Here is a 72,089-nt window from a genome sequence, read left to right as displayed (position 1 = left end):
TACTTTTAAACTCCCACCTGACCGAAGCAAGTGTTTTTGTTGAGGATTTTAACCCCTTTGTGTTTTATTTGTTATTTAAACAGACAGCAACAGATTTTCATGTAGGGTTAAAACAGAAGATTAAGTATTTATTCGCAATATTCCTTTCCGAAATGTTCACAACCACACCCACAGAGCCATTCACTCACACACACACACACACAAGACGAGATCGATAGAAAGCAAAAGTGTAAAGTGATTTGAAGTGAGGTAGGTTTTCAGGGTTCAGGGTAAACCTGTTGAATCATCGCTGAGAACAATTTCATTTTAAAGTTGCAGACCTGGATTTTTTAGATATCTTGGGTAGCTGAGACGTCAATATAGATATAGGAAAGCACCTTCAGCTTTCTTATGCACAAGTTGAAGTGTAGAATTCACAGCATGCCATCTATGGCTGATGCTGGATTTCTCCCAGCTGCACATGATATCGTGATGTTTGTTTTAGTTCTCTCTCTCACTCTCTCTCTCCATACAGCTACTTTACAAAGGCCAAAAGCACTCCCATATTGCCTCTGGGAGACATGGAGGCCTCAACCCCCCATTCAATTCTTTCCGGATGGGTGAAATTGACATCTCTTAGCTTGGAATGTATTATTTTGTCCTTACCAGATTGAAAGACAGTTTGAATATATAGTTTGACCTTCGTTGGTCATGTTGTAGCACATTATCCACTTTTAAAAAAAAGAAATGTTAATTTTTCATAACACTTCAGTTTGGGTTCTGTATTTTCAATCGCTGCGCTTCACATCAGTGTGACACTATTCACTGTGTGGGTTCTCTCGGCCCTGTGTTTAAACATGTGACTATTCACTGTGTGGGTTCCCCCGGCTCTGTGTTTAAACATGTGACTATACACTGTGTGGGTTCTCTTGGCACTGTGTTTAAACATGTGACTATTCACTGTGTGGGTTCCCTCGGCCCTGTGTTTAAACATGTGACTATTCACTGTGTGGGTTCTCTCGGCCCTGTGTTTAAACATGTGACTATTCACTGTGTGGGTTCCCTCGGCCCTGTGTTTAAACATGTGACTATTCACTGTGTGGAGTTCCCTCAGCCCTGTGTTTAAACATGTGACTATTCACTGTGTGGGTTCCCCCGGCTCTGTGTTTCAACATGTGACTATTCACTGTGTCGGTTTCCCCGGCTCTGTGTTTAAAATTGTGACTATTCACTGTGTGGGTTCCCCCAGCTCTGTGTTTAAACATGTGACTATTCACTGTGTCGGTTCCCCCGGCTCTGTGTTTAAACATGTGACTATTCACTGTGTCGGTTTCCCCGGCTCTGTGTTTAAAATTGTGACTATTCACTGTGTGGGTTCCCCCAGCTCTGTGTTTAAACATGTGACTATTCACTGTGTGGGTTCCCCCGGCTCTGTGTTTAAACATGTGACTATTCACTGTGTAGGTTTCCCCGGCTCTGTGTTTAAAATTGTAACTATTCACTATGTGGGTTCCCCCGGCCCTGTGTTTAAACATGTGACAATTCACTGTGTCGGTTTCCGCGGCCCTGTGTTTAAACATCTGACTATTCATTGTGCGGGTTCCCCTGGCCCTGTGTTTAAACTGGTTACTATTCACTGTGTGGGTTCCCCCGGCCCCGTGTTTAAACATGTGACTATTCATTGTGCTCCTCTTTCTTAAAACAAAGACACCAATCACGCAGATGAGAATGATTAAATGAAAAGGTGGGTTCTTTTATTGAAGGTACTAATGTATATACAGCAATACTAGGAAGTTGGGGAACACATCTTTTCTCTGTTGCTGCTTCCAACAACTGACTAGAGATCACATGGGTCTGTACATCATATCCTGTCTGTGACGGGCAGCCATTTTAGATACGCCCCTTAAAGTAATACCACAACATCCCCCTTTGTTCTAAATGGAAGATGTGTCTTAGAATAATAGGAAATATTTACAATACAGTGAGTGAAAAAATATTAAATGTTTAAAATATACAGCATCAACATTACAGTTCTCTAAAGAATTATGGAGGTCTAATGGTATGCCCCAACCTGGTCATTGGAAGATTAGTTTGTGCTCGCTGTACAGTCTCACAGTTTTGACTGTCAGTTGGAATGTTTCGTTTGGGTTGTATCTTCAAACGTATCGTGTTGGTAATGGGATTGCTCGGTGCTGCTTGGTCTGGAACATCTCTAATTTAACAGTGGTTCCTACACAATGTCAGAACAAGCCCTTGCTTGTTTTTATGATGACACCCCAATATATTCCAATTTCATCTCTGAATGGGCAAAATGATTGAATAGCCTCTGAGATGTCTTGGAAAGTCTCTGGCCATCCATAAATCAGCGTCATCCCAAGCTGTTGCAAAGTAGGGTCGTCAGCCGTTTCCTGTTGAAGTTGTTTACATTTGTACGTGCCAAAACTCATAAGGGCAAGAAACAGGAGGATATTGAGAGGGGTATAAAAAGTGAGAAATCTTGGAGTACAGGTCCCTGAAGGTTGCAGGACAGGTAGATAGAGTGGTCAAGAAGGCATATGGAATGCTTTCCTTTACTGGCCGATGTACAGAATTCAAAAGCAGGGATGTAATTGTGGAACTGTATAAAACACTGGTTAAGCAACAGCCGAAGTATTGCTTACAGTTCTGATCACCACATTACAGGAAAAACATAATTTCTCTGGAGAGAGTACAGGGGAGATTTACAAGAATGTTGCCAGAACTTGAAAGAAACAACTATGATGAAAGATTGGATAAGTGAGGGTTGTTTTCCTTTGAACAGAGGAGGCTGAGGGGTGACGTAAGTGATGTGAACAAAATTATGATGGGCCTATATTGAGTAGACAGGTAGGACCTGTTTCCTCTAGCAGTGACGCCCATTACCGGGGGCACAGATTTAAGGTGATTGGTAGAAGGATTAGAGGAGACATGAGGACATTTTTTTTCACCCAGTGGGTGGTGGGTGTCTAGAATTCACAGCCAGGAATGGTGGTGGAGGCAGAAACTCTCAACTCATTTAAAAAGTACCTGGACATGCACCTGAAGTGCTGTAACCGACAAGGCTATGGACCAGGTGTTGGAAGGTGGGATTAGATTGGGGGCTAGCTTTTTTCGTCCGCGCAGACACGATGGGCTGAATGGCCTCCTTCCATACCGTAATTTTTTTATGGTTCTTTGGCAGTACATCTTCGATTTCGAACTCAATGAAGTCGACCTGAAGTTTCAATGAAATGTAAAACGTTTTGGTTGGGTTGGGTAACTGACTCAATGTATGTGGCATGACCATGGTACTACCTGGTTTGCAGTGAATGTCACAGTCATAACTGCAAATTTTAGCAAACAGACATTGTAGTCGAGGTGGTGTACTTGTCACTAGCTTCTGCCAGATCATTTCAAGGTGTTTGAGATCCAGTTCGATGATGAATCTTTTCCCATAGATATATGTATAGAAATGCTGAATCCTGAAGCCTAGGGCTAAAGTTTCGCACTCTGTGTTGGAGTAATATTTTTGGACATTCTCGCTTAGCAGAAATTCTACGAGGAGCTATAGGCCAAATTAATTGCCTAAGGAAATAAAAAAGCCTTTAATTAAAGAGAACATCTGTATTACTGAAGATAGCAAAGCTCATTTTCTTTAATTCAAAGCCAGGAAATATTTGCTTCAAGATTGAATCGAATCTTTCCTGAACTGATTGTGTTTGCTGGAATTTGAAGTAAAGTTTCGACTGAGAGACTGTTGGGTTTAAAATTCAAGTTGATCTAGTGCTGCGTTCATCGTTGAAGGAACGGTTTGATGCCGGCTCCAGCTGAACTGTTTTGAATACCTATCAATTGAATGACTATTTCATCAAATCCATGCAAAGACTTTGACAGGCACTTGATTATTTTCAAATAAGAATACCTCACCCATTTGGAATGTAACCCACAAAGACTTGCTCGTTTATTTATTCTAATTTTAATAAATCATTTTTAAAAAGAAACCAGTTAATCGTGATTTTTGAGTGTATGCATGTGAATGGCAGAGTTCGATTAAAATAAGAAGTAATAAGGTCTTTGGACACAGGTTTATCTTAATAGTGTTTAGGATTTAGTTTTTTCATAAAACATTTGTTGTTGTCTAAAGATACCTGGTCTGGTCTGTTTTATTCTGGGTGGGTTACCAGAGTGTTTAATTTAGCTGTTTTCTGGTTGGGTGGGAAAACGTTCATAATATTTTGCGACCTGTGGAGTGAGGGGACTGAATTGACAGTGCGTTGCTCCCACCTTGGTCGTAACACTATACTTCAGCTGATGAATTCACCTGTGCTCTCCTTTGGCTGCTGTTGGAACAATATAAACTCGAGACATTGTATTCTGAAGTTGAGTTTACTTTCAACTGGTCTTCCAATGCGGACCATATTTTACTCAGGTCTTTTAAGTCATCCTCCAAACCATCAGATGTATTTAACCTATGGAGGCCTTCATTCCCAATGGTAATCTTCATTTAATTGCTCATCTATATGGCTCAGCAGTGGGCAGGTTAAGCAAACACGGCTTCATTCTGTGTGAATAATTTAAATTCAGTGAACAGGTTTGGTGCCTACCATTTTAGGGCTGGAAAATTTGTTGTTTCTTTTGGTAGTATTAGTGGCAAGTATAAAAAATAACTTGCACAACTTCTCAGTCTTTGAAATGTGTGGTCACTATCTTGCCCTTTACCTGTCAGTATAAGCTTTCGTTACAGCCAAACAAAAACTGTCTTGCTGTTTTGGAAGTAAAAACAAAATCACCACCGTAACAAAAAAAAACTTTCTTGCCATTGTGAAAATAAAATCACTGCCTACTGTTCCACAGGCTACCACAGCCCAGGGGAAGCGGCATGGAGAGGCTTTGCGAGTGTGACGCTGATTCTCTGTTCACGTGCTTCCTTGAGGCCCCGCACATGATGGGCGGTTTTGGTGTGAAAATCTCCCCCAGTCAGTGAAGGCACCAGAAAAAAAAATTCTTCTTTTATCTGGCCTGAGCGACAATGACAGTAATGGATATGCATGTTTTCTTTTATATAGCTTGTCTGATTGATAATGTAATGGAATTTTTTTTCAGAGATGTTGTTGGCCTCAGACCTTCAAGAGAAACAAGGAAAATCTGCTGTAATTTCAAATATGGAGGGGCTCTTTTTGACAATGGGCATTTGACACAAGTTGCATTTAATGTCCTTCATTATTCACCTCCAGTGTACAGAAAGTTCAGACAATGACTGAAAATGTCTCCCTGTAGGTACCTTGAAATTCTGGCAAAGAGTTTTTGCTGCTGCAAGAAAGTGTCATTTGTTTCCCTTTGCCTCCTGATTGTTTCTTTCCTCTGCTTTCCTGGGGTATTCAGAGAGATTTTTGTTCATCGCTTGTCCAAATTCAGGAGCTACCAGCCACTCTGCAGCTGCTGTCCTGGAGAAATAAATTGAAATGAAAATCTTTCCCTCAGTCTGGAGAAATGAGGAAAGACTGTTTCTAATAGCAGAGGGGGAATCAGGAAGCAGAAAGCACAGATTGAAGGTGATTGGCAATCTCTGAACTGCAGGCAACATGAGGAGAGAAACAAATAGGCAGGGAGTTATTATGGTCTGGAAATCACTGTCTGGCAGGTTGGTGAAAACAGATTCAATATTAACTTTTAAAAGACAATTGGATCTAAACTTCAATTCCTCTTACTTTCGTAGAGAAGATATCATCACAGAAAGAGAAATGAGAGAGTAAGAGATGTCATAATTTGTGTGATGAAGAACTCAACACAACTTATTTTCAGAGATTTTATTGTAAATGACTATTTGAACTCTATTTGATGCTGTTGTTTTGTTTATGCACTACCTTTATCACTCAAAATAATTCTCCAAACCGGAACCAGTTTAATGTAACAAGTGTTTACAGAGTTGGAAATTAGTCAGTTAACACAAATTGTACTGAAATTCTTTTATTAAGATTCTCAAGTTTAAATAAATTCCTGAAACTTTTGGAAATATTCAAACTCTCTAACAGAATTTCCCCATCAGCAATGGCTCAGCATCTCCATCTGCTGGTGTGGATCTCACTGCAGTTACTATCCCCCGCTCAATATCGCCATCTGCTGATGTCCCTGTCTCACTGCAGGTACAGCTCCCCTCAGCATCTCCATCTGCTGGTGTCCTTGCCTCACTGCAGTTACTGTCCCATCTCACCATCTCCATCTGCTGGTGCCCCTGTCTTACCACAGTTACAGCCGCTCTAACCATCTCCACTTGCTGGTGTCCCTCTCTCACTGCAGTTACTTTCCCCTTTTCACCATCTCCATCTGCTGGTCTCCCTGTCCACTGCAGTTACTGCCCCCCTTCTCACCATCTCCATTTGCTGGTATCCCTGTCTCACTGCATTTATCCCCCTCCCACGATCTCCATCTACTGATGTGCCTGTCTCACTGCAGTTACTGTCGGCCCTCACCATCTCCATCTGCTGCTGGTCACTGTTTCACTGCAGTTACTGTCCCCTTCTCACCATCTCCATCTGCTGGTGTCCCTGTCTTACTGCCTTTACTGTCCCCCTCACCATCTCCATCTGCAGGTGCCCCGTCTCACTAGTTATTATCCCCCTCTCACCAGCTCCATCTGCAGTGAGACGGGGACACCAGCAGATGGAGATGGTGAGAGGGGGTAACTGGGTGCAGTGAGACAGGGACACCCAGGTGCTTGTTTATCACAGCGAACAACAATGCTCCTTTTCAGTTATATCAATAAAACTACATCAGATTACAACTCAGCTATATCAAAGAATTTTGTTTGAAGCAATTTTTTTCCATTTACCTCTGAAAGCAATGCTCCATTTTCCTGCTTCATGGCAGATTTTACTGCCAACGATATGCGAATTAGTAAGTGGAAACGGGAGGGGAGAAATGCTTCTTAAAACTGGTGCAATTTGGGTCACTGACTGCACCCAAAGCAGAAACACTACCCCTTTGTATTTAAATCTTTATGTCCTATATATTCTTCGCAAATGTGAAATGAGATTTCTCCAATGTGGCTGTTTAGTGCCAGATTCATTGTGAATCAATGAGCACTCTCGACTTTGAATCCAGTGATCCGAGTTTAAACTGTGGCACTGTGCAATTTGAGTCACTCCCTCAACATCCCAGTGTGGACTGCCTTGAACCGACGCCGCACAATCGGTCTCACATCTGTGCCTTTCCCTATCTTTTTAGGAACGGCAGGGATGGACTCAGATGACAGCAATAGTTCCAACCACTTTATTGCCGCATCCTCTATTAACAGCAAAGAAGACCCGGAGCAACCCCCGCCCCCATCCACCACCACCCAGGTCCTCTGTTTAAAATTATGAATATCCAAGATTCTCCCCAGACTTTGTGCTTAAAGTTGCGACTGTCCAGGATTCCAACCAGGCCCTTTGTATAAACTTGTGACTATTCAGGTCTCCTCCAGGCACTGTGTCTGAAGTTGTGTCTGTCCAGTATTTCGCCCCAGTCCCTGTGTTTTATGCTGTGACTTTTCAGGATTCTCCTCAGGCTAGGTATTTAAAGTTGAGACTATCCAGTATTCTCCTCAGCCCCAGTGTTTAAATTGTGACTGTCCACTGTTTCCTGGTCTAAGAGGAAGGAGTGGGTTTCAGCCGTGGTCCAGAGTCTCCCAATTGAGGATGGTGGTGAAGCGCTGGTCTGCCTCATTACCAAGGCTGCAACTCTCTGCCTTTGGAACCTGCAGAGATACCTGTACATCGAGCATCCTCCTAGATGCTGTGCACTGGTGATATAATTTTCTTCTGCTAGGGGTCCTACCTTCAAGACGACCCACACCTCCCAGCAGCAAACGTCAGCTGCACCTGTCTGAGGGAGTTGCTTGTTTTTTACCGGGGTTTATTCAGAGTCAGGAACATTGCCACCTCCAGTCAGGGCACTCGCCCGCCAGCGGAGGAAAGGGCTTTGGCTGCTCGGACAGCCAACTCTGGGGTGGGACTGACAGGTGGAGGAGTAACCCAAACCTCTGGGATGCTCCCCACTGTGAATGTTGAGGGGGCACAGGAGTATGGTGCGCTCCGATCTGAGCTGACACCCACTCGGCTGGACTGCCCATCAGACCCAGGCCCTGAAATCCTCCTCAGAAGCTATTCCCACACAACCTGAAGCGCCTCTCGGAAATGCCCTCCATGCCATTCCACACTACATGGAGGGGTTTCCTGTATGGGCTACTCCTGCACACTTTCCACTTCTTCGGCTTTGTCTGCTGTCCGCTCACACTGCAGCAATCTATGTTGCCATTTGGCATAAAGGGGTTCCCCAGTGGAACTGTATCTATATGGCAGACCTCCCACTTTATATCGGAGTCTTGGAGGGTGCGAGGAAGAGTGTTGCACAGGGCAGTCCCGTGTAGCAGGCTTTAAAGTAATTTCTGCAGCCTGGACACGTTCGTGTATCATATTTATATGATGTTTGCAAGGTTTCTGTTCCTCCTTGAATATTTTGGTTGCACTTCATCCCACGCTCCTGATCTTTGGGCAGCCAGTGGGCGGGCCAGGAATGGGCTCTCCTCATCGGTCTGCTCCTGGACATGCCCAAAGTGTTCATTCACCGGTCCAGGCTGCAGGAAATGGTGGGTCTGTCCACCCTGATTACGAGATTACGAGGTGGTCCTGGAGAGGGAGCTTGTGGTGTCTTCCGGTTCACTTGAGGCCTTCCGCGACAGGTGGGCACTGCAGGGGCTGGAGGGCATCACAGAGATGGATTATCTTAATTTATTTGGAGTTTTGTTTTATTTATCTGTTTTTAATGAAGTTATTTGTTTCTAAAACCACAGAAATGGGCCTGGAAATTGAAGGCCCCCAAGACAAAACAAAAAAGGCCTGAGATAAAAAGGCCAAGAAAATGGGTGAGATGCTGACTAAATACTAAAAAAAAAGGTTAAGATGCACAGTAAAGCTCCCTCTACACTGTCCCATCAAACACTCCCGGGGCAGGTTCAGCTCGGGTGATTGTGTCTCTCTCTGTCTCTCTCTATATTCTGTTCCAGGGGAAATCATAATGAAACAAGGTATGGGGGATCAAATAATTTGTGCACTGGAACTTTGGCCATTAATGTAAGGACGGTATCCTCATCATGGTCACTGAGGACTGTGAGACCGTGTGCATGGAAAGACGTTTCACGTGTTGTTCAATGGACGTGCAGTGAATGGGTATTTCCGCACCTGAGAAATCTCCACTTTGATTCCCCCACCTCTGCTGATCTAACTGGATCCTTCAGGTGTGTCACTGGGAAGCGAGAGCTGCCCTAGTCACGGCCCAGGGTCTGTCACTCTGAACCAACAGCCCTCACTCACTCTGAACAATACATGCCGGCACAGAATCATAAAGCACTGGAGACCATTCGGCCCAGTGCGCCTGTGCTGGCTCTTTGAAAGAGCTATCCAGTTAGGCCCACACTCCCTACGCTCTTTCCCCTTGAGACAGTAAAGTTTTCCTCTTCATGTGTTTATCCAATTCTCCTTCTGAATGTTACTATTGAATCTGCTTCCACCATCCTTTCAGGCTGCAGATTCCGGATCACAACAACTCACTCCATGAAAACATTTCTCCTCCTTTCCCTCTTTGCTCCTTTTCCGATTATATTAAATGTGTCTCCCTCTCGTTACTGACCATCCAGCTGTGGAAACAGTTCCTCCTTATTCACTCTGTCAAAATCCTTCGTGAGCACCTCGGTTAAATCTCTCCTTAACCTTCTCTGCTCTAAGGAGAACAATCCCAGCTTCTCCAGTCTCTCCACATTCACTGAAGTCCCTCAGCGCTGCTATCATTCTGGTCAATCTTCTCTTGCACCCTCTTCAAGGGCTTGACATCCTTCCTAAAGTGTGGTGTCCAGAATTGGACGCAATTCTCCATCTTGGACGTAATAATGGCTTTATAAACATTTTGGGTAATTTCAATCTTTTTGTACACTGTGCCTCTACTTATTAATCCCAGGATCCACTATGCATTTCAATGAGTCCTCTAAACCTGTCCTGCCACATTTAAAGTCTTGTGTGCAAAGGTCCCGGTTTCAGATTTACTGAAAGTACTAGCACTGTGGGAGTTCTGCACTGACAGAAGGGCAGTCCTGAGGGAGTGTGCACTGTCGGAGGGTCAGTACTAAGGGAGTGTGCACTGTTGGAGGGTCAGTACTGAGGGAGTGCTACACTGCCGGAGGTGCCAGTGTTTGAATGAGACATAATACCAAAGTCCTGTTTGCCCTCTCAGGTGGTGGTAAAAGATTCCATGACACCTCCTCCCTGTCAGGAATCGTTCTGTTGTGTTAAAACTCTCAACTATTTCCCACTTTTCTCTTCCCTCCACGCAACTTTCATCAAAAGATGGAACCGGCTCCAGGGGGCTGAATAAACTCCTCCTGTCCCTGTGCAACAATCTTGGAGGGGCTTAATGTACTCCTGCTGTTCCTGTGTAACAGTCGGGGGCAGCATGCACTCTTCATGTACCTGTGTAACAGGGTCACGGGGGCTGAATGGACTCCTCCTGTACCTGTGTAACAGTCTTGGAGGGGCTTAATGGACTTCTTCTGTTCCTGTGTAACAGGCTTGAGGAGGCAGAATGGACTCCTCCTGCTCGTGTGTAGCAGTCTCGAGGGAGCTTAATGAACTTCTCCTGTTCATGTGTTACAAGCTTGAGGGGCTTAATGAACTCCTCCTGTACCTGTGCAACAGGCTCGAGGGTGACTGAATGGACTCCTCCTGATTCTGTGTAAGAGTCTTGAGGGGGAAGAATGGCCTCCTCCTGTTCCTGTATTTGCTTTGACTTGTCAGACATGGTGTGCTGGGCAGTGAATCTCTCTCTCTGGGTTATCCTGTCCTTATATAGTGTCTCCTCCTTCCTTTCCCCTGCCCAGGAACAGCCGAAGACTCTAGCCAATGAGATGGTAAAGGACTCTCAGGAGTTTCACTGCCTGCAGTTCCCGTTCTCTGCTTTACAATGACATCCTGCAGCTCAAGGTCCAGATGGACTTTGGCCCCAATCTGCTCCTCATCACCCGAATTACAATTGAGTGAAGGTATTTTGTCTGATGCAACAGAAATAAGATGCGTGGAGTAGTTATGTTGAAGATCTCAAACAGGTTTATTACAGATTACTATTTTATACAGTACAGAGCAAACTATTTACAGAACCTTACTCTGGGTGTTACAGTTGCAGAGTCACTCTGGCTTCGAGTCACATGTTTATGTCCTGGTACTTAGCTGATTAGCATATTAAGTTCTTAAAGGTACATCACTCTATGTGAAATATGAAAGGCAGAATTCAGTATAGCGGTGCCTCATCAGACCCGTTTCCTATCCTGAGTAGCATGAAACAGGGCTGTTTTCTCGCACCTACACTGTTTGGGATCTTCTTATTACTGCTGCTCTCACATGCATTCTCGTCTTCAGAAGAAGGAATTTTTCACCATGCAAGATCAGATGACAGGTTGTTCAACTTTGCTCATCTTAGAGTGAAGCCCAAAGTATGTAAGGTGCTCATCTTTGCTGACGATGCTGCATTACCTTCCCACACAGAAGAGTGTCAGCAGAGAATCATCGACAGGATTGCGGCTGCCTGCAACGAATTTGGCCTAACATCGTGCTCAAGAAAACGAATATCATGGGACAGGACGCTAGAAATGCACCATCCATCAATATCGGCGACCACGATCTGGAAGTGGTTCAAGAGTTCACGGACCTAGGCACAACTATTACCAGTAACCTGGCTCTTGATGCAGAAATCAACAAGCGTAAAAAGAAAGGCGTCCGCTGTTATGTCCAGACTGGCCAAGAGGGTGTGGGAAAATGGCGCACTGACACGGAACACAAATGTCTGAGTGTTTCAAGCCTGTGTCCTCAGTACCTTGCTCTACAGCAGAGAGGCCTGGACAACATATGTCAGCCAAGTGCAACGTCCCAACTCATTCCATCTTCGCTTCCTCCTGAGAATCCTTGGCATTAAGTGGCAGGACCATATCTCCAACGCAGAATTCCTCGAGGTGGCCAACATTGCCAACATATACACACTACTGAGCCAGTGGCGCTTGAGATGGCTTGACCATGTGAGCTACATGGACGATGGCAGGATCCCCAAGGATGCATTGTACAGTGAGCTCGTCACTGGTAGCAAACCCACCGGCCATCCATGTCTCCGCTTTGAAGACATCTGCAAACGCGACATGAAGTCCTGTGACATTGACCAGAAGTCATGGGATTCAGTTGCCAGTGATCACCAGAGCTGGTGGACAGCCATAAAGGCGAGGCTAAAGAGTGGTGAGTCTGGAGACTTAGCAGTTGGTAGAAAAAAGACAGAAGCGCAAGGAGAGAGCCAACTGTGTAAGAACCCCGACAAATAATTTTATCTGCAGCACCTGTGGAAGAGACAGTCACTCTAGAATTGGCCTTTGTAGCTACTCCAGGCGCTGCTGCACAAACCACTGTACACCTCTCGGTGTTTACCCATTATCTCTCGAGACAAGCGGGCCAAAGAAAAAGAAAAATTGAAAAAAAGCTTTTAGTGGCAATCAGACAACAAAGGACATCACTGAAACAACATGAGATCTAGAGATGGGACTGTTGGAGTTTCAAAGAAAAATCTGATTGCAGGGGGTATACAGCTTCTAATTTTCATTATTTAATTGTTAATTAATCTGATCAATTGTCCAGTTTTTGGAGTTTTCCAATTCAATCTCAGAAATAAATATATTCAATTCCAACACAGACTGAACTCGATGCCATAATCTGTTCGTGCAAAAATATTGAACGATGTGGCAACCTCAACATCCTCAGGGAGATCCCACAAGGTATAAATTTCAGGCTATGGGAATGTACTGCCTCAGAGTTTAATGCAGAGAGACTGCTTGCAGCACAAAGGGAACAATCACACGTCACACAGAAAATGCATTTTCCAATTGACGGTTTCTTGAAAATATATTTCCCATTCCTCGCTGTCATTGGTGTTATTGGTAAGTGACAATGAACATTGAAGATATGTAAATCTGTGCTTGAGCTGGTCTCTGTTTTTATTCTGTGACTGATAACGTTACATTACTGATTTGGTGGTGACTGTTACACAGACACACAATCAGTAATGTCATTTCCTTAAGTTAAATATACTGATTTATCTCCGCAGTTTTATTTCATTGTCTCAGTTGGTATTAAACTTCTGATTGTAAGTGACAGGCTGCCTGAATTATGAAGATGTTGAATTTTGTGGAATTTCATGTAATGTTCAATCACAACTTCAGTGAAAGCAACTCTCTGAGCGAAGGTATTAGTGGGAGCATCAGTCAGTGTAAAATCAAACTGAGTGTGGATCACCAACCGGAGTGGAACACCTGATCCCAGTGATCATGTATGACTGGGAGTATCTGTCACTGTAGAACTATTCTCTGTGTGGGTCACTAACTGGAGTGGAACACCTGATCCCAGCGACCACGTATTACTGACAGTATCTGTCACTGTAATTTTGTACTGAGAACAATTGTCCAATCTGTTTCTAGTGTTAAATAATTGTTAACCTGACAGCTAAACATCAGGCAGCATGATTATAGCATTCAAATCCTCTCTATAATGACTTATTCTTACTCCGAGTATTGTTACTGTAAATTTTTTAGTTGTTTTAGTGTTGATTCATCCCCTTCCCCAAAACAATTCTGAGAATCTTTGGGTCACGATTGCTGAATTTTATTATGTTGCTGTTAACTGGTATGAATATTAGGCTGTGTTTATTGAATTGGCCACTTCTGTAACTTATTAGGGTTTGATGGACCAGTTCTTACCATTGATGCAGAGCCTTTACACATAAAAACTCTATGAACCCTTGCCTTTAGCTCAGTGAGGTATGTCTCCGTGAGGAAAGACATGAGTAACTGAGGAACATACATATCAGGATTTCATAATGCTGAGATCTGACTGAGGGCTGTAAATAATATTAGTAAACTGTAAATGATGAAATAAATGGTAGAATACTCTCAGTTCTGGTGTCATCCTGGTTAAAGTAATTGCAGCTTCTCCAGTGTATCAATATCGTTCTTGTAATATGGACAATAAAACTGTACGCTGTGTGCAAAGTGCTGTATAACTATGATTCTATATTAGTTTAATATCAGCTCTTTGATTGTTCAATTTCATTCCGCTAGAAGTGCACCCTAGTGCTTTGTTTGCATTTTTAATGGCCCTGTTAAGCTGTGTTGCTACATTAAATGATTTGTGAATCTGTCCCCCACTTTTCCCCTCGACCCCATTAAGATATGTATTTTCCAAGAAGTATTTGGGAAGCTTATTCTTCCGACCAAAATTCAGCACCAAACACTTAGCTACATTGAAATTAATTTACATTTAAATTTCTCTTGTGCTATTTTATTAATTATCATCCATAATTCTCTTTGGCCTCCTTATCTCGAGAGACAATGGGGAAGCGCCTGGAGGTGGTCAGTGGTGTGTGGAGCAGCGCCTGGAGTGGCTATAAAGGCCAATTCTAGAGTGACAGGCTCTTCCACAGGTGCTGCAGAAAAATTTGTTTGTCGGGGCTGTTACACAGTTGGCTCTCCCCTTGCACCTCTGTCTTTTTTCCTGCCAACTACTAAGTCTCTTCGACTCGCCACACTTTAGCCCCGCCTTTATGGCGGCCCGCCAGCTCTGGCGAACGCTGGCAACTGACTCCCACGACTTGTGATCAATGTCACAGGATTTCATGTCGCGTTTGCAGACGTCTTTAAAGCAGAGACATGGATGGCTGGTGGGTCTGATACCAGTGGCGAGCTCGCTGTACAATATGGCTTTGGGTTCCTGCCATCTTCCATGCGGCTCACATGGCCAAGCCATCTCAAGCGCCGCTGACTCAGTAGTGTGTATAAGCTGGGGATGTTGGCCGCCTCGAGGACTTCTGTGTTGGAGATGCGGTCCTGCCACCTGGTGCCAAGTATTCTCCGGAGGCAGCGAAGATGGAATGAATTGAGATGCCGCTCTTGGCTGACATACGTTGTCCAGGCCTCGCTGCCATAGAGCAAGGTACTGAGGACACAGGCTTGATACACTCGGACTTTAAATTTAAAATGATACACACCATCCATAATATCATCAGGTATTTTGACGCATTCTTCCTTTGTATTAAGTATATTTTCAATTTAGATTTGCCTGCAAATTTTGAAATTGAGGTTTTGTTTCCCAAGTCCATATTGTTTATGTAATATGTTGGGCGACAAGTTTCCCAGCGCTGATCCTTGTGGAAACCCGCTTCCCACGTTGCAACAATCTGAGTAAACACCTTTAATCCCTACCTCCTGTTTTCTGGTTGTGTGGACAGTTTGCTGTCCATTCTACTGCTTGCCCCCTAACTCCATTTGCTCATGAATTATTCATGAGTCTGCTGCGTGGTATCTTATTGAAGGCCTAGTCTGATGATTGTTAATGAACAGTGATATGAGGTTTTTTAAAAAAAAATCTAACAGGTCTATTTGTATTTGAGACTGAGGAAAAAAGGACTTTCTGGGAAAACTTAATGTTGACATGTTGTTTGAAGTGCCGTTTGTAAAACCTGTATCAAGGCAACCAGAAAGATTTATGATTGACTAGTGACTTGGTTGTTGTTGAAAGCTTTTAGTTTTCAGGTTTGCAGTACGAAACGGACCAGGGAGCAGCTTGCAGAAAGCTGTGGCTGTGATTTTCTGATATACCAGAAAAAAATGACCTACTTTCTCTGCAACAGAAGATGTTCATCTCTTATAAAGAAATACGACATTTGAGGTGTGGTTTTGACCTGCTTGAAGACAGAGGAAAGACCAAGGAAAGGAAGAATTGCTTTAATCTGTAGACAACTACTGTTTTGGAGAAAGGAAGCCTTGTGTTTTAGGTGTGGGAGATTGCTGTTGCCTCCAGATGCAAGAATCCCTGCCTCAAGAGTGAGTCCTTTTGACTTTTGTGTTTTGGGAAGATTCTGAAATCTCAAGAAATTTCTACTTTTAGACTGCTTTTAAAAAATTTAATTGGACCTGATACTACACCCTTTTGCTAAAATAAAAATCTGTATGACGCCTGCTGCAGATGAATTGCCTTGAACGCTGACAGATCACAGACTGTTTATCAAATTCACTTGGAGAGACTTCGAGTGGCATCAGATTATTCAACTCTGAGGCACCTCAACGATCCGGAAATATCCTCCCAGAAGTTTCCCAGATATTTTATTATTCCAAAGAAACAGTTATACTTTTAAACATTATTTTACAACCAGTTAAATGTTGGTTTTTGAATGTATGTGTGTGCATAAGGGTGAGGAAGAATAAGAAGTTATAACATCTTTTCATACATGCAGATTTATCTCATTATCATTTAAAACTTGGTTTATTAATAGCGTCACTCGGGAGGGTTTAAACAAGTGTGGCAGTGGGGTGGGAACCAGAGCAGTAAGACAGCAAGTGAAATAAATGAGGGGGAACTAGTAAATAAGGCCAGTAAGACTAAGAGGAAGAGCAGGCAGGGAGATGTTGCGGAGCACAGCGGGACTGGTGGTCTGAAGTGCATTTGTTTCAATGCGAGAAGTATAACAGGTAAGGTAGATGAACTTAGACCTTGGAATAGTACTTGGAACTATGATGTTGTTGCTATTACTGAGTCTTGGTTGAGGGAAGGACAGGATTGGCAGCTAAATGTTCCAGGATTTAGAAGCTTCAGGCGGGATAGAGGGGGATGTAAAAGGGGTGGGGGAGTTGCATTACTTGTTAAGGAGAATATCACAGCTGTACTGCGGGAGGACACCTCGGAGGGGTCGTGCAGTGAGGCAATATGGGTGGAGCTCAGGAATAGGAAGGATGCAGTCACGATGTTGGGGGTTTTCTACAGGCCTCCCAACAGCCAGCGGGAGGTAGAGGAGCAGATATGTAGACAGATTTTGGAAAGATGTAAAGGTAACAGGGTTGTAGTGGTGGGTGATTTTAACTTCCCTTATATTGACTGGGACTCACTTCGTGCTAGGGGCTTAGATGGGGCAGAACTTGCAAGGAGCATCCAGGAGGGCTTCTTGAAACAATATGAAGATAGTCCAACGAGGGATGGGGCCGTACGGGACCTGGTATTGGGGAATGAGCCTGGCCAGGTGGTCGAAGTTTCAGTAGGGGAGCATTTCGGGAACAGTGACCATAATTCCATAAGTTTTAAGGTACTTTTGGATAAGAATAAGAGTAGTCCTCGGGTGAAGGTGCTAAATTGGGGGAAGGCTAATTATAACAATATTAGGCAGGAACTGAAGAATTTAGATTGGGGGCGGCTGTTTGAGGGTAAATCAACATCTGACATGGGGGAGTCTTTCAAATGTCAGTTGATTAGAATCCAGGACCAGCATGTTCCTGTGAGGAAGAAGGATAAGTTTGGCAAGTTTCGGGGACCTTGGATAACGCGGGATATTGTGAGCCGAGTCAAAAAGAAAAAGGAAGCATTCGTAAGGGCTGGAAGGATAGGAACAGATGAATCCCTTGAGGAATATAAAGACAGTAGAAAGGAACGTAAGCAAGGAGTCAGGAAGGCTGAAAGGGGTCATGAAAGGTCATTGGCAAACAGGATTAAGGATAATCCCAAGGCTTTTTATCCATATATAAAGAGCAAGAGGGTAACTAGTGAAACGGTTGGCCCACTCAAGGACAGAGAAGGGAATCTATGTATGGAGCCAGAGGAAATGGGCGAGGTACTAAATGAGTACTTTGCATCAGGATTCACCAAAGAGAAGGACTTGGTGGATGATGTACCTCGGGAAGGGAGCGTCGATAGTCTCAGTCATCTCATTATAAAAAAGGAGGAGGTGTTGCATGTCTTGCAAAGCATTAAGGTAGATATGTCCCCAGGGCCTGTGGGATCCACCCCAGAATACTAAGAAGGCAAGGGAAGAAATTGCTGGGGCCTTGACAGAAATCTTTGCATCCTCATTGCCTACAGGTGAGATCCCAGAGGACAGGAGAATAGCCAATGTTGTTCCTTTGTTTAAGAAGGGTAGCAAGGATAATCCAGGAAATTATAGGCCCGTGAACCTTACATCAGTGGTAGGGAAATTATTAGAGAGGATTCTTCGGGACAGGATTTACTCCCATTTTAAATAACAAACCCATTAGCGAGAGGCAGCATGGTTTTGTGAAGGGGAGGTCGTGTCTCACTAATTTGATTGAGTCTTTTGAGGAAGTGACAAAGATGATTGATGAAGGAAGGGCAGTGGATGTTGTCTATATCGACTTCAGTAAAGCCTCTGACAAGGTCCCCCATGGTAGACTGGTACAAAAGGTGAAGTCACACGGGATCAGAGGTGAGCTGGCAATATGGATACAGAACTGGCTTTGTCATAGAAGACAGAGGGTAGCAGTGGAAGGGCGCTTTTCTGAATGGAGGGATGTGACTAGTGGTGTTCTGCAGGGATCAGTGCTGGGACCTTTGCTCTTTGTAGTATATATAAATGATTTGGAGGAAAATGTAGCTGGTCTGATTAGTATGTTTGCGGGTGACACAAAGGTTGGTGGAGTTGCGGATAGTGATGAGGATTGTCAGAGGATACTGCAGGATATAGATCGGTTGGAGACTTGGGCGGAGAAGTAGCAAATGGAGTTTAATCCGGACAAATGTGAGGTAATGCATTGTGGAAGATCTAATGCAGGTGGGAAGTATACAGTAACTGCAGAACCCTTATCAGTATTGACAGGCAGAGAGATTTGGCGTACAGGTCCACAGGTCACTGAAAGTGGCAACGCAGGTGGATAAGGTAGTCAAGAAGGCGCACGGCATGCTTGCCTTCATAGGTCGAGGCATAGAGTATAAAAATTGGCAAGTCATGCTGCAGCTGTACAGAACTTTAGTTCGGCACACTTAGAATATTGCTTGCAATTCTGATGGCCACATTACCAGAAGGACGTGGAGGCTTTGGAGAAAGTACAGAAGATGTTTACCAGGATGTTGCCTGGTCTGGATGGCATTACTATGAGGAGAGGTTGGAAAAACTCGGATTGTTTTCACTGGAACGATGGAGGTGGAGGGGTGACATGATAAAGGTTTACAAAGGTATGAGCGACATGGACAGAGTGGATAGTCAGAAGCTTTTTCCCAGGGTGAAAGAGTCAGTTACTAGGGTACATAGGTTCAAGGCTAGAGGGGCAAAGTTTAGAGGGGATGTGCGAGGCAACTTCTTTACACAGATGGTGGTGAGTGCCTGGAATTTGCTGCTGGGGCAGCTGGTGGAAGCAGGTACGATAATGACGTTTAAAAGGCATTTTGACAAATACATGAATAGGATGGGAATAGAGGGATACGGTCCCCGGAAGTGCAGAAGGTTTTAGTTTAGGCAGGCAACAAGATCGGTGCAGGCTTGGAGGGCCGAATGGCCTGTTCCTGTGCTGTACTGTTCTTTGTTCTTCATAAATAGTTAATTTTGTTGTTATTTAAAGAAACCCGGCTTGGAGTGCTTTATTCTGGGGATAAATAAAATGCTTAATATGGCTAATTTTTGGTGGGTGGGAAACTTTGCTAATATGCTATGTCCTGTGGAGTAGTGGGACTGTATTAACAGTGCATTACACCCGCCTTTGTTGTCTCCAATGACATGAAGCAAGGATGTGCGCTGGCCCCAACCCTATTCACCATCTTTTTCAGCATGATGCTGCAGCAGGCAATGGAAGACCTTAAGGAGGGAGTTTTATGTACGCTCCTGGACTGAGGGTGGCCTTTTCAACCTCAGCTGTCTTCAGAATCACACAAAGACACAAGATAAACTCATCCGTGATGACTTTTCGCCAATGACTGTTCTCTCCTGGACCACAGTCATTCAGACCTGCAAAGTATAACAACTTATTTTTCCGAGGTGGCACAACTCTTTGGACTAATAATCATTTTAAAGAAAACTGAGTCCTGCCTCAGACTGCACCGCATGGTACTTTCACATGCAATTGCAGTAAGTGTAATACCTGTAATTATTTATTTATTTATTTCGAGATACAGCACTGAAACAGGCCCTTCGGTCCACCAAGTCTGTGCTGACCAACAACCACCCATTTATACTAATCCTACATTAATCTCATATTCTCTATCATATCCCCACCATTCTCCTACCACCTACCTACACTAGGGGCAATTTACAATGGCCAATTTACCTATCAACCTGCATGTCGATGGCTGTGGGAGGAAACTGGAGTGCCCAGTGGAAACCCATGCAGTCATAGGGAGAACTTGCAAACTCTGCAGTGGCAGTACCCAAAACTGAACCCAGGTTGCTGGAGCTGTGAGGCTGCGGTGCTAACCTCTGCGCCACTGTGCCGCCCTTTTATTGTCTCTCTTCTCACTAACCAAGCCGCCAAACACTCCTTCCAGATGAAGCAGCGATTTACTTGTGCTTCTTTCAATTTTGTATACTGCATTCGCTGCTCACAATTTGCTTCCTGTATATTGGAGAGTGCAAACGCATGTTGCGTGATCGTTTTGCGGAACACCTCCGCTCAGTCAGAAAGCATGACACTGAGCTTCCAGTCGCTTGCCTTTTCAACAGCACCCCCCAATCAGCCCCCCCACCCCCGCTCTCATGGCCACATTTCTGTCATTGCCTTGCTGCAAAGTTCCAGTAAACCTCAACGCAAGCTTGAGGAACAGCACCTCATTTTCCGATTAGGCACGCTACAGCCTTCCAGACTAAACATTGAGTTCAAGAATTTCAGAGCATGACTGATTTTTTAATTGTTATTTTATTTTATTTTGTTTTGCCTTTTTTATACCATGTGCCTTCCTTAAACTTTTTTAAAATTTTTGTTCTTTTGGACAGAGCTGTTCATTTTTCTGTCATTAACACTTTCTCAGGACTAATGCTTTGTCTTTCACCACACAATTAACACTCCATTTGCCTTAGTCCCATGGCCTCCTTGTCGGTTAATTTCTCTTGCCCTCTGCCCTATCGCACATATTCACTTTTGTCATCTTTCCCACCCCTACAACCCCGCTTTACATGTTTAAATCCTGTTACATCTCTAACCTTTGCCAGTTCTGATGAAATGTCACAGACTTGAAACGTTAACTCTGCTTCTCTCTCCACAGTTGCTGCCAGACCTGCTCAGTATTTCCAGCATTGTCTGTTTTTCTATCCGATTTCCAGCATCCGAAGTATTTTGCTTTCATCCTGATCCTGATTCCTGTACAGGGACTCTGGTATAAATTATAGGTGTGTAGACCTCGGGTGTAAACATTGGGATATTCCACACTCAAATGGTATTGCACTAGGAGCAAAATGGCTGCTTGCTAGTCCGGTTTGTGCAGGGTTCGTGGACCATTCATTGTTCCTATCTCAATCAGGTCCTTTCCTTTGCGTATATTTTTTCAATACATTCATGAGTGTGCTGGTGCTCTCTCCTTTTCCCTTTAGTGGAAAATTGCAGCAACTTTGCTTCTAAGTTGCAGCCTTCCCTCATTTTCACATGGTGTGTCTCTGACTGTTCCCTTCCCTTTCTCAAATTCTGTACCTCCATTTCCGGGGATTGGCTGCCCACCAATATCTACTAAAATCCCACTGAATCTGACAGCAATCTTGATTATACTTCCTCCCATCCCACTTCCTGCAAAGACTTTGTTCCATTCTCCTAGTTTCTCCACCACTGTTCCATCTGTTCTGACGATGCTACCTTCCACACCTGTGCTTCTGAAATGTCTTTATTATTTCTCAGCTGTGGATTCACCTCCACTGTGGTGAACAGGGCCTTCGACCGTGCCCATCCCATTTCCCACGTTCCTGCCTTCAACCCTTCCCATCCCTAACAGAACCATGATAATGTTCCCCTTGTCCTCATGTCCAACCTACTTGGCTTCACCATCAGTGCATCATCCTCCAACATGTCTTCCACATCCAGTTAAAGTCCACCAACAACCTAAATTCTTCTCCCCTCCCATCCCCCTCACCCACAGCTCTTTGGGAAACTTTGCTCCACTCCTCAACCAACCCCAAAATCTGCTCCCTTCCCTCGAGCACCTTTCCATGCAAGCACATGAGATGCAATGCCTGCCCTTTCATCACCTCCCTTCCCACTCTCCAAGGCCCCAAACACTCGTTCCAAATGCAACAGTAATTTGCTTGTACTTCTTGCAATTTGGTAACAGTATGCACGGCTCACCAAGGAGTCTCCTGGACACTGGGAGAGAAGTAAACACATTGGGTAACTGTTTAACAAAACTCCTCCATTTAGTCTGCAACTGTCACCCTGAGCTCCGAGTTGTTTGTCACTTTAACTCTACATCCTGCACACACTCTGATCTCTCTCTCCTCGACCTTCTGCACTCTTCCACTGAAGCTCAATGAAGAACAGTGCTGGATCTTTCAATTAGAAATTGCATTGCCTGTCGGACTCAACCCGTGATTAAAAATTTGAGAGTATGACCATTATTACCAGTTGCCCAGATGATCTCTGCTGGTAATGGAGGATGACTACACTAAAGTCACAGGGAGTGGCGGGGGTGTGGGTTGGTGCTTAGGGTTGGGATCCCTTATTGATACACAGTTGGCAGGCTGGTCCAAACTGTCATTTTTCCAGGCCACAGCAGCCTTCTGCTCTTTGCCAGATTTTTCATGCTACCCTCTCCCTCTGTTATTCTGCTGTCATCATTTACACTTCCTTTGGACCCATCCTCTGTTTCTCTCTGTTTCTTTAACTGTGCCACTCGCCTGGCACACTTGAACCATCATCCCTTTTATCATTGAATCACTCCTGTGCCTGCTCCTGCCACTCCTCCTGCTATACCCTACTTTTCACTGGCACGATCTTTTGTTTAAAACTGTTAACCTCTAATATCTTCCAGTTCTGATGAAAATTTATTAGCCTGAAGCATTAACTCTTTTTCTCGATCCACAGATGCTGCCTGACCTGCAGAGTGTTTTCAACATTCTCTATTTTTATCAGATATATAGTCGTTGTGCTATATTGTTTTTTTCTCCAATTCATAGGCCAGGATATTAGCAGGATTAAGTGACATAGATGGGGAACATAAGAACATAAGCAATAGGAGCAGGAGTAGGCCATTCAGCAACTCAAGCCTGCCCCGCCATTCAATAAGATCACGGCTGATCTGTCCCAGGCCTCAACTTCTCTTTTGGGCCTGCTCTGCAGAACCCTCGACTCCCCGAGATTTCAAAAACCTATCTGTCTCCTCCTTACATGCATTTAGTGACCTAGCCTCCACAACTCTCTGAGGTACAGGATTCCAGAGATTCACCACCCTCTTAGAGAAGAAATTCCTTCGCATTTCAATTTTTAATGTGTGCCCCCCTTATTCTGTAACTACGTCCCCTAGTTTTGAAATTCCCCCACCAGTGGAAACATATTCTCGACATCTAACCTGTCAAGCCCCCTTAAAATCTTATATGCTGCAATAAGATCACCTCTCATTCTTCTAAACTCCAATGAATAGAAGCCTAACGTGGCTGGCCATTCTTGATAAGTCAACCCCTTCATCCCACGAGTCAGCCTAGTGAAGCTTTTCTGAACTGCCTTCCATGCTAGCATATCCTTCCTTAAATACGTGGAATAAAACTGCACACTATACTCCAGGTGTGGCGTCACCAACACCCTGTACAGTTTTAACAAGACTTCCCTATTTTTAAACTCTAACCTCCTAGCAATAAAGGTCAAAATTCCATGTGCCTTCCTAATTACTTGCTGCACCTGCATGCTAATGTTTTGTGTTTCCTGTACAAGAACAACCAGATCCCTCTGTACTGCAGTATTTTGCAGTCTTTCTCCATCGAAATAATAATCTGCCTTTTTATTCTTCCTACCAAAGTGGATTACTTCACACTTTCCGACATTGAACTCCATCTGCCAAGTTCTTGCCCACTCACTTAACCTACCCATGTTTCTTTGCAGATACTTTGTGTATTCATCACATCATTCCTTCCCGCCTATTTTGGTATCATCAGAAAATTTGGATACACTACACTCTGTCCCTTCCTCCAAGTCATTAACATAGATAGTAAATAGTTGAGGCCCTAGGACGGAATCTTGTGGCGCCCTACGAGTTATGGCTTTCCAACCTGAAAAATACCCATTAATCCCGACTCTCTGTCTTCTGTGTGTTAGCCAATCTCCAGTCCAGGCCAACACATTACCCTCAATACCCGGAGCTCTTATTTTGTGCAATAACCTTTAATGTGGCACCTTATCGAAAGCCGTTTGAAAATCTAAATACACTACATCTACCGGTTCCCCTTTATCCCCTCTGCTTGTTATAACCTCAAAAAACTCACAAATTTTCCAAACATGATTTCCCTTTCATAAAACCATGTTGACTCTGTTTGGTTGCATTACGTCTTACGAAATGTCCTGCTATTTCTTCCTTTATAATGGACTCTAGTATTTTCCCAATGACAGATGTTAAGCTAACTGTTTGAAAGTTTCCTGCTTTCTGTCTCCTTCCTTTCTTGGATTGGGTCATCACATAAGCGGTTTTCCAATCCGCTGGTACCCTACCGAATCCAGTGAGTCTTGGTATATTACGATCAATGCCTTCAATATCTCTGCAGCTACTTCTTTTAAAACCCTTGGATGCAGGCCATCAGGTTCTGAAGGCTTGTCTGTCTTTCGTCCCATTACTTTGTCCAGCACCTTTTCCCTCGTGATTGAGATTATAACAAGTTCCAGCCTCCCATTTACACCTAGCTCATCTATTATTGTTGGGATGTTTATGCTGTCCTCCACCGTGAAGACCGATGCAAAGTAATGATTCAAATAATTTGCCATTTTCCTGTTCCCTGTTATTAATTCCCCAGTCTCATCCTCTAAGGTTCCCACACTTACTTTAGCTACTCTCTTCCTTATTATAAACCCGTAGAAGCTCTTACTGTTTGTTTTTATAGCTCTTGCCAATTTATTCTCATAATCAATTTTCTCTCTCTTACTTGTTTTTTTTAGTCATCCACTACTGGTTCTTAAAAAAATCCAATCCTCTGAACTACCATTAGCTTTCTTCACTTTGTACACCTTTGTTTTTGATTTGATACTCTCCTTAACTTCCTTTGTTACCCATGGGTAGTTCATCATTCTCATCGAGTCCTTCCTTCTGACCGAAATAAATGTTTGCTGAGTGTTATGAAATATCTGCTGAAAAGTCTGCCATTGCTCAGCTACTGACATTCCCTTAAGTCTATTTTGCCAGCCCGCTTTAGCCAACTCTTTCTTTATACCTTTGTAATTGCCCTTGTTTAAATTGAAGACACTGGCTTGAGACCTGAGTTGCTCTCCCTCAAACTGAATTTGAAATTCTACCATGTCATGACAGCATTCCCCTAGAGGATCATTAAGTCTGAGATCTCTTATTAATCCTACCGCATTACACATTACCAAATCTAAAATTGCCTGTTCCTGGGTAGGTTCTGCAACGTATTATTCTAAGAAATAATCCCTGATGCACTCTACAAATTTGTCTTCCAAGTTACCCTTGCCAATTTGATTTGGCCCGTCTATTTGCAGATTAAAATCACCCATGATAATTGTAGTGCCCGTCTTACACGCCTCCATTGGAGTTTCAGAGTTTTAACTCCACAGCCTGCCTCTTTAATTCTTAACAGTTTCTTAGTCCTGATTGACAGGCTTGGCTTCCAGCAGGGCCATGAGGACTTTGGAGCAGGCCTGAGGACTAGGGTGGTCCGAACCTGACTCAGGGAATTTGTTGGAGTGTGTCCAATCACCAATTCTTGATGAGGAGAGACTGGTGACATCTTTTACCGCAGGGCTATCAATCCCCAATCCCGTGGAGGGGTCTCCCATCCTCGAGCGTGTCTGATGAGGAACACTGGAAGGGATCTCCTATCCTGGTGTAATGCCCGAGTCCAGGGGATGGAGGGGATGTGGGGAGTGCCCAATCTAAGACAGGATTGGAGGATCTGATTCCAGGGCTTTTGAGCCCAGGAGAGGGTCTGATCCCAGTTGAGGGACTCCAAGCCCAGGAGTGGGTCCAATCCTAGGAGGGTGATCTGATCCCAGGCCTGGCGTCCGATCCTCGGTAAGGTCGGGTGAGATCCCAGGGTTGTGGAGGTCCGCTCGTGAGGGAAGGGCCTGGTCCTGGAGGGTGGGATGGTTCTCCTCATCAATTCCAGGTGTCTTTGTATCTGGTGTGGGGTATAACGGGGAAATCGGCTGTGCAGAGTTCAACCTGGAAAACAGATTAAATCAGAGACTTTCGGCCTCATTCAAATATTTAAATTGCCAACCCGCCTCCTGGGATGGGCTATCTATCTGTCCCCTGTTCCAACTCCGTTAAACCGGGAAGTGGGAGGTCAGAGGTCGGTTGGGGCCAGGGTTCAGATAAGAAAATTTTAACCTCTGATTAGCCCCCAACTCATCTGTTTTTTCTGCTAGAATCCTTCACTTACTGTCTGGGTCAGGCATGGAGAATGTTTGATCAGTAATTTTCAGTCTCTTTTCCCTTCTCTCTCTTACAGTTAATTTACTGGCGATTGTGATCCTGTCCCGGAGAAAGTGCGGCCTCTCCACCTGCACCACTCACTACCTGGTGGCCATGGCAATGGCAGATCTACTGTTCATTATCACTGAGGTCATACTGTACAGGATCATTTATTATTATTTCCCGGGATCTTTTCTGCACATCACCCCTGTGTGTAGTGTTATTGTCATCCTGTGTCGTGCAGCCACAGACTGTTCTGTCTGGTTCACCATCACTTTCTCCTTTGATCGATTTGTGGCCATTTGTTGCCAGAAGCTGAAAACAAAATATTGCACTGAGAAAACTGCCACTGTCGTTCTAACAACAACCTGCATTCTGTTCTGTTCAAGAAATGTACCCATGTACTTTATATCTGAACCTAGATCGATAATCAACAATTTACCATGGGGCTGTTATATAAAGCCAAGTTATTTTACTGAGCCCAGATGGGTTGGATATGACTGGTTTGATAAAGTTTTAACCCCATTGTCCCCATTCGTTTTAATTCTGTTGCTCAACGCTCTGACAGTCAGACACATTTTAGTGGCCAGTCGAGTCCGTAAAAGACTGAGGGGTCAGAGGAAGGGAGAGAATCACAGTGACCCAGAGATGGAGAGCAGAAGGAAGTCTCTGATTTTAGTCTTCACCATATCCGGCAGCTTCATATTTCTGTGGTTGGTAAATGTACTGGAATTCTTATATTATAACATTGCAGGAAGAGATCCCAGATATTACAACAATTCCGAATATATATTTCATCAAGTTGGAATTATGCTGTTGAATTTAAGTTGCTGCACAAACACATTTATTTATGGGGCCACTCAGTCCAAGTTCAGAGAGCAGGTCAAGAGTGCGGTGAAATATCCAGTTACATCAATTACTCAATTAATAAATAAACTAAAAAACTGAGGGCAGCCCAGTATTTCCAGTCCATGGCTGTAATATTTATCCCCAACGGGCAAGAGGTAACCAACAGCTGGATGACCAGAAATACACTGGTTGGGGATGGACTGGGTCACACACACCAAAGAGCCGCAGGGCAGTAGGCAAGATGTAACAGACAGCTGGATGACCCCCAAAACACTGGCAGGGTGTGTTGGAGGTCACACAACCCAAAGGGTAGCGGAGAAGATGGCAAGAAGTGATTTTTGGAGCAGCGAACAGAAAACAGGCATGTGGATAATCAGAGTGCCCCATGAAGGACAGGAGGAGGAACAGCATCCTGTGCCTCTAATCCACCTCCACTCATTCCATTCTCAGCTCTTCACATCTGCTCAGAAAACAAAACTTATTCGCACAAAAAACAATTGCTGCAGATTTTGTAAATCTTCTGGTGTGAATCGATTTTTTTGGGAAAATTTATTGAGTCGTCTCTCTTCAATTCCTCCCAACCGATCAATGCCATCCCTCTGTCTCCCTCTGAGAGAGTCGGTGGTGTTGGTGGGTGGGGTTTTTCATCTGGATGTGTCCAGCATTGAGCCTCGGGTGGGGAGACGGGACCCAGCTGAGGGAGAGGGGCAAGGCTGGTGGAGAAGCTAACAGCCAGACGCCTCAGCTTGGTGGCTGCTCGGATGGATGGGGCCAAGTACCATCCTAGCTCCCATGTTACTGACGTTGGTGACGGTTCTCTATCCATGCTCAAATCCCTCTAATCAGCTTTCCACCCCTGTCACAGTACCAAAACACATTAAAGTCATGAAACGTTTGTTATCATTTCCTCGCAGCAACGTAGGGATGGGCATTTAAGAATGCAAAACCCAACCCACCAACACCACCATCTGGAGTCAAACTAGGCTAGTCCTAGCCCTTATTGACATTGTTCAAACATTTAGCTTTTTAATGACATACAGAAAGGTTTCATTCGTCTTTCGTCTATTTTACTCAAACTCTTAGACTTATGATAATTAGTTGTTACTTTCTGTAGGACTTGCAATGACCTCTTCCATGACAGAGAATCCGCTGACAAGAAAGTCAGGTGAGGTCTTTCTTTCCCCCAATCCTTTCTTTAGAGCAAACGCTCTCATTCGGGATACATGGACCTGGATGTTTTCACAAGAAGGCGTCATGGGGCCACCAAAAAAGGCTAAGAGAACTAAAGCTGCTGATTACTATCAATGATCAGAATAATGCTACCACCCCAGTTTTCACCTTCAGAAACTGCAGCTACAAGATCTCACACTGAACGCAGTGTCACCTACTGCTTTATTGACATAAACTCTTTATACAGTCTGCAGCTGTAAGCAACCATTGTTCAACTTTCATTTACATCTCCCCAACAGAAACGGAAATGGAAAGGCAGCATAACAGTTTTAAAATGCTTATTTATCACAAAACACGAGCTCATCCAGTTCAATACACTTCAGCTATTTCAAGGCACTACACTCCCTCCCCAAATAACAAAAAAAATACATTAAATTGTAAAATGGTACGGGAACATAATTCCCCAGAATACAATAACAATATGCCCTGAAATGTGACAGGTTGGATTACCTGCTTTTCGTTACTCTAGTCACAGTTAAAACCAATATTTGCAGTGTAATTGACATGTTACAACGTTTTTTATTCATAAAGAACAGTGTGTCTTTCGCACAAATATCATCATCTAACAGAAAGTAATGAAAAGAATGACTTACTTCTTCTTCCATCCTACATACTTTTAATTTACCTATCTGACTTCTTTATCTTTCTGTCGGAATATATTCTTCCATTTCTATTAGCTCGATTCTGCCCTCCAAACATCTCAGACAGATGACTCTGCATTTTGACTTTGACTACAAACTCCACTTAATGTTTGGGACAGTGAAACTGATTGATTAGTGTTAATTAAAGACCCTGACTCACTTTATTCTACCTGTGGATTCTGTGATTCTGGCAAACTTTCAGTTTCTTTGTGCCTTTCAATTTCATGCTTAGTTCCCCTTAGTACTGTAGGAATTTGGACTATAGGAGGTTTCTCATAATCTCCCTTTTTCACATGTCCTCTTTCAAGCAAATGATCTACATAACACTGACGGCATCTCTCTCCAATCCTCAACAGATACGTTAATGTACCTAGTCTTTTTACAACAGCTCCAAACACATACTTCTTATCACCTCCGTGGTTTTTAAGCTTGATCTTCTGACCTGCACTGAACTCTCCAAGTTTCATGCCTCAAGTACTGTGACTCATCTTCACTCTGTCTTGCTTCTCTTACTTTGCTATTGACATCAGGCTTAAGCAAACTTAACCTTGTCCTCCAAGGATGTTTACACACCAACTTGAAAGGTGAGTAACCTGTTGTAGACTGTGGGGTTATTCTTTAAGGGAACAAAACAATGTCTAAACTGTGTTGATGAGAAACATAGACATTACTGTCCAGCTTAACACTGAGTAAATACTTCTGCAAAAACCTCTTCACAATTTGTACTCTTCTTTCTGCAGCACCATTCAATGTTGTGTAATATGGTGGTATTAGAGTGTGTTTGACTCCATTCTTACTCAGAAATATTTCAAACACGTCTGATGTAAACTGTAGACTATTACCTGACATCAACACTTCTGGCAACCCATAAATTGCCAAACAAGTTCTCCTCAAAACCTCAATAGACGTGGTAATGGGTGTTGACTCAACATGTATCCACTTGCTATAGCTATCGGTCAAAACAAAACAATCTTTAACTTCCACTTCAAAGAAATGAACATGCACTCATTCCTACAGTTTTCTTGTGTTTGACAATTTGATGAAAGGAACCTTGGTTTGATCATTTCTCATTATGAGACACACTTCACAACTTTTCACCAACTCTTCAATATCTCTATCACATTAGAATACCAAAAATAGCTTATTGCTACTGTATAACTCTGTGCGATCTTGATGAAGTTCCTCTAACAATCTCTCCTTGAACCTTGTTATTTTCGGCAGGCATCAAGATCGGCGCAGGCTTGGAGGGCCGAATGGCCTGTTCCTGTGCTGTACTGTTCTTTGTTCTTTGTTCTTGGCACAATAATTACTCTTAAACCCCATAAGAGAGAGCCTTGATCTACACTCATTTCATTTCTACCTGTGAAATACTCCTGAAATTTATCATCATCACACTTTTTACAGCAGCCATTCACAACGTAATTGCGAGCTTCTTCAGAAAATCCTCTGGCAGACACTTCCAAGTCTATTTTAAATAATCCACGGATGAGTTATTTGCCAGAAATGAATCAACCTTCACTGGAAATCTGGAAAGAACATCCACATTTGCAAGATCTGCTAACCAATGGTATTTAATATTATACTGATGGGCCATAAAAATCAACATCCATCTCTGAAGCTGCGCTGTCGCTAGAAATGATGCTCTCTTGTTTGAACCAAATATGATTGCAAGGGTTTGGTGGTCAGTTAACAAGGAGAACCTCCTACTGTACAGAAATTTGTAGCACCATATCTGATCAGTAATGCCTCTTTCTCAACTTGTGAGTAATTTTGCTCTGACTTCATTAAAGTACGTGAAGTATTTTCTGCAGGCTTCTGCACACCATCTTCCATTATGTGAATTCACACCACACCTAACCCCTGTGATGTGCATCGCAGGCTAAAACCAATGGTTTCACGAGATCATAGTGGGTCAAAGCACCATAACTCATCAGTACTTTCTTCACTTCTTCAAATGTTTTCTGACACTCCACAGAACACTCCCAATCTATTCCATCCTTGAGCAGTTGATACAATCACGCAAATGTATTAGCTAAGTTGGCGATGAACTTAGAACAATGCACAACAATTCGTATGAATTTTCCAAGTTCTTCTTTGTTCTCTGGTATCTTTGCTTTCAAATTCCCTCAGCCTTCTCCATCTATTCGGTGACCCATGTATGTTGCATTCGACAAAATGAAGCCTCACTTGTGCTTTTTAGCTTTGATGCCATACTCTCAAAGTCGATCTAGGACTTTGTTCAACCTTACAATTGGCAGTTTCTCTGTCTTAGTGATAATTAAAATGTCATCCAAGAAACAGAACACTCCTTTCATCCCACTTAGTACCTACTTCATGGTGTTCTGGAACACTGCAGGAGCCTCACACACCCCAAACGGTTACCTTTCATACTGGTAAAACCCTTCATGTGTACGAATGATAAGCAATTCCTTGCTCATGTCAGTTAACTTTAATTGTAAATATGCATTTGATAGATACAAAGAACAAAGAACAGTACAGCACAGGAACAGGGCATTCAGCACTCCAAGCCTGCACCGATCTTGATGCCTGCCCACACTAAAACCTTCTGCACTTTCAGTGTCCATATCCCTCTATTCCCATCCTATTCATGTATTTGTCAACATGCATCTTAAACATCACGACCGTACCTGCATCTACCACTTGCCCCGGCAGCAAGTTCCAGGCACTCACCACCCTCTGTGTAAAAAACCTGCCTCGCACATCCCTTCTAAACTTTGCCCTTCACACCTCAAACCTATGTCCCCTAGTAACTGACTCTTCCACCCTGGGAAAAAGCTTCTGACTATCTACTTTGTCCATGCCACTCATAACTTTGTAAACCTCTATCATGTCGCCCTTCCACCTCTGTCGTACTAGCGAAAACAATCCGAGTTTATCAAACCTCTCCTCATAGCTAATACCCTCCAGACCAGGCAGCATCCTGGTAAACCTCCTCTGTACCGTCTCCAAACCCTTCACATCCTTCTGGTAGTGTGGCGACCAGAATTGCATGCAATATTCCAAGTGTGGCCTAACGAAGGTTCTGTACAGCTGCAGCATGTCTTGCCAATTTTTATACTCTATTCCCCGATCCATGAAGGCAAGCATGCCATGTGCCTTCTTGACAACCTTATCCACCTGCGTTGCCACTTTCAGTGATATGTGGACCTGTACGCCTAGATCTCTCTGCCTGTCAATACGCCTAAGGGTTCTGTCATTTACTGTAACTTCCCACCTGTATTAGACCTTCCAAAATGCATTACCTCACATTTGTCCGGATTAAACTCCATCTGCCATTTCTCCGCCCAAGTCTCCAACCGATCTATTTCCTGCTGCATCCTCTGACAATCCTCATCACTATCCCCAACTCCACCAACCTTTGCATCGTCCTCAAACTTACTAATCAGACCAGTTACATTTTCCTCCAAATCATTTATATATACTACAGCAGCAAAGGTCCCAGCACTGATCCCTGCGGAACGCAACTCATCACAGAACTCTATTTAGAAAAGCACTCTTCCACTGCTCCTCCCTGTCTTCTATGACCGAGCCAGTTCTGTATCCATCTTGCCAGCTCACCACTGATCCTGTGTGACTTCACCTTGTGTACCAGTCTGCCAAGAGGGACCTTGTCAAAATCTTTACTGAAGTCCATGTGGACAACATCCACTGCCCTTCCTTCATCAATCATCTTCGTCACTTCCTCAAAAAACTCAATCAAATTAGTGAGACACGACCTCCCCTTCACAAAACCATGCTGCCTCAAGCAAATAAGCCCCTTTGTTTCCAAATGGTAGTAAAGCCTGTCCCGAAGAATCCTCTCTAATAATTTCCCTACCACTGACGTAAGGCTCACCGGCCTATAATTTTCTGGATTATCCTTGCTACCCTTCTTAAACAAAGGAACAACATTGGCTATTCTCCTGTCCTCTGGGACCTCACGTGTAGCCAATGAGGATACAAAGATTTCTGTCAAGGACCCAGCAATTTCTTCCCTTGCCTCCCTCTTAATGCTGGGGTAGATCCCATCAGGCCCTGGGGACTTATCTAAATGTTTTTAAGGACGTCCAACACCTCCTCCTTTTTGATATCGACATGGCCCAGACTATCTACACACCTTTCCCTAGATTCATCATCCACCAAGTCCTTCCCTTTGGTGAATACTGATGCAAAGCACTCATTTAGTATCTCGCCCATTTCCTCTGGCTCCATGCATAGATTCCCTCCTCTTCCTTGAGTGGGCCAACACTTTCCCTGGCTCTTTATAGACGTATAAAAAACCTTAATCCTGTTTGCCAATGACTTTTCATGACCCCTTTTAGCCCTCCTGATTCCTTGCTTAAGTTCCTTCCTACTTTTTTTATATTCCTCAAGGGCTTCGTCTGTTTCCAGCCTTCTAGCCCTTATGAATGCTTCCTTTTTCTTTTTGACTAGGCTCACAACATCCCGCATTATCCAAGGTTCCCAAAACTTGCCAAACTTATCCTTCATCCTCACAGGAACATGCCGGTCCTGGATTCTAATCAACTGACGTTTGAAAGACTCCCTCATGTCAGATGTTGATTTACCCTCAAACAGCCGCCCCCTATCTAAATTCTTCAGTTCCTGCCTAATATTGTTATAATTAGCCTTCCCCCAATTTAGCACCTACACCCGAGGACTAGTCTTATCCTTATCCACAAGTACTTTAAAGCTTACGGAATTATGGTCACTGTTCCCGAAATGCTCCCCTACTGAAACTTCGACCACCTGGTCAGGCTCTTTCCCCCATTTCCCACCCCTCGCCCAATGCCATAAACTTGGCAGGAGGCAGTCGTGGGACGTGTAGGCCTCCTGGAGCCTCTTGCTCAATTTTATGCCGCCCCACGCCACCATCCGACCTGCTGGGGCAGCATAAAATTCAGCCCAGTGTACCACAATTGCATTTTGGTTACCATGGGAAACAGCAGGAGAGAGAGGTCACATGGTATAATATATCCATTTGGACTATGTGTGTAACTGGCAGAAACCAGTTTGAAGCAGTTATTCTGAGAGCTTTTCAGTGAGGGATCTGGAGAAAGGAGTTAGTCTATTCTCTCTAAAGAAAAATTCTACAAAGCTACAGACTAAGTTAAATGCCTGAGTAAATAAGAAAAACTTTTCCTTTGCAACAAATTGTTTGTATTGCTGTGCTTATCATTGAAGGAACTGTTACTGCTACTGCATCTGAACTTTTTGCCTAACAAGAACTGAGTATTTTGATCAAATCCAGATAAATACATCAAATGAACTTTGATTATCTTCACCTGAGAAGACTTAATTTATCAGGAACATAAAACGCAAAGACTTTCTCATTTTTAGTTATTCTTAACAGACAGATAATTTTCAAATGCTGCCTTTAAAACCGGGTCACTGTCCTTTTTGAATGGCTGCGTGAATGTGGGAGTTAGATTAAATCAAACAGCTATCAGATCTTTGGATATAGGTTTATCTTAATAGTGTTTAAGATTTAGTTGACTTCAAATAAATAGTTAAATTGTTGTGTAAAGATATCTGGTTTGGTCTGTTTCATTCTGGGGATATTAGAGTGTTTAATTTGGCTGTTTTTCTGATTTTGGTAAAAAATAATAAATATGCGGCAACTGATGGAGTGAGAGGACTGAATTAATAGTGTGTTACTCCCGCTGCAGTCATAACATATATAATTGGGGGCTGGTCCGGGATATTAATTAGACTAATGGGGGGAGGGTGGGTGGGTGGTGTACGGGGGGTGGGGTGGGGGTGCTTGCATTTGGAATCATATTAATTACTTGTCTCTGGGATAACACATAAATTGTGGTCTTGCATCTGGCATCATATTGATTGCTTTCATGTATAGGATTATATTGATTGGAAATTCAATTGTGGGATCCCAATCTAATGCCAATTATGAAAATAAAAGGAACTAGGTTTCTTGTATAATAAGGTATGGTCTATGCCATTGTAATGGCATTAGTAGTTGCAGCAGTGTTTCTAGGTAAGGAGAATGTATCTCTCAGTGACTTGATAACTTTAACTAAGAATAACCTAAAAGAATTGGCAGCAGAGATGTTGTATCAGTTTGTGGTGTTAAATTAGTTTCAGATGCAGTATTAATTGAATTCTGCAATGTATAGTCACAAATAACTCACTTAAGTGAATATCCTCAGTTAAAGAGAGAAGCCACATCCCCATATGCAGCAGAACAGCCTGAGAGAGACGCTCTAACATTTAGAGTTTTATTACTGAATGGACACAGTCGAGTGAAGGATGTCACTGAAAACAACATGAGATCTAGAGATGGGACTGATGGTGTTTGAATGAAAAAACATCATTGGTGGGAAAATATAGCTTTTATTTATTTTCTTTTACTAATTAATCTGTTCAAAATTGTCCATTCTTTGCAGTTTTCTAATTCAATCTCAGAAATAAATATATTCTATCACAATATGGGCTGAACTCGATGTCGTAATCTGTTTGTTCAAGTTAAAAAAAAAACAAGTTGAACAATTTGAGCAAATATCCCCATGGCGATCCCACAAGGTATAAATTACAGGCTGGAGGAATGTATCGCCTCAGAGTTTAATACAGAGAGATTGTATGCAGCACAAAGGAAGAGATCACTTAACAAAGAAAATGCTTGAAACAATTTACAGTATCAGGAAAATTTATTTCCTAATCCTTGCCGGCATTGGTGTTCCTGGTGAGTGACAATAACAATTGATGGTCGTGTAAATCTGTATGTGAGCTGGTCTCTGGTTTTACTCTGTATGTGATTACATTACATGGCTGACCTAATGGGTACGATATGCTGACACCTTTCAGTGAATTGAACACTGTTCAGTGATATCAGTTTGTTAAATCAAATATTCTGAAGTACCTCTGTGGTTTTAAAGCTCTGTAACTCATAGGTTTGCAGAATGATCAGGTTATTGCCTTGAGTAGAACATTGTGCATTGTTTGAATCGGACCTCAGTGCAGGTAACTCTGAGTGGCAGTATTAGTGACAGTTTCAGTTTGCTCAAAATCACCCTGAGTGTGGGTCACCATTCGGAGTGGAACACCTGGTTGACTCTTAAAAAATTCCCTCTGACTCAGCCGAGTAAGCCAAACAGTTGTATCATACCACTTGCACTGTTGGTGTAATTACACCCGAAGGACTGCAGCGGTTCAAGAAGGCAGCTCACCACGACCTTCTCGTGGGCAATTGGGGATGGGAAATAAATGCTGGCCAAGTCAGCGACGCCCACATTCCACAATTGAATAATAAAAAAAGTGTGGCGCTCTAACCGGCACTGATTTGTACTGGTGCCTGGTCCGAGTCTGGGGAGGGGGATGGGGCTGGGGAGTGCATGACCCAAAACACGATGTGTGGACTGATCCTGGAAGATGGGGTCCGAGCCAGACATGAATCCAATCCCAGAAGAGTAGTCAGATCCCAGGACAGGGCCCAAGCCTGGGGAAAGTCCTAGACTGGAGGGGGATCCATTCCCAGGTGTGGTGGGGACCAATCCCGTGAGTAGGGGGTGCTCCTGGAGTGGGGAGACTGTTCTGATCGCCAAGCCCGGGTGTCTACGCAGGTGGCGTGAGGCATAATGGGGAAACCCAGCCGGTCAGAGGTTAAACTGTAAAACAGATTAAATCAGAGACTTTCAGCCTCATTAAAACATTAATTGTCAACCCACCTGCTGGGAGCAGTTGGCTGTCCGTACCCTGTCCCGACTCCGTTAAACCCGGGTGTGGGGGGAGGGGGGTAGTCAGAAATGGGTTATGATCGGGGTTGAGATTTGTAAAATTTTAACCTCTGACCCTGCCACCAACCCACCTGTTTTGGGGGCTAAAATCATGCCCTTACTGCCTAGGTCAGACACGGAGAATGTTTTGTCAGTAATTTCCAGATTATTTTCCCCTCTCTCTCTTACAGTTAATTTACTGGCAATTGTGATCCTGTCCCGGGGAAAATGCGGCCTCTCCACCTGCACCACTCGCTACCTGGTGGCCATGGCAATGGCGGATCTACTGGTCATTATCACTGAAATTATACTGTGGCGGATTAGTTATTATTATTTCCCGGGATCATTCCTGTACATCACCCCTGTATGTAGTGTTATCAGTGTCCTGAGCCGTACAGCCACAGACTCTTCTGTCTGGTTCACCGTCACTTTCACCTTTGATCGATTTGTGGCCATTTGTTGCCAGAAGCTGAAAACAAAATATTGCACTGGGAAAACTGCGGCTCTGGTTCCAGCAACAACTTGCTTTCTGTTCTGTTCAAAAAACATCCCTTTCTATTTTATATATGAACCTGAAGTGATAATTGACAACGTACCGTGGGGCTGTGCTGTAAAGCCAAGCTGCTATACTGATCCGGGATGGGTGGGATTTGATTGGTTTGATACGGTTTTAACCCCATTTATCCCGTTTGTTTTAATTCTGTTGCTCAATGCTCTGATAGTCAGACACATTTTAGTGACCAGTCGAGCCCGTAAGGGACTGAGGGGTCAGAGCAAGGGAGGGAATCACAGTGACCCAGAGATGGAGAGCAGAAGGAAGTCCATGATTTTACTCTTCACCATATCCGGCAGCTTCATACTTCTGTGGTTGGTTTATGTTATAGAATTCTTATATTATAACATTACTGGAACAGATGCTGGGGATTACAATAATTCTGAAATTATATTTCTACAAGTTGGATTTATGCTGCAGAATTTAAGTTGCTGCACAAACACATTTATTTATGGGGCGACTCAATCCAAGTTCAGAGAGCAGGTCAAAAGTTTGGTGAAATATCCAGTTACATCTATCATTCAATTAATGAATAAAGAAAACAACTGAAAGCAACCCAGAGGCCGGTTCCAATATTTCCAGTCCATGAAGGTAATATTTAACCCCAAGGGGCAAGAGGTGACAACAGCCAGATGACCCTATATACACTGGTGGGTGGTGGAGTGGGTGGTGACATAATTCAAGGAACAGCGGGGCGGTGGGCAGGAAGTTACCAACAGCTGGATGACCTGAAATTCACTTGAGGGGAGGTGTGTGGTGGTACAGAATTGGGGGGTGTTCACACACACCAAACAGCATCAAGCTGGCCTGCAAGAACTGACCTTTGGAGGATCGGGCACAAATGGGGAATGAGGAGAATCAGAGCGCTCCCTATAGGACAGGAGGGGAATCTGCAGCCACAGTCGCTCCTCCACCACCACTGGTTTGATTCTCAAGTGTTCACACCTGCTCAGAAAATAAAACTGGTTCTTTAAAAAGCAAGCTGCTGTAGATGTGGGGAACCTTCTTGTCTCAGTTGATTATTATTATTTGTTTTATTTTCTTTAGAAATTGTTTATTGAGTCCATCTCTCTTTCATTCCCCCGACTAGTCATTTCGGCTCTCTCTCTCTCTCTCTCTCTCTCTGAGTCACACGGTGGTGTGGGGGGAGTTTGCATCTGGACAAACTCAGCTGAGGCGCTCGGGCCACGGGATGATACCCAGGGTGATGGAGCGGGGTCGGAAACAGTGCAGGAGCCAACAGCCCGGTCATCTTAGCTTTGCAGTTGCTGGGACGGACGGGCCGAGCCTCTTCCTGATCTTCATATCAGCTTATTTTGGTAACAGTTCTCGCGCCACAGATCTGACCCTCTTTCTTTCAAATCTGCCGTCATCATCCGTCTCCTCAAAAAAAACAAGTTTTTATCGCTCTGTCCTTGTAAATTACTGCCCAAACTACAATCTACCTTTTGACTCCAAAGACCTTAAATGTGTTGTTCTCTCTAAGATCAGTGTCATCAGTCCTGGAATTCCATGTTTGAATCACACCAATCAGGTTTCCACGCCTCTCACAATAACAAAAAGGCTTTTATCACAAATATTGTGTCACAAATGACATCGAGGTGAATGTGCAAAATGTAAACTACCCCTTCTCGTCCTTCTCAAACTTTATAAAGCCTTTGACATGGTTGACCACACCGTCCTGCTCCAATGCCTCTCCACGGTCGTCCAGCTGGGTGGGACTGCTATCACCTGCTTCCATTCTTGTCCATCCTCAATCTGGTTACCGCCCTGTCACAAAGTCACAAGTGGCATCCCATGTGACTAATTTAAACTATCACTTCTCGTCCCTCGGTAGCCAGAGAATTTCCGCAAAATTACTTCTCTTCCCTTTCCCAATTTGTTACCTCTAGTATCCCGCAAGGATCTATGATCCACTCCTATTTCTTATTTATGTGCTCCCCTTGGTGACCTAATATGAAACCACAGCATTACTTCCCACATGTACGCTGACCACACCCAGATCTACCTCAGCACAACCTATCTCAACACCTCCACCATCTCTAAATTATCAGACTGCTTGTCAGACATCCAGTTCTGAATAATCAGCCAGTTACTCCAAAAAACCCTGCTATAAACTCCAGAGCCACGCACTCCTGCATCTCCCTGGTAACTGTCTGATGCTGAACCAGACAGTTCACAACCTTGGTGTCATATTTGACGGCAAGATGAGCTTCCCATCACATATCAGTACCATCACTAAAACCTGTTATTTCTCCCTCTGTAACTTCACCGAACTCCTTCCCAGCCTCAGCTCTCTGCTGCTGAAACCTTCACCCATATTTCTGTTAACTCTAGATCTGATTATTCCACTGCACTACTGGCTGCTGTTCCACACCGTGCTCTCCATAAACATGAGGTCATCCAAATCCCTGCTGCCATATCTGAACTCACACCAAGTCACCCGTTCACCCGTTCACCCACCATCCCTGGCTCCCAGTCAAGCAAAATATGGATTTAAATAAATCCATCTTTGTTTTCAAATCCCACCATGGCCTCGCTCCTCCATATTTCTCTAAACTCCTCCAGCCCATTTATTGAGTTCTCCACTAATGCCCCATTTATTGATGTTCTCTACTAATTCCCCATTTATTGGTGTTATCCACTAATTCCCCATTACTGGTGTTCTCCCCTTATTCTGCATTTATTGTGTTCTCCACTAATTTCCCATTTATTTGTTTTCTCGACTAATTCTCCATTTACTGGTGTTCTTCCCTAATTCCACATTTATTTCAGTTCTCTACTAATTCCCCATTTATTGGTGTTATCCACTAATTCCCCATTACTGGTGTTCTCCCCTTATTCTGCATTTATTGTGTTCTCCACTAATTTCCCATTTATTTGTTTTCTCGACTAATTCTCCATTTACTGGTGTTCTTCCCTAATTCCACATTTATTTCAGTTCTCTACTAATTCCCCATTTATTGCTGTTCTCCACTAATTCCCCACTTATCGATGTGCTCCACCAATTCCTCATTCATTGGTGTTCTCCACTAATTCCCCATTTATTGGTGTTCTCCGATAATTCCCCATTTATTGGTGTTCTCCGATAATTCCCCATTTATTGGTGTTCTCTAATAATTCCCCATTTATTGATGTTCTGCACTAATTTCCCATTTAGTGGTGTTCTCCACTCATTCCCAATTTATTTGTGTTCTCCACTAATTCCCCATTTTTGGTATTCTCCCGTAATTGCCCCATTTATTGCTGGCCTCCCGTAATTCCCCATTTATTGCTGTTATCCACTAATTCCCCATTTATTGGTGTTCTCCCCCAATTCGCCCAGTTAGTGGTGTTCTCTGCTAAATCCCACTTATTGGTGTTCTCCACTAATTCCCCACTTACTGGTGTTCTCCTTTATTTCCACATCTATTGGTGTTCTCCCCTAAATCCACATTTATTGGTGTCTCCACTAATTCCCCATTTATTGATGTTCTGCACTAATTCCCCATTTATTGATGTGGCCCACTAATTCCTCATTTATTGGTGTACTCCACTAATTCCCCATTTATTGGTGTTCTCTAATAATTCCCCATTTATTGGTGTTCTCTAATAATTCCCCATTTATTGATGTTCTGCACTAATTTCCCATTTAGTGGTGTTCTCCACTAATTCCCAATTTATTTGTGTTCTCCACTAATTCCCCATTTTTGGTATTCTCCCGTAATTGCCCCATTTATTGCTGGCCTCCCGTAATTCCCCATTTATTGGTGTTCTCCACTAATTCCCCACTTACTGGTGTTCTCCTTTATTTCCACATCTATTGGTGTTCTCCCCTAAATCCACATTTATTGGTGTCTCCACTAATTCCCCATTTATTGATGTGGCCCACTAATTCCTCATTTATTGGTGTACTCCACTAATTGCCCATTTATTGGTGTTCTCCCCTAATTCGCCCAGTTAGTGGTGTTCTCTGCTAAATATGCAATTTATTGGTGTTCTCCACTAATGCCCCATTTTTGGCATTCTCCCCTAATCGCCCCATTTATTGCTGCCCTCCCGGAATTCTCCATTTATTGGTTTCTCCTGCAATTGTCCCATTTATTGTTGTTCTTCCCTAATTCGCAATTTTATTGCTGTTATCCACTAATTCCCAATTTGTTGGTGTTTCCTCCTATTCCCAATTTATTGGTGTTGTCCACTAATTCCCCATTTATTGGTGTTCTTCCGTAATTCGCCCAGTTAGTGTTGTTCCTTGCTAAATCCCTATTTATTGGTGTTCTCCACTAATTCCCCATTTACTATTGTTCTCCCTTATTTCCCCATCTATTGGTGTTCTCCCCTAATTCCCCATTTATTGTTGTTCTCCACTAATTCCCCATTTACTGATGTTCTCCCCTAATTCTCCATTTATTGGCGTTCTCCCCTAATTCTCCATTTATTGATTTTCTCCACAAATTCCCCATTTATTGCTGTTCTCCACTAATTCCCCATTTATTGATGTGCTCCACTAATTCCCCATTTATTGATGTACTCCACCTATTCCTCATTTATTGGCGTTGTCCACAAATTTCCTGTTTACTGGTGTTCTCCACTAATTACAATCTTATTAGTGTTCTCCCCTAATTCCCCATTTATTGGTGTTCTCCCCTAAATCCCCATTTATTGTGTTCTCCCCTAATTCCCCATTTATTGTTTTTCTCGAGTAATTCCCCATTTATTGTCTTCTCCATTAATGCCCCATTTATTGTGTTCTCCCCTAATTCCCCATTTATTGTGTTCTCAACTAATTCCCCATTTATTGGTTTTCTCGACTAATTCCCCATTTACTGGCATTCTCCCCTAATTCCCTATTTATTGTGTTCTCAACTAATTCCCCATTTATTGGTTTTCTCGACTAATTCCCCATTTACTGGCATTCTCCCCTAATTCCCTATTTATTGATGTTCTCTACTAATTCATAATTTATTGCTGTTGCCCACTATTTCCCCGTTTATTGGTGTTCTCGACTAATTACCATTTATTGCTGTTCTCTCCTCATCGCCCCTATTTATTGATTTCCTTACTCCAATTCTCCTAATTGCCCATTTATTGCTTTTATCCACCAATTTCCCACATTGTCTGACTGGAAGACCCACAGAGATGAACATTGTCAGACTGGGAATCCCACAGATAATAACATGGTCAGACTGGTTAACCCACAGATATTAACTGGAAAATGTGTTCATATTCTAGCTGCATTGCCAAGGAGAAATATTGCACCAATAACTATGATCAGCTGCTGCAGAAGCAAAGTGTTTGTGAACATGAGTTAATGTGTAATAGTTGAAAAACCATAACAGCAGCACAGATTTCCTCACTAGTCCTGGATTGGTTTTCAAACATTTGCAAGACAAATCTAGCATACAGAGGTTAGAGCATTTACACGGTGAAATCACATTTACATTTAAAGCACCACACCAAAAGTTGAGGGTGATACAGGGGAAGGTGGCAGAATCCTCCCTGCTCATTCTTCTGCAAGCTGTGTGGGCAAGGCGGGAGGTCCTTTTCACCAGCAATGGTAAGAAGAGGCCATCCCGCCTGAACAAGGCAAGCAGCTGAAGATGGAAGAGGAGGTGAGTAGCCGTGGAGCCATCTGGTGTCAAAGGGGCCGGTGCTGTCAGGGGATTAATGATCACTTTCTCAGCCAGCCAGGGTCCCTGAGGCCTCGTGCGCACAGGGTTTAACCGCCAAAGTCATCCACAGTCAAAGGGCCATCATATCAGCAGCCTTCCTACAATCAGGCTGCTAGCACAGAAGTGGCACCGCGTAGGAACATCCACAAGCGTTTTCAAAAAACACCATGACACAAATGGGTCTACATGGGTGACACAACAATGTAGGAAGGCCGAAAACAAAATCGTGTTCATAACATGTGTGTTGCTTTTACTGTGTGAATGAAGTGTGCCAGCATGTACCAATCGTGGCTCCTCCCATTGCATTATTGGCCTTTCACAACTGCCAATGTATGGAATAACATCATTGCCATGCAGGTATCACTCATGTGTCTCCACAGATGCAATAATATGGACAATGACTCAGTATTCTGCTCCCTGTAACGGTGGATGCAAAGATGTTGCAGATGTGGACTGCTGCAAAGTAGGTGAGCAAGGGTGATGTGCGGCTTGCAGAGCTCATGTAGGTTCCTATGGAGCAGAGAACTTTACTCTGACAAGCCACTGCCGTACAGCCCTAGCTCACTGCTAGCCCTGCATGCAGATCCTGGGTGCCATCTGCCCTCCTATGCACCTTTCCTGTTGTAGGTCCTCAGCGTCCTCATAGTCAGTGAAGAAATCCTGCTGACGTCTCTCCTCATCATGCTAGGCCTGCCACCTATTGGAAGAGCACAGCCAGTGGCAAAGAATGGGAGCTGGCTTTTTCAGCCCATTGTACAGGGCATCGCCCGATCAGTCCAGGCATTGGAAGTGCTTTTTCAGTATGCCGGTTGCCTGCTCAATGGTGTCTCTTGTAGCTCAGTAGCTGGCATTGTATCTCTCCTCTGCAGCAGTGGTGTGGTCTCTCACAGGTGTCAGCAGCTATGTCTGGAAAGGGTAGAACTTGTCTCCACAAAGCCACCCCTCCAGCTGAGCCAGGTCACTGAACAACTGTGGCAGCTGGGACTGTCGCAGTGCCCAGGTGCCATGGCAGCTGCCTGTGAAGCGGACACATATTTGCATGAAGCATCTCCGGTGATCACATACCAGCTGCACCTAGATTGAGAGGATTCCTTTACTGGTAGTATCTGCAGGTGGTAGCCTGGAGGGAGCCCTGATGACCATATGGGTGCATTGCAAAATCAATGGTTCTCCGGCAATGGTGCCAAAACTGATGGCCCTCTGGGCCTAGCTGTGATAGTCTGTCCTGATTCACCCATGTGCACTGGCCCTCCGGTGCAGGGCATCGGTGACCTTCCTAATGCAGCGGTGCACTGCTGACTGTGTGACCCAAAAAAGGTCGCCGGTGAGCCACTGAATTGCTGCACAAGCGTCAAGGTGAAGAACCGCTGCTATTATGAGGACCGCAGGCATAGGATGTCCACCAAAGCCCATGGGCTGCAGGTCATCTTTGAGCAGGGCACAGAGACGTGTTACCACACTCTCTACATGCGAAATCGTCTCGGAAACTGGTGCTCTGATATCCGACGGCATGTCATGTGGGGCCTGTAGTTGCCTGACTACCATAATGGTGAGTTCCCCTTGGGGGCTGCTGCTCACGACTGTGGACTTCTACATGGACGGCACCTGCCTATCGGTTTTGAATCTGGCGCATACGGATCCTCAGGAGAAGCGGAGCACACAATCTAGGATGAGCCATACCCATTTCCATGTGATAAATAAAGTTGTATCCTTCTTTTATTCGAAGGTTCCTAGCAGGGAAGGGATTGGCATTGATGGGTACATCAGGTGCTTTCATGGATCAACTGTATGGCGTGGCATGGCATTGCCCATCTTGGCTAACATTCAGAGTAGCACAGCATGACCACATCAAGATCCTACCATCTGCATCAATTGCCCCCACCATCCATATAACCTTAACACTCGTACCCTTTCTGTCACCCTGCCCAAACACAGGGTGACTAGAGTGCCATTGGTCCTTCACACACACAAACAAACACAGAGTGTACAATATCTACGGGGGAAAATACACAGTACCTCCCTTCATGCCTTCAGAGCTTTCCCTCCAGTAATCCCAGACACCCTCCCTTCTCCCTTTAAGAATGCAGAGTGAGACCCCTGCTATCCTCATCTCCCTCCTCCTTTTAAGAGGGCAGAGTGCGACCCCTGTAATCTCCCATCCCTCCTCCCTTTAAGAATGCAGAGCAAGACCTCTGTAATCTCCCCTCACTCCTCCCTTATGCAATGCAGAGTGAGATCCCTGTAATCCTCCCTCCCTCCTTCCAGAATGCAGGGTGAGACCCCTGTAATCCCCCGTCCCTCCCCCGTTTAATAATGCAGAGTGAGACCCCTGTAATCCCCCTCCCTCTTCCTTGCCAGAATACAGAGTGAGACCCCTGTAATCCCCCATCCCTCCCCTCTTTAAGAATGCAGAGTGAGACCCCTCTAATCCCCCTCCCTTCCAGTATGCAGAGTTCAGACCCCTGTATTTCTGGACTCACCTTCGTTGTCCAGACTTCTACTTCTGCTGTCCCATCTGGTTTTCTGTTCATGAACGGGATGGTATGTGACGGCCGCCCTTTGGATAATGCGAAATGTGCAGCCAGAGGTGGCAGGATGCATAATCTGCAGAGTTAAGTACGTTTACATATTCTAATTGGTGTGCCACCACCAAGCGGTGTGGGTGGGAGAGGGCGGCACGGAGGTCCCCCTGCTGCCAGTAATATGTGGCGGTCCCTTTTCAACATTGTGGCTCGAGACGTGCCTCTTCCTGCAGAATTTTACTTCAGCCCAACATCAAGTTAGTGTTAATTATTACTCTGTGCTCGATAACGATACAACTGGGCAATGAAAATACAGTTAAATGTGAAATCTGATAACTGATACAGAGCGGAATACGTTACAGTTATTCTTAAATTGGCTTGACAACTCAGACACGATGGGTTGAATTTTACCAGATACTCAATGTTGGGAGTCGTGGCGGGTGGGGGGGGGGGGGGGGGTGGTGATGGAGGCGGGAGGCGCTGGAAAATAACTCTGGGAGAAGCCTTCCATGAGCCTTGAATCCGGGAAGACCCCATCGCACTTTATTAGCGACATTGGGCAGGATAACTAGTACAAGCATATGCATTGAGCTTGATAAAATACGCCTGGAAATAAGGTTTGCATATAATTGTTAAATAGCCTTTGTAACCTATACACCAGGAAATAAATCTACACTTAGTTGTGAAATTGTACCTGATAACTAATACACATGGTATAACATTATAATTAATTGTTAAATTCGGAATGATAACTATACACAGGGGAATAATATAACAGTATATTGTTAAATTGGACATGATTACCAATACACGGGATAATTACAGATAACCACAACATGCAGTACATAGCTACACTACAATGATTGTTAAATTGGACACTATTAAACACAGGTTAAGATCGTTATAATTAATAATAAGGTCAGACAAATGAGTCCACACACGGGAAAAATTACGTTATTTAAGTTTGATATGCTAACTTACGGATGAGTGCACAAAATTACAGTTTACTGTCATATTGGATAACAATAAACAACACTTAGGGAAATAAAATTGCGGTTAATTGTGAAATTGCACCCGATAGCCCGTGCACTAGGGATTAATTTTGCCGTTATTTAGGAAATTCCAGCTGATAACTAATACACAGGGAATGAAGTGACAAATAAATGTTAAATTCTGTTTGATAACAATGCACAAGGGAATAATATTGCCGTATGTTTTTAAATCGAACATAATAACCAATACACAGTTTAAATATTGTTAAAATTGCAAGTGGTACATAGCTATACTAAATGCTAATTTATGCACGATAACTAATACACAGTTTAAAAGCGTTAACATTAATTATAAATTCGGATATATTGAGAAAAACGTGGGGGAAAGTAACAGTTATTTCAATTTGATATGGAAAGCTTTAGATGGTGAATAAAATCACAGTTCATCATCATACTGGATTACTATAACAATACTCGGGGAAACAATTTTACAGCTAATTTGTCGATTATGTATGCAATGCATAATAAAATTAGTTAACTGTTAAATTGTTTGTGATGCTGAGTGTACATGGGTTCAAAGCTACTGTTGATTGTTAAATTGGACAAGCTAAATAATACACAGGGAATAAATAAAGAATTAATTGCTTATTGGTTTTGACAAATTACTATACAACTAATAAAGTTTCTGTTAATTCTAATATTTGACCTATGACTATGCCCTGGAAATACGATTATGCCAATTGTTATATTGGGCTTGATAACAGATCCATGGTGTTGTAAAGTTACAGTTATGGTCAAATTGGGCATGAGAACCAATACACAGAGGAATAATTGTTAAATTTGAGAAGATAAGCCATATGCAGGGGAATAATGCTACAGTTAATTGTTCAATTGAATGTAAAAAAAAACTGATTAATAAAATTAGTTAATTGTTAAATTGTTCATGATAACCAATGCATGTATTTCATAACTGCAGTTTATTCTTAAATTGTACATAATAACTAATAAACTGGTTAAGAGCATTTTAATTAATTATAAAGTTGGATGGATTAAGCAATACACAGGGGAAAAGGTTGCAGTTATTTATACTTGATATGATAAATTGTACACCGGAACAGGAAATTTAATTTAATTATTATATTGGATAATGATAAATATTGTGTTGGGGAATAAAGTCAATTGCACATACACTGTCTAGTAATATGAGTTATTTGTTAATTACATTGTGATAACGAGCACTCGTGGGTACAAAGCTATTGATATCCAATACACAAGGAAACAAAGTTACAGTTACTGTTTAATTGTACATCATAACCAATACACGGGAATAAATTTACATCATTACATTGTAATTCATTACTCATAAATGCAGTATAAATTTATAATTACTGATTGGTCCTGATAACTAAAACACAGGGATTAAGTTTAATCTTGTTATGATGGTGTTTCTATATTTTTGCTATTTTTTTTTGAGAACTCGTATTTTTGAATTATGGACTTTGTTTTACTTGGGAATACTAAAAAGGATGCCATGTTTGTTTTTTTTACTGGGGCCGTTGAAAGGACACTGAGAGGTCTTGTTTGAAAACAATATTTAATGGTAGTCACCTGCTTTCAGATAAATATCCAGCTGGAGTTTTTTGACTTGGGGGAGATGTTTACTGAGAAGTGACAGGTCAAGATTTATAGGGGTCAGGAGGCTTGGCTCCTGAGATTGTTCTTGGTTTCGCTTTGAGCAGTGTGTTGGGCTGTGAATGGTTTGAAACAGTTGAGAAAAGCAGCCAAGAGAGCAGTCACCATCAACAACCTCTTCCATCTCTTTGAGAAATTCTGAGAATGAAGTATAAGAAATGGAGAAACTGATGCTTCATTTCTCCTGAAAAGCTTGTCAGAAACCCTTGGTGCCACATGTCTCCTGGAAGCCTGCCAAATTGATCTTCAATGGTATGGTACCTGAAAATTACTGTTCCACAAAGATCCCAGTGACAGCCATCTATACGTATATGGGATGCCAAATGAGAAAAGGGACAACTGACATCTTTCAATATCTTCTGCCTTATCTTCAAGAATTAGCGGGCATTTGGTCAAAGTATTCTTTTCTGTCTTTTTTGTGTGTAAGACACCTCTAAAGAGGAAATATCTTTATTTTTCGGTTAACTGGTGTGTGTGTGTGTGTGAGGCTCTCAGGTAAAAGGAAACTTTCATATCTAAATCTGTGTATTTAAGCTTTGTTTCATTACTGGTTAGGACTTGTTCCATAATAAACTTATAATTTTATTATTGATTAAAGAAACCTGGTTGGTTTATTTTATTCTGGTATAAAGAGTAGAGTATATGATTGACCACATCAGTAACTGGGTAAACATTTAAATATATGCTGTTACCTGTGGAGAAGTGGGACTAGAAAACACAGTGCACCGGTTGTAACAGCGTTAATTGCTATATTGGATTTGATAACAATGCACAGGGGAATAAGTTGATACTTAGTTGTTAAATACACAGGGGATTAAGAGACGATAAATTGTTCATTGTGCTTGAAAACTTCTGTAATAGGAACGTAGTTACAGTTCATTGTTAAATTGGGCTTAATAATTCGTGCACTGTGTTAATGAGTTACAGTTATTTTAAAATTTGACCTGCTAAGCAATGTGCTGAGGCATGTATTCGCAGTTAATTGTTCAATTGCATATATAACCGAACACCAGCTAATAAGATTAGTTAATTGCTAATTGGTCGTTGTAACAAGTGCATGCTCTGCATAGCTACAATTGATACCTAAATTATACAAGATAACTAATGCACAGGTAAGGAAGTTACAGTAAATTATAAAAATGGGCATATGAAGCAACACACAGGGAAAAGATACTGTTAGCTACATTTGATATGGTAGATAATACATCGGTGCATAAAGTTACAACTATTTGTTATATTGGGTTTGATAACAATTTACTGGGTAACAATGTTATAATTAATTGTTTGATTGGATATGATAGCCAATACACAAACAAATAATGTTACTGTTAGTTGTAAAATTGGACATAATAGAGAGCAAAAAGGATATAAAGTTATAGTTAATTGTTATATTGGACTGACAACAATAAACAGCGGAATAAGTTTTCAATTAATTGTTAATTGTGACTTGATGAACATTACATTGTGTTAGAACTGAAGCGGGAGGAGTGCACTGTTTATTCTAGTTCCACTTCTCCACAGGTCACAACGTATATTTAAATGTTTTCCCCACTTACTGGTACTGTCAGTAATAGACTGTATCATTATCCCAGAGTAACACACATCAACCAGTTTTCTTTAATGAACAACAAAATTATTAGTTTATTATAAAAAAATTTTACCAGTAATGAAACAAAGCATAAACATACCGATCGAGTATAAAAGTTCCCTTTTACTTTCGACACTATCTCACACACAAATACACAAGTTCACTGAAACAAATAAGAGATTTACTCTTTAGAGCTCTAGGACAAAAAACAGACAAAGAATATGTTGGCCAAAATACTTGCTAATGCTTGAAGAAAAACAGAGAACATATGAAAAGATATCAGAAGCCTTTTTTGGTTTGGCATCCAAGATACGTATAGACAGGTCTCACTGGAATATTCCTAGAATAGTTTTTATCAGGTGACGTGGCAAGCTTTCCAGGCAAAATGCAGTATCTGAGGTTTCAGGCAGTTTCTTATACTTGCTTCTCAGCTTCTCAAGAGTTGGATAACTAGCATCCCTTTTTCAAAGAGCTGGAACAGACTCAGGTGGGATATTGATCTTGGGTCAAATTTTCTTCAACTGCCTTTTCAAACCATTGTCCGTATGCCAGCTCATTGCCCAAAGCTAAACCATAAGCAGTGTCACGAGTCAAGCCTCCTGACCCCTATAAATCTTGACTTGCAACTTCTCTGTAAACATCTTCCCCAAGTCAAAAACAACCCCTGCTGGATAATTATTTGAAGACGGGTGCCTTCCAGTACCTGGTTGCAATCCAGACCGCTCACTGATCCTTGTAAAAAAATAAATCCAATGACTCCTTTTCAGTTTTAAACCACAAATTTTCAAAGTTTAATAACAAAAATGGAGACACTAATAACACGTCCACGCTTGGAGGTATGAAACGTTATTTTTAAAGGTATTTCATTATAAAGTGTGGAAAAACAGAAGATGAAAAAAATTAAAACACATTTGCACAATCAGGGCTGAACTTTATGTGTGTGCCACGATGGCGGCACATCCCACACAGATGCGGTGCCCCTGAACCTCTGCGATATTATGTGTGGGGACTCATTTAAATAGAGGAGGTGGAGCGGCCGCCCCGATGACATTAGGGGGCCGCCTCTGCCTACCCTGCTGCCACCACACAGGCGGCTGCACAATGTTTAAAGTGCTTTAAGCCGGCACAAATATGTTTAATTTTTAAAGGGACAGTGTAAAGGATTTTTATGACATTTGAAAATAGGTGATGGATGCCCTTCTCCAGTCCTCTCCCACACCATGATCATATCAGACAATGAAATGACCATCAGGTAATTTATGTAACACCTGAACTTTCCCCCAATCTTCAATCTTCTGCCCTTCAATCCTTTCCCATCATCCCCACATCCAATAAAAATTGGTCTCCACGCTCCTCCACCCCTCCCGCCCTGAAAATGTTATTACTCCCTCCTCCCCACCAAGTTCTTTCCCGTAACTCCGTATGGAATTCCAAAGGCGTGTGAAGGCTGAAGGTTGGTCGTAATATTGGAATTGAACGGCCGCCACCTGCAGTTAAGTTCATTTGCATACTTTAATTGCTTTTTCCCATATGCTGATGAAGTGTGTGTGTGTGTGTGTGGGGGGGGGGGGGGGGGGGTGGCGGGGGAGGGGTGGCGCACGTAGGTCCTGCCACCGCCATTAATATGCGGTGGGCCCTTCTTTGCGTCGTGGGTTGAGGCGCGCCTCTCCCTCTCCCTTTCCGTGACCCAGGGCGTCGAGCAGGAAAATTCAGCCCTCATACTCATTCACTCTATCTGTAGTTAATACACTTCTGCTTTGTACCATCATTGCATTCAAGTAACTCAAAGCAACGTTAGATTCTAGATTGAACATCTGCACTTACATTATTTTTTGCCAACAATGTGGAGAATCTTTAAGTGGTAGGGTTGTAATAGTAAACTCAGTTGGCGTATTCTGCCATTCTGGTTTTTATGTTTCTCCACAAAGCTAGGGGATTATGATTAGTAAACACCAGTCTCCCTCTGTAGGCATGGCAGACATAGACTTCAAAATGTTTAAGAGCCACTGCTGAATATCTTTTTTGTTGTATATTTAGTTTTTTGGAAAATTTACCCAATTTATCATCTTGTAACAGGACTGCATCAGCTCCTCTGTCACTAGTGTCAATTGCTGCATTGAAGGGCTTAGCGAAATATCGAGCACACAACACTGGTTCATTAATCAAAATGACTTTCAGCCTCTCAAAATATGCTTGGCACTCCCCTGACCATGCTACCTTGGTTTTCTTTTTTTGTAGAAGATCTGTCTGTGGAGCAGCTATAGTACTAAAATTTGTACAAACATTAGTTCGAAACCACACATCGCCAAAAGGCAAGGTTAATTACTAAGTCAGCCAATTATAATTTGAATATTGCTGAAAATAGTAACATTTTGTCGAAACTTTTGTTCTTGCACTCATCAGGACAAATCGCAAGAATACCAATGTAAAGGAAACAACAAATTTATACCGTATGAGAAGAGAATGCTGATTGACTGGCAAGTTGACTCTGACTAGTAGAGTCGTTGCCATGGAGAATGCACCAGTTTATGGTGACTGGCAGTTAACTGCCAAGCTGCCAAAGTAACTTGTTTTGAGGGTCTTAGGTTACCTTTCTAAAGGTCCTTGTGTCTGTGGGTGGTATTTGAAAACTTTAACTGTGTTGTACCCATATTACCCACAACTTCCTGAAAGATTTTAAACCGAAAATTGGAACCTTGATCCAACCGAATGTCAATCGGTAATTCATATCTAGTGAAGAACTGGGTTAACTTTGATACCACTAATAACTTGTTCTCAAGGGAATAACCTCTCGTAAACCAAGTAGCCATATCCATGATAGTGAGTATATATTGGTGTTCCACTTTTATTTTTGGTAAAGATCTGAGAACACCCTACTAAATGGTTCACCAAAAATGGGTATGGGAATTAGAGGTGCCGGTGTTATGGCAGGTTGAGGTTTTCTCACAATGTGGCACTTATGGCATGTTTTACAAAACTGCACCACGTACTTGGAAAGAACTGGCCAGGGGAACTGTCGACTTATACTTTATTGGGTTTCTGGGTCCCCACATGCCCCGATACAGGAATGAGGAATTTCGTGCACTATTCTTAATAGTTGCCTGATACTTTAGTGGTACAACTATCTGATGAACTACAGTCCATTTTTCATCTGCAGGCCTGTGAGGAGGTCTTCACTTCTTCATCAGAACCACATCTTTATTATAATCGCCTCTGGAATTCCTTTTGCCTCAGCTTCTGTTCGGGCTGATCGTGCCACTTCTGGCAACCCTGGATCACCTTGCTGAGTCCAGATCAGAGAAGATGTATTAAGCATCTCCTTTGGATGATCCAAATCCCTAAATGAAGTGACTGTGGTGCCAATTTTACCTCTGACAATGGAACTTGTTTAGCTATTGCTCTTTTGAATCCCACCATGGCAGAGGTGAAATTTGAATTCAATTTATGAATCTGGAATTGAAAACTAGTCTAATGGTGAACAGGAACCCATTGTTGATTGTTGGGAAAAAAATATCTGATTCACTAATGTCCATAAGGGAAGGAAATCTGATGTCCTGACCTTGTCTGGCCAACAAGTGACTCAAGATCCACAACGATGTGGTTGACTCTTAAAATGCTCTCTGAAATGGCCGAGCAAGCCACTCCATTCAAGGACAATTAGGGATCGGCAGTAAGTTTTGGCCTAGAGAGCGAAGACCATATCTCACAAGCGATTGAAAAAGAATACACAGAAGGAAACATTTCTGAAAACCTTTTCCTGCAACTGTTCTGTCTCTAACATCATTAGTTTTTTTTCCATGACTACCAGAGAAGCTAATACCTTTGCTAAAGACAAATCATTCCCCAGGAGTAGGTCAACTCATTCTACTGGCAAACTGTGGCCAACTCCTACAGCTACCTTTCAAGACATTGCAAACATTAGGTCACACTCTAGGTGCACCTGGTTCAAATGTATGGATATATACTTCCCGCCAATACCATTCACTAAAACCTTGGCATTCAGTGCACTTTCTGGTGGAAATGTTATGCTTTTCCCCAGCAAAATAGTTTGTGTGGCTCCTGTATCCCTAAGTATAACTTTAGGCTTACCTGCCTCACTTGATGGATAAGGAGTTACTTTTCCTTTCGACAAGAATTCCATACAATTCTCAGGTATCTTATTGACAACCACAGCACTCATGGTGGTTTTTGTATTTAGCCTTACAGATGCAGGCAGAGCGACAGCATTCTGCACAAATGTGTCCGACCTAGTGACAATGGTAAAACCTAGACTTACAGACCTCGCTTCCACCCTCAGCACCTTCTTTTTTGGCCTGAGGAGGATTTCCTGGAGCGTTCCCAGCTGTCCCTTCTTGTCCTCGGCTACTTGCCTTTCGTTCACCCTCCCACCTTCTTTCTGTCTTGTGCTTGTGGGGGTGACAAACAAACTCATAATCATCAGCAATTTCTTCTGCTTTTCTGGCAGTTGAAACTTTTTGTTTCTTTACTGGGTTCTTACTAATGGAAGGAGTGATATTTTAAATTATTAGAGTATAATTAATTCCCTAAGATTATCATAAGTGGCCTCTACCTTTAGTTCCCAGATCCAATGATCAAAATTAATTGGCTTTACCCTCTTAAATTATATATATGTCTGCCCAGACATCTATGGACGTTCTGAAATTTCTGTTGGACTAACTTATACACAGTGAGAATAGCCTCCGCAACAGCTAAAGGAGCCTCTTCAGAAAGCATAGCATAAACTTCATGAGCTCTGCCTTTCAACCTGCTTTGCATAAACAGTGTCTAGCTTTCCTTTGTCCACTTCATCTGTTTAGCTATCTTTTAAAAAAAGAAATGAAAAATGCCCCTACATCTCTTTCCTCAAACTTAGACCTTGCACAAATTTAAACAGCACTCCATTGGGTCCTGAGCTGGAGTAATTTCTTTCCTCATCAGAATTTTCCTTGAAGTCAAGACCACCCTGTTGTCTTAGTTGCAGCTCTTCTAATTTTAATCCCCTTCCTTTTGCCCTTTCCACTCTTTCAAGTTCACGTTTCTTCATTCTAATTCTCTTTCTTGTTCAAGTTCAAGTCTTTTTCAGCTCGTTTTCCTGTTCCAGCTCCAGCTGCTTCATCTGCAACCGAATTTTATCTAATTCAACTGCATTACTCTCTGGTTTGCCTTCTTCTATTTTCAAATGGTTTGTTATTACTTCAATTATTCTGTTTTTTTAGTTCCTGGTTTTAACTCCCAACACCAATAGCTCTGACAAGTCCTCTATTTAACCTTGGCTAAGTTTCTCAAATCACTCAGGGACACATCTTCCATCCCCAGAAACCTCACAGCCACTGGTCGAGACATTGCCGAAGTGTAAACTTTAATCTACTGCACAATAAACCTTTATTTTCCCATCTTTTCAATTATTTTTACCCCACGTATAATTGCATGTCATAAGAGTTGGGGTATCCTGCAAAGACCCCCAATTATATATTGCGACCGAGGTGGGAGGAGTGCACTGTTCCTTCTAGTTCCACTTCTCCACAGGTCAGAACATATATTTATTTTCCCCCCACTTACTGATACAGTAAATCATAGACTCTATTTTTATTCCAGAATAATACACACCAACCAGTATTGTTTAATAAACAACAAAATTATCAATTCATTATAAAACAGGTCTTAACCAGTAATGGAGCAAAGCACAACCACAGAGATCGAAATATAAAAGTTTGATTTTTACCATAGCACCCAACCCCCACCCACCCACCCACCCACACACTCACACATACATATTCATACATACACTGGTTAACGGGAAAAAATAAAGCAATTTACTCTTTACAATTTACAATAGTACAAAAACAGACAAAAATATGTTAGTCAAAATACTTGCTAACTCTTGAAGAAAAAAGAGAAGATATGAAAATATGTCAGAAATCCTTTTTGGTTTGGCCTCCCAGATACGCGTAGACAGCTCTCACTGGGATCTTCCTAGATTTGTTCTTGTCAGGTGACATTGAAGATCATTATGGGCAGGCTTTCCAGGGAAAATGCAGTATCAGGGGTTTGAGGCACAGTTCTTACATTTGCTTCTCAGCTTCTCATGAGATGGATAACTAGCATGCCTTTTTCAAAGGGCTGGAACAGACTGCGGTGGGGTTTTGCTCCATTATTCATATCCCAACTCACTTCCCAAAGTGAAACCATAAACAGTGTCACATGAGTCAAGCCTCCTGACACCTATAAATCTTGACCTATCATTTTTCTGTAAGCATCCTCCCCAAGTCAAAACCAACACTTGCTGGACAAATATTTCAAGACAGGTGCCTTTCAGTAACTGTTTACAGTTCAGACGTCTCAGTGACCCTTGTAAAAAAAATCAATGGACTCCTACACATTACATATAGCTACATTCCTATACACATAGCTTTAATTTGAGGGGTGATAGATATAGGACAGATGTTAGAGGTAGTTTCTTTACTCAGAGAGTAGTAGGGGCGTGGAACGCCCTGCCTGCAACAGTAGTAGACTCACCAACTTTAAGGGCATTTAAGTGGTCATTGGATAGACATATGGATGAAAATGGAATAGTGTAGGTCAGATGGTTTCACAGGTCGGCGCAACATCGAGGGCCGAAGGGCCTGTACTGCGCTGTAATGTTCCAATTCTAATTCTAATTCTAATTCCTTTTCAATTTCAACCCACAAATCTTCATTTTTTGTAAATGGAAGCACTCCTAACTATAGGAAAACATGGTTACAGCTAAACAGTTAATTGTTTAATTGGACATGATAACCAATGCATGACTGGATAAATTTACAGTTAATTGCTAAATTACATCTGATAACCAATACATTAAATATTAAGTTACAATTAATTGTTCATTGTGGTTGATAACTACTGCACAGAGAATAAACTTGCAGTTAATTTTTATACTGTGCTTGATAACGGTACATAGGGGAGTAAGGTTACACTTATTTGTTAAGTTGAGCTTGAAGACCAATGTACTGTGGAATAAAGCTACAGGTATAGTTGAATTGAGAATGGTAACCAATGCAAAGCACAATAAAGTTATAGTTAATTGTTAAATTGCATCAGGTAAAGTACGCAGAAGGCTAAATTTGCAGTTAACTGTTTAATTGAATATGACAAAATACACTACATAATAAAACTATTTAATTGCTCATGACAGCCTGTACATGGGGTGTATGGAAACACTCAGTCATTAAATTGCGCATGATAACTAACACACAGGTTTAGAGCATACCAGCTAATTCTAAAATCTTGCATCTTAAGCAATTCACAAGTAAAAAAAGTTACCGTTATTTAATTTAATATAAAAATTTACACCCAAGTTCATAAAAATGCAGCTCATTGTTATATTGGATTATGATAAAATTATTCAGGGAAATAAAGTTACAGCTCATTGCTCAATTGTACATACACTAACTATTAAAATGAAATAATTGATAATTGGTCGTGATACCAAGTGCACTTGTGTAAAACAACAAAGTTAATTGTTAGACTTGACATGACATCTAATAGTGTCACAATAAATTATAAAACTGAACAGATTAAGCAATACATATGAAGAAAGTTAGTTATTTAAATTTGATATGGTAAATAATAAATTGATACATAAAATTAAAGTTAATAGTTATTTTGGCATCTGATAAATAATAAGTAGGGAATCAATTTTCAATTAATTAATTATTCATTTGCATACAACGAATGCATTTGCAAATGAAATGAGTTAGTTGTTCAATTGCTCCTGACCACAATGCACACTGGTACAAAGCTGCAGTTAATTGCTAAGTTGTATTTATTAACCAGTATACAGGGGTATAAAATTACAGTAATTATTGGATATGATAACCAATACTTAGAGGAATAGAAGTTGCTGTTGATTGTTCAATTTGGCTTGATAATCAATACACAAGGTAATAAATCAACACGTAATTATTTAATGGAACATGTCTACCAAAACATAGGTAAATATAATTACAGCTTATTTAATTGGACATGATAACCAAAACAAAGGCAATACAAGTTACAGTTAATTATTGTGTCTGGCTTGATAACCAATGCATACTGGAATGAAGATACAGTTAATTATTTAATTAGGCATGGTTACTACTGAATTGTGCATAAAGTTACATCTAATTGTTTTATTTGCCTGGGTAACAATACACAGGTGCATGAGGATAGAATTAGTTGTTAAATAAAAACCGATACACAGTTGGAATAAAATTATGTTTCCTTTTAAATTGGGATTTAGTTGTCATACATAGTGTAATAAAGTTACAAGTCATTAATTAATTGGACCCGATACCTAAACACTGGGTATAAAGTTACAATTAATTATAATATTGGGCTTGCTAGCAATACACAGGACATTAAGTTGACAGTTAATTGTTAAATTAGTCTTGATAACCAAAACAAAGGAAGATTAAATTATTGTTAATTATTACATAGGACAGATAAGCAGTATGCAGTGCTGTAAAAGTGCAGTCACTTGTTCAAATGGATATAAAAAAATCGATTGGATAGCTAAATTAAATTACTTGGTCTTTGTGAATTGTTAAATTGTTCCCGATGACGAGTGTATGTGTTAAGCAGCTACAGTTAATTGTTAAAATAGTCAGGATAACTATCTACAGGTTAACAGTGTTGCAGTTAATTATAAAATTGGCACATTCAGCAACACACAGGACACAAATGTTACAGTTATTTGAATTTGATATAATAAATTATCAAATTATGGTTCATTGTCACATTTGATTATGAGAAACAATTGGTAGTGGAATAAAGTTATAGTTAATTATTTTATTGTCTACAATGAATACACTGACTAATAAAGTGTGCTACTTATCAGTTTGATTGTGTTAACGAGTGCCATGGGTCAAGCTCCTGTCAATTGTTATTTTATGCCTGCTAATAAATACACAGGGGAAGACATTTAGACCAACAAAACTTTGTAACATTTTGTTGTGATTCTTAATCCTCAGTGCTTCTTTTCTAATTCCCTGCTGATCCATTTGCTTCTACTTTGTGAAAGGCGACATCTATGGAGCTGGTATAAGTGTATACAAAGCAAAAAGTCCTGTTCTTATTCAACTTCGTAGTTTTGTGGTGTATAATGGCAGGTTGTCTGTTCGACACCAACCCTACAGGTTTGTATCTGGGGCCTTTCATTGTAAGGATACAAAGGATATCAGGGGTCCATTCCCAAAAATACGATTCCCGAACAGGAGTAGTAGCATAACCTACGACATCTTAGTCGCTCCTTTACCTGCAGACATAATACCAAATATGACATTTATTCTCAATTCAACACCTGTTCCTTTCTAATGCAGGGTTTACACTGATCACTATGATGCAACATGTATGTTCTTCTCTGGTGTCTGGATGGCTAACTTAATACTGGTCTCTCCCAAGTTGTTTACGTTGTCACACAAAGCTTCTCAATCAGCCTTCCAGGCAACCTTCTTTAAAACATTACTTTAAAACTTTTATTTTTAGCATCACTTGATCACCAATTGAGTCGGGCCTCGAAATTCATGGGTGAATATATGGAACCTGAAACAAAGATTTTCAGGAAAAGATTTGCGACTGCATCTAGAGTTACACAAATCACCTGGGCGCGATTCACCAACATATCACAATGTGGTATCAGTACACAATCCAGTGAAAGTTCGGAAAGTATTGTTACAAATATTTAATTGATAGCTTTGTCTTCGAGATGGTTGTGTCCTTAACTATACTGAACAGTGAGAACATGCATTTTGTAGCCTGGCCACAAACATGCAGGGGAAGATCAAAGACCCCAAGACACCCCGATCTAATGATCAAATAACCCCGATGCACAAGAATGGCCTGTGTCTGATGTCACGTGTGGTTTGACCTTGGGATACCTCTATAAGTGCAAATGTGATCAGTCACTCATGAGGCAATTACTATATGGAATGTATGGTGATGATGATGCACTGAAGACTGGGTGGGTGCAAGACATGGTCAATCACGCTGACAGCACCATTACATGGAATGGCTAATGCAACTCAGAAGAGTGTGAACATACACTGTATCACAACTGATCAAAACGTTTTATTCAAGGTTATGAAACATGTTCCATGTAAGGGAACTAGCCTTCTGCATTCAGCTTAATTAAAGAACTGCGAATATGTTGGGACAGACAAGAGGGAAGGACAATCAGATGGATAAAAGATAGAAAACTTGAAACACCTGCCACCTTCAATGACTTATGTACATATACACCTAGATCCCTCTGCTCCTGCACCCTCTTTTGAATTGTACTCTTTATTTTACATTGTCTCTCCATGTTCTTCCTACCAGAATGAATCACTTCACATTTCTCTGCATTGAACGTCATCTGACACCTGACTGCCCATTTCACTAACTTGGCTATGACCTTTTGTAGTTCTACACTATCCTTCTCACAGTTGATAATGCTTCCAAGTTATTGCCCCATCTCACCATCTCCATCTGCTGGTGTCCCTGTCTCACTGCAGTTACTGTCCCCCTCTCACCATCTCCATCTGCTAGCGCCCTTGTCTCCCTGCAGTTACTGCCTACTCTCACTACCTTCATCTGCTGGTGTCCCTGTCTCACTGCAGTTACTGTTCCTTCTCACCATCTCCATCTGCTGGTGTCCTTGGCTCACTGCAGTTACTGTCCCTTCTCACCATCTCCATCTGCTGGTGTCCTTGTCTCACTGCAGTTAATAGCTCCTCTCACCATCTCCATCTGCTGGTGTCCCTGTCTCACTGCAGTTACTGTCCCTTCTCACCATCTCCATCTGCTGGTGTCCTTGACTCACTGCAGTTACTGCCCCCTCTCACCATCTCCATCTGCTGGTGTCCTTTTCTCACTGCAGTTACTGTCCTCCTCATGCCATCTCCATCTGTTGACTGACCACCTTTCCATACTCCCGCTACACCAGAAGCGTGAAAAGAGAAAATCATCCACATCGCTACCTCCAACAAACCCAGAGAATCAGTCATCTACATCTGCAAACTAAAAGCCTCACGACTACTGAATTCAGCTGGAAGCCAGCCAAATCAACAACCTTAACAAACTGTATACCTTGTTGAATTGATGGATTCTAACTCAACCAATCTGCCTTTCCCGACTCTGTAACCTATTTGTATCAGAGTGTGCAAGTGAGTGTAAGTTGGCGCGTAGTTTATAATTTTTATAGAGAGGTGTGGTGCAGTAAAGTTTCTTTCTTTGCTAACTCAAGAAAACCGGTCCGATTGCTTTTTGTTGTGATCATAACAAGTAAGTAATCAAACAGCTAAAGAACTGGTCGGTATGACCACTTTGTGAAAGAATTAAACCTGTTATTATCAAACAAGGCGAGGGAAAAGAGGTAAGCCCTTCTACCTCTACTCACTTGATCGTAATATTGGTAACATCCTTGTTAATCTCGTTTGTATCTTCTCTAGTGCAATCAGATCCTTACTGTAATGAGGTGACCAGAACTGTATGCCTATAGGCAGAGGCGGTGGCATAGTGGTAATGTCACTGGACTATTAGGGCGGCACAGTGGTGCAGTGGTTAGCACTGCAGCCTCACAGCTCCAGGGACCTGGGTTCGATTCTGGGTACTGCCTGTGTGGAGTTTGCAAGTCCTCCCTGTGTCTGCGTGGGTTTTCTCTGGGTGCTCCGGTTTCCTCCCACAAGCCAAAAGACTTGCAGGTTGATAGGTAAATTGACCATTATAAATTGCCACTAGTATAGGTAGGTGGTAGGGAAGTATAGGGACAGGTGGGGATGTTTGGTAGGAATATGGGATTAGTGTAGGATTAGTATAAATGGGGGGTTGATGGTTGGCACAGACTCGGTGGGCCGAAGGGCCTGTTTCAGTGCTGTATCTCTAAAAAAAAAATAACCAGAGGCCCAGGCTAATGTTCTGGTGACGTGGCTTTAAATCCCACCATGGCAGATGGCAAAATTTGAATTCAGTTATTACATTCTGGAATTTAAAATAAAAACATCGTCTAATGATGATCATAAAGCCATTTTTGATTGTTGTGAAAACGCATCTGATTCACTAATGTCATTTAGAAAGGAAGTCTACCATTCTCATGTCTGACCTACATGTGTCTCTAGAAATGCGCTTGACTCTTAAATGCTCTCTAAAATGGCCACTCAGTTCAAGGGCAATTAGGGATGGGCAACAACTGCTGGTCCAGCCACCGACGCTCACATCCCATGACGAATTTTTTAAAGAAGTGCTCTGGCTGTGGAGCATAGAGTGATCAGAGATGGAGTGTATCACAGATAGAGTGTAACAGTTGGGAATTTGATATATGGAAATTCAGTGCAGATGTGAAAACTGCTTTTTCGTGCCTCCTATTTTTGTAATGGGTTATTTTCCATATAGAGATACAGCACTGAAACAGACCCTTCGGCCCACCGACTCTGTGCCGACCAACAACCACTCATTTATACTAATCCTACATTAATCCCATATTCCCTATCACAGCCTACCACCTTCCTACACTAGGGACAGTTTACAAGGGCCAATTTACCTATCAACCTGCAAGTCTTTGGCTGTGGGAGGAAACTGGAGCACTCGGTGGAAACCCACACAGTCACAGGGAGAACTTGCAGACTCCACCCAGGCAGTAGCCAGAACTGAGCCCGAGTCACTGGAACTGTGAAGCTGCAGTGCTAACCATTGTGCCGCCCACTGCTGTGTTGTAAGAAAATATTTAATTTAATCGACCGATAACTTAAACGTCAACAAATAAGTAGTTAAAATCTTTCCCTTGTATTTTACATGATGTGCACGCATTAAGTAGTTCACCCAATTTTCGAACATAGCATCAGCTAAAAGACTAAAATAACTGTAAACTAAATTGATTAAGTCCATGGAATAATTAACTAAACAAATAAAACATGGGTTCACATGGGGTGGCAGGAGAGGGAATGTGCCATAGCTTCAGCATGTAGAAGTTTGTGGAGAAATAGTCAATAGTCCCCGAGGATTGTGATTCCCCACTTACTCGATCATCCCTGGGGATTTTGATACCCTGCTCAGTCGATGATCCCTAGGGATTGTGATTCCACACTGAGTTGATGATGCCTGGTGTTTGTGATGCCCCTCTCAGTCGATGATCCTCGGGCGTTGTGATTTCTCCACTCAGTCCTTGGTCCTCTGTGATTGCGACAACCTCCACCCCCACCCCGCCCTCCTGATTCGATGATCACTAAAACTGTGAGCTCTGGCTCAGTCACTGCTCCCTGTGATTGTGATTTCCCCTTCTGTCGATGGCCCCTGGGGATTGTGATCCCTTCCCCCCCCCCCCCCCCCCCGCCACCTCCACCCTCAGTCAATGATGTATAGGATTATGGTGCCCTCCTGAGTCAATGATCCCCGGGGATTGTGATTCCTATCTCTGTCGATGGTTCTTGGGGATTGTGATTCCCCCTCAGTCAATGATGTCTAGGCTTGTGGTTCCCCCCGCCCCACCCCCACCCCCGAGTCAATGATTCCCAAGGATTGTTATTTCTACTTGAGTCGATGACCTTAGGTCCTGAACCTTTCCAGCTTTGACCTTAAGATCGTCTCTATAACCTACCTTTTCGAACTAGCTTTTCGTCACTTGTCCTAATTTTCCGACATGTGGTTTGTAGTAAATGTTTCTATGATCAACGTTCCTGTGAAGCAACTTGGCATGTTTCAAATACGTTAAAGGCGCTATATAAATGCAGGTTGGTTGTTTTGTTGCGAGCAGGCTGCCATTGATACTCATCTGGACAGAGTGAGGAATATCTGAAACACATGTCAATCTGTAACATGGGCTCCACATTCTGTAAGCTGTATGGAAAGAAACGGTTTGTTCTGACACTGAAAATATTCAGTTCCCTGCTGACAAAGAAGCTTATACACCTGAGACAGTTCCCCTCTTCCTCGATTGATTCAGCATCCAGTATAGACACGTCTGTGAACCCAGATGGCTGGAAGAAAAAGTAGTACAGCGACTTTCACCACCATAGGTTTTCCCAAGGTGCTTCATAAATACCAAAGAACCCATCTGAAGTGCCCGAATGGAGGAAAACACAGCAGTGATCAACAATATTCCTAACAGCAATGCCAGAGCTGAGCAAAGATCATGCACATTTTAGTGATAGCGCTTGTGGGAGAAATATTGGACCCCAGGACACTGGGAAAACTCTGTCCCGCCTTTTCCTCCAATAATGACCATGCAATCTTAACCATCCACCGACAGAAGAGACAGCATTACTCTCATCCAAAAAAATGTTCCATAAATTGTGCAGCACTCCCACAGTACTAACCCTCCGATAGAGCAGCACTCGCTCGGTACTGACCCTCAGACAGTACAGCACTCCCTCAGAACTGACCCTCCAATAGAGCAGCACTTGCTCAGTACTGACCTTCAGACAGTGCAGCACTCAGTCAGTACTGACCCTTCGATGGTGCAGCACTCCCTCTGTACTGACCCTCCGATAGAGCAGCACTCGCTCAGTACTGACCCTCAGACAGTGCAGCACTCCCTCAGCACTGACGCTCAGACAGTGCAGCAGCCCCTCAGTTATAACACTCCCAACAGTGCAGCCATGCCTCAGTACTGACCCTCAGACAGTGCAGCACTCCCTCAGCACTGACCCTCAGACAGTGCAGCAGCCCCTCAGTCCTAACACTCCCAACAGTGCAGCCATGCCTCAGTACTGACACTCCGACAGTGCAGCACTCCCTCAGTACTGACCCTTCAACAGTGCAGTACTCCCTCAATACTGGCCCTCGCCAGTTCAGTTCTCCCTCAGTACTGCCCCTCCGACCATGCAGCTCTCCCTCTGTATTAACCGTCTAACAGTGCAGCCCTTCCTCAGTACTAACCCTCGGACAGTACCATACTCCCTCAGTTCTGCCCATTGACAGTGCAGCAGTCCCTCAGTACTTCTGCTCCGACAGTGTAGTGCTTCCTCATTACTGTTCCTACGACAGTGCTGCGCTCCCTATCTACTGGGTGCCTTTGGTCTGGGGAGTGTCTGCTTCAGATTTTGTTTCGGCCCTATCCAACCGAGCAGCAACCAGGCTGAGGCACCAGGACTGTCGGCTCCTGTGCCGAGCCTGGACCCTTTCCCTCGGCCCAGGTCCTGTCTTCCAGTCCATGCTCTCGGCTGGGTTTGTCCAGATGTGCACCTCCCGCCCCGCCCCCCCCCCCCCCCCCCCATTCATGGACTGGAAGCACGGGAGCCCACCTTTCGGCTGCTCTCAGTTGTTATGTTTATGAATTAATTGAATAATTGATGTAACCGGATATTTCACCGCACTCCTGAACTGTTCACTGAACTTGGACTGTGTCACCCCATAAATAAATGTGTTTGTGCAGCAGTTTAAAGTCCGCAGCATAAATCCAACTTGTTGCAATATAAATTCAGAATTGTTGTAATCACTGGTATTGGTTCTTGTAATGCTATAATATAAGAAATGTATAATACTTAACAACCACAGAAGTATGAAGCTGCCAGATATGCAGAAGAGTAAAATCACAGATTTCCTTCTGCTCTCCATCTCTGGGTCACTGCGATTCTCTCCCTTGCTCTGGCCCCTCAGTTCCTTACGGACTCGACTGGCTACTAAAATGTGTCTGACTGTCAGAGCGTTGAGCAACAGAATTGAAGCAAATGGAACAAAAGGGGTTAAAATCGTATCAAACCAGTCAACTCCCACCCATCCGGGCTCAGTATAAACGCTTGGCTTTACATAACAGCCCCATGGTACATTGTCAATTATCTTTCCAGGTTCATATATAAAGTAGACGGGGATATTTTTTAAACAGAGCAAAATGCAGGTTGTTGCTAGAACCACAACTGCAGTTTTCTCAGTGCAATATTTAGTTTTTAGCTTCTGGCAACAAATGACCACAAATCGATCAAAGGAGAAAGTGACGGTGAACCAGACAGAACAGTCTATGGCTGCACGAAGGAGGACAGTGACAACACTACACACAGGGGTGATGCGCAGGAAAGATCCCGGGAAATAATAATAGCTGATCCGCCTCAGGATGACATCAGTGATAATGACCAGTAGATCCGCCGTTGCCATGGCCACCAGGTAGCGAGTGGTGCAGGTGGAGAGTCCGCACTTTGCCCGGGACAGGATCACAATCGCCAGTAAATTAACTGTAAGAGAGAGAAAGGAAAAGAGACTGGAAATTACTGATCAAACATTCTCCTTATATGACCCAGACAGTAAGGGTAAGAGTTTAGCACCAAAATTAGGTCGAAAGTAAAGTCTGGCTTGGGTGTAAAATTAAAACCCAACCAGGGCCTGACCCGACAACAGCCAACCCAAACCCAACCCCGGCCCGAGTCCTTTAATTTTGTTTCATGCCCGACCGACCTGAAAATGTCAAACATATTCTTGAAACAGAAAAAAAGTTGTAGATTAAAAAGAAAACAATAGCACCTGCTAATGGGAATGCCAATTAGTAGTGCAATTGGGAAATCCAAATCAGTCGTGCTGTGTCAGAGAGTTCCCAAACTTTGCTAGGTTGCCTAAGGTAGACCAGATAAGTCAACAAGTGTGAGGATAAGCCACCAACATTATTCTTGCATTAGCAGACAGTTCAGGAACCCAGACATGGTGCTGTCAGAGAGAATAACCAACTTTTGTCTATTTTAGATCCTCTGCTACTTAGTTCTTCCTCTACAATATTGAGGAAGGAGATACTTGTAGAATTTGTTGCATTCGGCTCCCTGTACAATTTCAGTAGGTTTAGAGGGAAATTTCTAGCTTACAAACCGATGGAAATGACACAGGAAGACTAGCTGGCCCATCAAGACCGCGCCACACATAGCTGGACCATCATGGCTAAACACCTCTTCCCTCTCCTTAAATCACATTTAAATCTACTAGGAGTGGCAAAAGCATAAAAATCCTGGTTAATGTGGGGTAAAACTCAAAAAATTTCCTCTCCAATGTCCTGCTGCCCTGGCAGTCAAAAACGTGTCCAGGAGATTACATGGACCACGTGTTACCTGTAAAGAAACTTATCTTTTATATGACGCAATCTTTCTCACAGTCAGGAACTGATCGAGCTCCATCTTGAAGCCACGGAGAAAGTCAGCACCCACTGCACCAGCTGACAATGAATTCCAGAGGCTCTACATTCTCTGGGAAAAGAACCACCTAACATCGTGCCTATTCCTACACGTATGTGGTTTCATTTACTTTTTCTTTTAGTTAAGCTGATAGATGGGTTTCTCTCTGCAATGCTACTTGTCTGCTACTGTGAAACAATCAGTTGGCAAGTAATGGGGCAAAGGCTTGCTTTTGAAAATCAAACAACATTACTTCTACAGCCATTATAGCTTGTTTGAAATTATCTACATTTGATGGAAAAATGCACTTTCTAATGTCTTCAAAATGGTTTTGACATGAACCGATGTTTCTAGAGATAGCTAACTCTCTATTCACTCCATGGAATAGGTCACCAGCCCTTTGGGATCAGAGGAATACTTCATTCAAGGAACACAAGCTATTAGATTGATTAATATAGCCAGCAACGGCAGATTAATATGCCAGGGTGTTTTAATTCGATACTGTGGAAGATTTAGAATTTAAACTTGGATGGTAAAATGTGATTATTCAACGCTACTCTCCGCCCCCGCCCCCCAACCCCGTATATACGAAAAAAGTGTGCACAATGCCAATTAACGTCTAGACTACATACAATAAATATTGGCTCTATGCATTTTCATTTTTAATATTTGCATTTGAAACACTGGATTCTCAAAACTAAGATAACTTGAGTATGAGTTAGTCTCTCACCCACTCAGTAATGAGAATTAATTAAGTTGGATCCTGTGGTTTGGTTTATCTCATAATTCCTAGTGGATTTTGTCCACAAGATCCATTATTGTGGTGAATGGCACTCACTTTCAATCATAATGTGGCAGCTTCCCAGATGGACACCACACAACAGCTACAACATGGCTTTCTACATAAGCAATCCATCATGGAATTCTGTGGTAGACAAATTTGTTTTTGTCCTCTTTCAAAAACCGGGCAGAGCTAATTCATGAAAATTTTTGGTGTTTTTTTTTCAGTTCAGACAAATCATCAACACGCTCACAATCAGGGTGGTCTGGGCAGGGCACTACAGCTATTTTTCCAAGTCTGTACTTGCAACGTTAAAACAAAAAAAGTTCATAAATTATATTTTAAGCATGTGTTAAGTATGAAATGAAACATTAGTATTCCCTTAGAGGCTAATTTTAACTCACATGACTGTTACATAAATTATCCAGTAAATTTCGTACCATTTTGGCAGCCACTATAACTGAAATATGACTTGACCTTACAATCTACGACTGGGTTTCCTTTGGGCAGAGAAGGCAGCCTCTAATTTGTATTATTGAATTTCATACACTAAAGTCATTTTAAAAAGAATTGCCATAGAAACCTACAAAATTCTAACAGGACTGGGCAGACTAGATGCAGGAAGGATTTTCCCGATGGCGGGGGTGTCCAGGACCAGGGGCCACAGTCTAAGGATAAGGGGTAAGCCATTTAGGACCGGGATGAGGAGTGATTTCTCCACCCAGATAGCAGTGAACCTGTGGAATTCTCTACCAAGGAAAGCAGTTGAGGCCAAATCATTAAATATATTCAAGAAAGAGTTACATAGAAACACAGAACATAGGAGCAGGAGTAGGCCATTCGGCCCTTTGAGCTTGCTCCGCCATTCATTATGATCATGGCTGATCATTCAACTCAGTAACCTGTTCCCGCTTTTCCCCCGTATCCTTTGATCCCTTTTGCCCAAGAGCTATATTTAACTCCTTCTTGAAAACATGCAATACTTTGGCCTCAACTGCTTTCCGTGGTAACGAATCCCACAGGCTCACCATTCTCTGGGTGAAGTAATTTCTCCTCATCTCAGTCCTGTAAGGTTTATTCCGTATCCTTGGACTATGACCCCTGGTTCTGGACTCACACACCATCAGGAACATCCTTCCTGCATCTACCCTGCAAAGTCCTGTTAGAATTTTATAGGTTTCTATGAGATCGTCCCTTACTCTTCTGAACTCCATCGAATCTAATCCTAACTGACTCAATCTCTCCTCATACGTCAGTTCCGCCCTCCCAGGAATCAGTCTGTTAAACCTTCGCTGCACTCCCTCTGTCGCAAGATCATCCTTCCTCAGCTAAGGAGACCAAAACTACAGACAATATTCCAGGTGTGACCTCAACAAGGCCCTGTATTGTTGCAGCAGGACATCACTGCTCCTGTACTCGAATCGGCTCACTATGAAGGCCAACATACCTGTGAGTTAGATAATAGATCTTAGGGTTAATGGGATCAAGGGATATGGGGAGATGGCGGGAACATGTTACTGAGTTTGGATGATCAGCCATGAATGGCGGAGCAGGCTAGAAGGACCGAATGGCCTACTCTGCTCCTATTTTTTCGATGTTTCTAAATGCAATTTATAAAAAATTCCAGACTTAACACCAGTCTGGAAATATAAAACATGTGTTCCCACATTTTTAAAAAATCATAACAGTAAAGTTTGGTTTAAAAATGTCACACTTACGTTTTCACACATAATATGTATTTATATTGTGGTTTTCACATAAGCAGACATGACAAGTGGCACGAAGACTACCAAAGCTAAGCAATACAGTCCAGACCCGGACACGAAAGCTGGACACGGAATACAGACCCGACCCGACCCCGAACCCGACACATATAGTCAGTTGTGGGAGCGGTCGGGTTTGGGTCGGGCAGGAAGCCAGGCTTTAGTGGAAAGGGGGCGGGTAGGTGGTTAATATTTAAAAATCTCACCACGGCCCCAACTCGCCCACTTCTGGGTTGAACGGAATCTGGACAGGAAGAGTGGCAGAAACCAGTCCCAAGAGGCAGGTTGGTAATTTAAATATTTTAATGAGTCTGGAAATCTCTGATTTCATCTGTTTTCCAAGTTTAACTGTGCCCGGCTGGCTTTCTCCATTAGACTCCACGGCCCATACAAAGACACTGGGGATTGGTGATCAGAAACCCTCAGCATCAACACCCACTCCCCGGAATGTAACACTTCCCCCGGGATCGGACCCGCCTCGGGATAGATAACAACACCACCAACCACCAACCCCCCTCCCGCCCCGCTCCACCCTGGTAATGGATGTACACGTGGAATCTGATCTAAACACCCGGGATTGAACCCCGTCAGAAACAGACACCTCCAGATCAATACCCACGGAATCACACTCCGCCCAGGATCGCATCCAGCTGAGATCAGACCTCGACCCGAGCTCGATCACCCCCGGGATTGGACAATGCTTCAGGATAGGAGACCACACCATTCCGAGGTTGGGAATCAGACACCATCCCTTTCCACCTCCCCCTCCCCTTCCCACATCCTCTCTCCTTCTCCCTCCTTCTCTTCCCCTCACTTCCCCATTCCCCTGGACATGGACCACGCTCCAGCATAGGAGACCGCTCCCAGGACAGCCCACTGATCGGAGATGTCTCCACTCCCTCCGCCTCCGGAGTTGGGGATTGGACACCCCCGGTATCAGACAGGCCCCCATGCCTCAGAGTCATGGTTAGGAACTCCCTGGTCCTGAGGCCAACTCCAGTAATGCCGCTGCCCGACAGGAAGCTTGTCCTGTCAATCAGACTGATGTCAGGGTGGGGATACTGTCAATGATAAAAGAGGCAGATTGTGGAGTTTAACTCAGAAACTCCGCTCCCCAGCTATGTCACTCACACCTGTTAATATCCAGGCCTAAACATTGGAGCAAAAACAAAATACTGAGACTGCTGTAAATCTGATCAAATCAGGAGAATGTTGAAAACACTCAGCAGGTCAGGCAGCATCTGTGGGGACAGAAACAAAGTTTATGGGCTGGGTTTTACTGGCGCACTGCGACTCATGGCGGTGCGCTTTGTCATCGGCGGTCTGTCCGTATACAGCGGCCTCCGCTGAGCCCACATGATATTTCACACGAGGACTCATTCGCATCACGGCGACGCTCCCTCATATTATGTGGGGAGAGGCGTGACATCCGAAGCCACGATGGATGTTGGCTTAGATGTGTAGCAGGTACTGGGTCGCTATTTAAAGTGCACAAGCACCTGCTTCCTGACAACTGCCAAATAAAGTCATCCACAGCCAAAGGGTAGTGTGATCAGCAGCCTTCTTCCAGTCAGGCTTCTCCTGCAGAAGTGACAGCCTGAAGGAGCAGCTGCAAACGTTTCCAAAAACCACAGTGACTCAAATGAGTCTGCATGGGCAACACAACACTGTGAAAAGTTCAATCGCTATACCTTCTTCAAAACTCTGCAGCATTGGTGCCATCTCCCAGTTTTGTCAGGAGCCATGTCTGCAAGGGGTATCCCTTGCCTGCAAGAAGCCACTCCTCCATTTGAGCCAGTTCAGTGAACAGCATTGGCAGCTGAAACTGGCGCAGGATCCGGGCGTCATGGCAGCTGCCTGAGAAGCGGGCGCAGATTTTCATGAAGCATCTCTAGTGATCACATACCAGCTGTACCAAGATTGACAGGAATCCCTTAATCGTTATGTCTCCAGCTGGTACCCTGTTGGGAGGCCTGATGGCCACATGGGACAGTCTATTACCCCTTGCACCTTTGGTTATCCAGCAATGTTGCCGAAACCGATGGCCTTCTGGATCTGGCTGTTAGGGTCTGCCCTGAAGCGGACATACTCACCGGCCCTCCGGTACAGGGCATCGGTGACCTACCTGATGCAGTGGTGCACGAAAACTGTGTGACCCCACAATGGTCCCCTGAAATTATGCAGAGTCGTAAAGGTTAAGACAGCTATCACTATGAGGACCACAGGCAAAGGATATCCACCGAAACCCGTCAGCTGTAGGTCATCGTTGTGAAGGGCACAGAGATATGTCACCACCTCTCTCTACATCCACATTCGCCTCTGACACTGCTGCTCTGACAACCGCTGGCATGTCATGTGGGACCTGTAGATGTGCGGCGTTCTATATAGGCGATCTCCCCTTGGGGGCTGCTGCTCTATGTGGGCTGCACCTGCCTGTTGATTTTGCCTGCGGTGCATATGGATCCTCTGGAGAAGCCGATCACACAATCTAGGATAAGCCATATCCAACTCCATGTGACAAATAATGCTGTATCCTTCACTTACTTGAAAGTTCCTAACAGGGCAGGCATTGTTGTTGACGGGTACATCAGGTGATTTCATGGATCAACTA

General features: G+C 42.9%; 3 protein-coding genes across 3 annotated transcripts; 2 read left to right on the top strand and 1 right to left on the bottom strand.

The window, feature by feature from the left end:
- Positions 1 to 26,223: 26,223 nt before the first annotated feature.
- LOC137345704 (probable G-protein coupled receptor 139) lies at positions 26,224 to 27,353 on the top strand. The gene is made up of 2 exons (XM_068008967.1): positions 26,224 to 26,276; positions 26,417 to 27,353. Exons 1-2 carry the CDS (start codon positions 26,224 to 26,226, stop codon positions 27,351 to 27,353), a joined length of 990 nt encoding a protein of 329 aa, XP_067865068.1.
- Positions 27,354 to 35,758: 8,405 nt separating this feature from the next.
- On the top strand, positions 35,759 to 37,957 carry LOC137345703 (probable G-protein coupled receptor 139). The gene is made up of 2 exons (XM_068008966.1): positions 35,759 to 35,825; positions 37,047 to 37,957. Exons 1-2 carry the CDS (start codon positions 35,759 to 35,761, stop codon positions 37,955 to 37,957), a joined length of 978 nt encoding a protein of 325 aa, XP_067865067.1.
- A 27,145-nt stretch (positions 37,958 to 65,102) lies between these two features.
- Positions 65,103 to 66,005, bottom strand: LOC137345702 (probable G-protein coupled receptor 139; the record flags this gene model as incomplete). Its single annotated transcript, XM_068008964.1, has 1 exon — positions 65,103 to 66,005. A coding segment is annotated over one exon (903 nt), but the record flags the coding sequence as incomplete, so codon positions are not given.
- Between the last annotated feature and the right edge of the window lie 6,084 nt (positions 66,006 to 72,089).

Source organism: Heterodontus francisci, chromosome 29 (genome assembly GCF_036365525.1).
Source record: "Heterodontus francisci isolate sHetFra1 chromosome 29, sHetFra1.hap1, whole genome shotgun sequence".
Classification (NCBI taxonomy): domain Eukaryota; kingdom Metazoa; phylum Chordata; class Chondrichthyes; order Heterodontiformes; family Heterodontidae; genus Heterodontus; species Heterodontus francisci.
The sequence above is the reverse complement of the archived record's forward strand: the minus strand, read 5'-3'. Positions and strand labels throughout refer to the sequence as shown.

Bases quoted from the DNA above. Each gene is read 5' to 3' on its own strand.
- LOC137345704 (XM_068008967.1), top strand. From the start codon at position 26,224: ATGGGCTATCTATCTGTCCCCTGTTCCAACTCCGTTAAACCGGGAAGT. The intron at 26,277-26,416 runs GTCAGAGGTCGG...AGTAATTTTCAG, and splicing joins GTTAAACCGGGAAGTGGGAG to TCTCTTTTCCCTTCTCTCTC.
- LOC137345703 (XM_068008966.1), top strand. From the start codon at position 35,759: ATGCTTGAAACAATTTACAGTATCAGGAAAATTTATTTCCTAATCCTT. The intron at 35,826-37,046 runs GTGAGTGACAAT...TCTCTCTTACAG, and splicing joins TGCCGGCATTGGTGTTCCTG to TTAATTTACTGGCAATTGTG.